This window comes from Vicia villosa, unplaced genomic scaffold (assembly GCF_029867415.1).
Source record: "Vicia villosa cultivar HV-30 ecotype Madison, WI unplaced genomic scaffold, Vvil1.0 ctg.002440F_1_1, whole genome shotgun sequence".
NCBI lineage: Eukaryota > Viridiplantae > Streptophyta > Magnoliopsida > Fabales > Fabaceae > Vicia > Vicia villosa.
The window spans coordinates 253,809-325,897 of NW_026705926.1; the positions used below are offsets into that span (position 1 = coordinate 253,809).

At 35.6% G+C, this 72,089-nt stretch overlaps 4 protein-coding genes across 4 annotated transcripts; 2 read left to right on the forward strand and 2 right to left on the reverse strand.

The window, feature by feature from the left end:
* The first annotated feature begins 7,545 nt into the window (after positions 1 to 7,545).
* LOC131638816 (putative F-box/LRR-repeat protein 23) lies at positions 7,546 to 9,560 on the forward strand. Its single transcript, XM_058909364.1, has 2 exons — positions 7,546 to 8,000; positions 8,737 to 9,560. Exons 1-2 carry the CDS (start codon positions 7,636 to 7,638, stop codon positions 9,335 to 9,337), a joined length of 966 nt encoding a protein of 321 aa, XP_058765347.1. The 5' UTR covers positions 7,546 to 7,635; the 3' UTR covers positions 9,338 to 9,560.
* Positions 9,561 to 30,354: 20,794 nt separating this feature from the next.
* On the forward strand, positions 30,355 to 33,808 carry LOC131638820 (cytochrome b561, DM13 and DOMON domain-containing protein At5g54830-like). The gene has a single exon (XM_058909367.1). The coding sequence runs from the start codon at positions 30,666 to 30,668 to the stop codon at positions 33,357 to 33,359; it is 2,694 nt and encodes an 897-aa protein (XP_058765350.1). The 5' UTR covers positions 30,355 to 30,665; the 3' UTR covers positions 33,360 to 33,808.
* A 1,789-nt stretch (positions 33,809 to 35,597) lies between these two features.
* LOC131638821 (SKP1-like protein 14) lies at positions 35,598 to 36,246 on the reverse strand. Its single transcript, XM_058909369.1, has one exon. It carries the CDS (start codon positions 36,201 to 36,203, stop codon positions 35,751 to 35,753), a length of 453 nt encoding a protein of 150 aa, XP_058765352.1. The 5' UTR covers positions 36,204 to 36,246; the 3' UTR covers positions 35,598 to 35,750.
* A 1,316-nt stretch (positions 36,247 to 37,562) lies between these two features.
* Positions 37,563 to 38,033, reverse strand: LOC131638819 (uncharacterized). Its single transcript, XM_058909366.1, has one exon. The coding sequence runs from the start codon at positions 38,031 to 38,033 to the stop codon at positions 37,563 to 37,565; it is 471 nt and encodes a 156-aa protein (XP_058765349.1).
* Between the last annotated feature and the right edge of the window lie 34,056 nt (positions 38,034 to 72,089).

The window sequence follows — 72,089 nt, forward strand, 5'->3', positions numbered from 1 at the left end:
CAAAGGTATTCAAGAGGTGTGCACCTCTTGTCACTTAGCCTCTTTGATTTGATTAAGAAAGGATTTAAGAAAGAACTTTTATTTTATGTGTTTTAATCCAAAAGAATCGAGGTATTCAAGAGGTGTTCACCAATTGTCACTCGATCTTTCGGTATGGTTAAGAAAAGAAAGATATTTATAAAGAAGAAAACAAAACTCGACGTTGGATCAAGAAATTTATTGAAACGACTTGGCATTGGACCAAGGTTTATTGATTTTTGGATTGAGATTAATCTAATATTTTTGGTATTTTAATAATAAAACTAAAATCTAGAAATAAAATATATTTTTGGATTTTTAATTATAATAAGAATTAAATCTAATGACAATTAAATATATTTTTGGATTTTTAATATAAAAATAAAATCTAAACAAAAAACTAATCATTTTTGTTTTTTAAACTATTGAAAAAAAAGAGAAAATAGATAAAATCACAAGCTGTTGGGCCAGAAGAGGGGGGTGCACCTCGTGTCTAGAGGTTTTGGCCCATGAACATAACAAAGCTAAAAAAAATAAAACAAACTGGGCCGGACCGATTCAGAGGGGTCCGGACCCAGTAGATCACATTCACGGGTTGAAAGAACCCTAGCAAGATCTCAGCCTCTCGTGTATCACTCTCATTCTCTGCTCTAGCGTATGAACGGAACAACAACAACACCATATCGTCTCTCTCTTGATTAATCTCTCTGTTACCATGAGTTTTCGACTTGCAAACGAATTGGTAATTGGTCCTTGATAGAAGCACAAGACATTTATATCTTGAGTTAAGGCAGCTCGACTGAAGAATTCTGGTCAAGTCGTAGTCGTTCGACTAAAAAAGGCCACAAATGTCATCAGCGTTCGACTAAAGTGTGCACAAAACTTAGGCGTTTCTGCCAAGTTTTAAGTTGGGGTCAGAAGACACCAGAAGTTGAGGATGACAGTTTTCAGCAGTTTTTGAGGGACGCGTGGAACTCTCATAAACAAAGATTTTGCATGTCGTGGACACGCGTTAGCTAGTGATTAGTCGACCGTTAATAGCAGTTGTCATATTTTTACTATTTAAGCAAGTTTAGGAATAGGGGAAGGGGTCCGCATTTTCTACAGAACACAAGTAAAACTCAAATCTCTGTGCAAAAATGAGTAACGAGTGCTACTTTGGAATGTATGTATGCGTATCAATTTAAGTTTATACAATCATTTGTCTTATGCATTGTTTTCAGTATACAATTACTGCATTTACTATAATTTATAGTATTGATTTTCAGTATGTTCATTTATGTTACTTTACTGCTGCACGCAATACGAGTTTAATTCATACAAACGAAACAAAAAGAAATTAGTCCTGGAATATTCTAGTTGATTCCGCAAAAGTAACCTTTAAAAAGGAAACTAGCGATTGTTTACCATATTTCTGGGTAAACAAATTGGCACGCCCAGTGGGACTCGTCAATTGCTATTTTGTTGTATATTTGATCGTTTAAACGTTATGTATGATATTAAGAAGTGGTCGACAATTAACTAATATGTCTGAAGTTAATGTCAATGAGTCTGACCTTTCTAGAAATCAAGGAGTTGTTCTGACAGGAACAGCGTCACAAAATGCTGCAAATTCGTCCCCAGTTAGGACACCAAACACTGGTGGATCGACGGCAGCAACTTTAATGTCATCACCAGCGAATGTACGGTCACCATTTAACCCGCTGCGACCGCCATTCCAAGGAGTAGTACCTCCACCAGTTTTTAACCCTCAATTTGGAATGCCTACGTCAATGATGCAGGGTTTATACACAAAACATTCGTTGTATTCTGATAATATGATGGCAACAAGCACATCATCAAACCTAGGGGGTCGACCTACGGGCATAGGTTACATCAACCAAACATTGCCATCTTTGAGTACTACGTCAATGTTGTCAATCCGACAACAGATAGACGAGAGTAACCATGAAATGGTGAATGCTCTTACTCAACAAATAGGGACTGTTTTTACTCCCATGATAAACAATACAAATCAAAGTTATGAAATATTGGCTGGACAAATGGCTAAGAGATTCTAAGGATAATCCAATTCGAATAGGAATACCATGGTTCTAAACAACCAACAAAAATGAGATCATCATGTTGACGCTCCAGATAGAATGCTATTTCTCATTCACCTAACGCCCAACACCAAGCGTAGTTCTATAGCCTCACTCGGGGTTAGATGAACCATGACTAGCAAGGAACTTAGGCTACTGCATTTCACGCCTCTACACAATCCAGCTTCCATCTAGCGTAGTTCTAGAACTTAAGCATAGAATGATAATAACGGAAATACAACTGCCCTCTTCCACTATTTGGGTATCCAAGATTCGCCCAATGGTATCCGCACGATCTATCCATCATTCACTAGGTAACCACTCCCGTTTAGAGAGATCACTCGAGGAATCTCTCAACTCCATAAAGGATCCAGAGGAGGAGGCGTCATCGCTCAAGGACAAAGTTATGGCCGCCTCCGACCAATATTTTAAGAGGGCGAGGAAACGTGTGACCTTCTTCTACCCGAACCTAGATTTGAATTGGATGAACCTGTTCAAAGTGGTTCGAGACAAATGGCTGGTGGATGACTAATACATCCCCTACGCCTTGAACCATTTTTGTAATATGTCTTCCTCTAGGGAATTCTGTAATAGCTTAGTTTTTTTGTCGCTTTTGGATGTTATTTCTATTTGTACATCCCTTTTTTGCTTGCAGGGTATTCTTAATTCTTGGCAACGGAAAATATTTGGTCTTTTATGCTTGGGTCCCTAAACCCTGACTACCCCAGAGGGATGCGTTGGTCCTTTGTTTGGGATCTCTCACATTTAGTTGCCTAAAAAATGTGGCAGCAATGATCCTTTTATGAAGGCTCGATGTATTATTAGCCTCGTGGATGGCAAGGATCTCCCCTAAGGAAGTAACATGTTTATCACTTTGAAGGGTTGTAAGGATCTCACACAAGGATCCAATGTCTATAATTTCCTCAACGGGATACAATGATCCCTTGGAAGTATCCAACATCTATAATCTCCTCCAAAGTCCACAAGGATCCCTCGTAGGGATCCAACGTCTGATCACCTTGAAAGGCGGCAAGGCTCCCTCATAGTGATCTGACATATTGATCGCCTCAAATAGTGGCAAGGGTCCCTCATATGGACCCAACATTTTAATTTCCTCCAAGGCGGCAAGGATATCCCACAAGAATCCAGCGTATGTAATCTCCTTAAAGAGCGACAAGGATCCCTCGTAGGTAACCAATGTCTGATCGCCTCGAAGGGTACCAAAGATGCCTCGTATGGATCCAACATATTGATCGCCTCAGAGAGTGACAAGGAACCCACATAAGGACCCAAGATTTTAATTTCCTCCAAGTAGGAAAGGATTCATACCTTTGTAATCTCCACAAATGGAGGCAAAGGTCCCTCGTAGGGGTCAAACATCTACTCTCCTCGAAGGTCGAAAAGGATCCCTTATAGGGATTCCACATATTGATTTCCACGGAGGGCATCAAGGGACCTTCGTAGTGACCCAACATTATGATTTCCTCTAAGGCAGCAAGGATCCCTCGTAGGGATCCAACATCTACATTTTCCTTAAAGAGCAACAAGGATACTTCATAAAGATCTAGCATATGATCACCTTAACTGGAGGAAATGATCCCTCATACGAATCCAACATATTTATTGAACCGAATGGAGACAAGTGTCTCTCATAGGGATTCAATATTTAGATTGCATCGAAGGCGACAAGGATCCCCTGTAGGCATCCATTATTTGTAATCGCTTCAAAGGACATCAAGGATCCCTCGTAGGGATCCAACTCTGGTGATTGCCTTAAAGGGTAGTTTCCTTATGTTTCCTACAAAAAAAGAGAGGAGAAAGCGATGCAAACATTGGAGAGATAATAAAATGAGAAGCCTATTAAAAACCCTCGCCCTCTTACGAGGCATTAAGGGGAAAAGTGTGTCCCTAGAAAAACAAATTATCCTTACAAACAGTAAAGATATAATACTCGTCTCATAAAAAATAATAGCAAAGTAAGAAAACTATGGTAAAGTACAAAAAAATATCAGAGGGAATTCTCGTTGAGGCTTCAGTCTCTTATCTTCACACTCTTCTAAGGGATAGCCCGTAGTTTCTCTAAGGTTGCATGCATTTTTGTAAAACATACTGAGGAAGATCATGGTGAAAGAAATGCAAGATGACCTAGCAATCAGATTTCAACATGTCTAATGTAACACCCATTTTCTAACCCCAAAATATAACAAACATTCACAGAGTAATAGCATGGATAAAATAAGAAGGGCGTCACATGTTGTTTTCACCGCAATGAAAACCCAAAACAAACATACCAAATATGCACTATTCATATTGTAACACAATTGAATACTTCATGCTTCCATGTATTATGCATATCACACGCAGAAATAAAATTGCTATCAAACAATTTCAATGAATATACCCCATACTATATTCACCTACCAAACTACCTAATCAAACAACAAACTCATAAGCTCCTCGGCTAAATCCTCGGACAAGCTCACTACTCGTCGAAACCTGCACGATGTCACAATGAACATCATTCAAACAGAAGGGTGAGAATTCAAATTATTATAGATAAATATAATAATGAGAAATGAAAAACAAAACAAGAATACATTTCACAAATTCATCACTCATCTCAAAACATGCATTCATATACCACATATTAATTATCACACAAAGCAATCACATTGATTCAAAACAATCACATAGTACATAATGCGAATCGATTTCCACACAAACACACACCATACACGTACCACAGTGCCATACACGTATCAACTCTTCATCATACGCGTACTGATCAGTGGTTTTCACACATATATTTACCGTTGTTTTTAAGTATGTTTAAGTTATGTTATTGAGTGTTTTATTTCTTTATTCTACATTTTATGCTTTGGTTGTGTATTTTACTGTTTGCAGGCTTAAAGGAATAAATCGAGACAAATCAATGCCAAAAAGTACAAAAAGGGGAGTTTCGAAGGAAGTGAAAAGTCAAGCTACATGAGGTCTGACACGACCACCTGTGTCACCTGAAACTGGCCGTGTTAGGATGAAGCGTGGCCAAGAAAATGCAAAAGAGATGAAAGTCATGGGGCTGACACGACTCGTGTTAGCAAGTGTGAGATCTGGAAATTTTCAGCATGTTTCTCATCGTGACAGGTGTGTAGTATTTTGATCATAACTAGAGCTTCGTAACTCCGATTGACGCAGTTCCGGTGGCAAAATTTCGCTAACGAAAAGGGCTACAACTTTAATGAAGAACACAAAGCCAAATTATGAAGTTAAGGTCTCACACGGACCGTGTTAATCAACACGGCCACCCGTGTTGAAATGTGGCTGGAAATGCGAGTTTGAACCAAAGTCAGAGGATCAACACGGGCGCCCGTGTGAAGGAACACGACCCGTGTTGATGAGCGCGGGCTGAATATGTGTTTATAAGCTTCCTCACTCAAATGGGATCATTAAGGGTATTCTTGGCATTTGGTTTCAACCGGAATGGAAGATTGATTATAAAAACAACTTTTTGGCCAAGAGAAGACACGATTGAAGATTGGAGAAAGCAAGGGCTTGGGAGAGAAGAAGGTTTTCATGAACGGAAGCGATTGAAGATCAACTTTCATCTCAATTCTTGTAATGTATCTATTTTATATTTTGTTTTCTTTGAACAATATGAGTAACTAAACCCTAATGCTAGGGGGTGTCCCTGATTTGATTCTGTAATGATTTTGAATTCCTGAGTTCATCAATAGATTTGTTTTCTTATTCAATTTAATTGTACAAGGTTTTTATGCTTTCTTTGTCGGACCAACAAGATTGATTTACGGTTAACAACCAGCTGGACAACGGTTGTTAAGGTTTTTGTACAATTAGACTATAGTAGATATCACCTAGGACTAGGGATACCCTATAGTTACCGGTTAACTCTTGATAACATAAAGGCTTAATTTCATCATAATTCTCTAAGGACTTAGGATTTAGGATGAATGTTCAAAGGTTTTCCCACTAAGGACTTAGGGGAAAATAATCTAAAGGGCGGTAATTAAAGGATATGAACTTGTTGAAGAGATCTAAATCCAAGGTTATTAAAGGAACAATCACACACTATACCCCTAGCATAATACTCATATTTGTCAAAAAGCCAATTTACTTTTCTGCTTATTTTAATTATTGTTTAGTCACAATTTCCAAACACAACCCCAACATTAGTTTTTGTTTAATTGAACCACTATTGAAACTCGATATTAACGTGCAGTCCTTGAGATCGACATTCGGGGAATTTCCCTATTATTACTACAGAGGCAAAATAGTACACTTGCTATTTTACTGATCACGTACCATACGTGTACGGGCAGAAGGGCGTATTTTGGACGGGACAGAGCGCGTACCATAGGCGTACGGCCCCTGGGAAGCCCCTCATACGCGTATCATACACAAATGGCTAGAGACCCCAAGAAACCTGCAACTCGTACCAGTTCGTCTTCCTCGCGTTTTCCACCATTACAGTCTGCGATTTTGGGTCTAAAACAGAATTTCTCCACACTTTAACATACAAGATTCATCTGACTCAACAACCTATCATCCTATATCAATTTTACACATTAACAACCTAACTTCTACTCATTTGGTTAGGGATTCATATTCATAGATCCAGTTTCATGGAAGAACACAGTAACACATTAACAACACCATATTCATACCAAAGCATATATTCACACACAAATATACAGAGAAATTAATATAGGTAACATCGAATTATATGTTCTATTCAAAAATTATCCCAAAACCCAAACTCTATCATATGACTCAATTGACATGAAATAATATACCTATATCAGTCCTATTATCCATAACCCGATAATAGATGTTAATCATAAGAGCCTTACCTTAGCCAAGAATCTGACTTTTCCCTTTCTTCTCCATCAAACCCGTAAGCCTTTTTTCCTCAAATTCAACAAGAATCTCCAATCTTCAAATTCTGTAATCTCCCTCATCAAGAACTTTCCTGAAACGAATTAGTATATCAAATCGAAGGAAATTTTGTGTAGAATCCGAATCTTCAAGAATTACCTTATTTGGAGCTACGAGCAGAAAGTTATGACTCATTTTCTGAGGGCTGCACCATGAATACGAAAATGGGTCTTGTCCATGAGTTCTTATTCTCTCCCTCTTAGGTTTTCCTCCTCTATTTCCCAATTTTCTCTTATTTCCTTCTTTTACGAAAACATAACATAATTTAATAATGAGCTCAACAACTTAACACCCCCTTATTATTAAATACCACACTTGGTCTAAAAACTAATATTACATAATTTCTCCAATTAATTCAACAAAAATACTAAATAATTATAAATAATAATTTAATTTTTAATTAAATTAAAATTAAAAAATATGGGGCATTACAACTCTCCCGACTGAATTTCCCCACTAAGTGAGAAATTGTATTTTTATCAATATAAAAAACGGGGGCTGGAAGGTAAAATTTAGGGTGTTAAAGAAAAAGTCTTTTCTTTCTCTTGAAAATTTGTGAAACCCTAATTCTCCTAATTCTTCAATGGAGTCGTTACAACCAGCATCGTCTTCTTCCGTTACTTGTTCATCGAATTCAAATGCAGTAATCGATTCCGGAGAACGAAATTGGCTTGATCTTCCACGAGATACGGTATTGTCCATTTTCGTGAAACTTGACACAATAGATCTTCTTGTTCGTGCTCACAATGTTTGCACCACATGGCGCAATATCTCAAAAGACCCCTTCCTCTATCGCATAATCAACATGCCCAATTTGGGCGACCCTGAAACCAACTCTGAATTAGAGGTTTTATGTCACCGCGCCATTGATTACAGCTGCGGAAATGCAATTGATATCAACATCGAGTATTTTGGCACCGACGATCTTCTTTGTCACATTGCTAATTCGTATGTTCCACTTTCTTCTACATTTTCGTGTTTTAATTCATAACAGAATGTTTTCTATTCTCTCTATTCGCATGTAAAATATCACATCTTACTAAGCAACCAGATGACCTTAATTGAAAGAAGGATGTTTCAATTTTTAACCACAATCTTGCATGTATTTATCGGAAATATATGAAAATCTGCCATGTTTGAACTTGATGGATTTTTACTAGAAATGTACAAAGACTCTGTTTAGTTGGAGTTGATGTATTAAACGAAAAGGATGCCGGAAGTGTAAATTTGAAAATATGATTGGAATAGATAGTTACAAAACTCATCAATTGAGTTCAGTCTAGTTGTTTGCAGTTAGACAATGAAAGTTCATTTATCACTCATTATTGAAAGGCAGATTTTAATTTCTATTAGGTCTTTTATCTCTATCCTCTACTAGTTATAATGATATTAGTAAGGATAACTGCCAAATGTCTTTCATTTCAATTTCAGATTTCAGATAGTCTATCATATAACAATGATTTTTTTTATGTGTGTTGATGTAGTTTTTGCCCAAAGTGAAAACATAACTGTGTTTGTAATACAAATTAGTTTTTGGTGCTTCAGTTTATATTATAAAAATGTTCCCATGTGATTCTAATTATACCTAATTCGACATTCTTAGATGTTTATTTCAAGTCACCACAGATATTTCTGTTTGCATTTGTGTAACAGTATTTCCTCTTGTTGTCTTGGTATTTTACAGTGCAACTCATCTACGATGCCTTCGTCTTGCATGTTGCTATAGTGTAACAGATGGAGGATTCTGTGTAGTTGCTGAAAAGCTTTCTCACTTGGAGGAACTTGATATATCAATTAGTGGCGGCTTTTCTCCTGATTCTTTGGAAGTCATTGGCCGATTTTTCCCTCAATTGAAAACATTTAAATTCAACATTCAGGCATATAGATATCCACATATTGAGTATGACGATGACGCATTTGCTATTGCGCAATTCATGTCTGGGTTATGCCATCTCCAGCTTATTGGAAACAAGATGACTAATGATGGCTTGCTTGCTATTCTTGGTGGTTGTCCTCGCCTTGAATCTCTTGACATCCGTCAGTGTTTTAATATTAATTTGGAAGGAAGTTTGGGGAAGAGATGTAAAGAACAGATCAAGAATTTACGCCTTCCAAATGATGCAACTGATGACTATCCATTTGAAACTGAAGACTATCCTGAAGGAGACTATCCAGATGGGATCTCAGACATAGATTTAGATTTATTGTCGGGGGATGATTATGAACTCTCAGATGGAAGTGAATTTTCTGAATTTGAATTTGATGCTAACTATTATGACTTTTGACAAAGTTGAAACATTTCAGCAAGGAAAAAAGTGGTTTGAGTGTTTTAGTCACCACTCTCCATTGTTTCTTCGTAACATGGGGTTTGTTAGGTGGTTGCAGCATGTGAATCTTTTTCGTGGGGAGATAGTTGATTATCATTTGAAACTTTTATGAACCAGTTTCACTGTTTACAATTTGTGTTTATTTGATACATGTAATGGATTTTTTATTTACATTATGTTTGGACTAGCGTCCAAACTGGCACGCGTCTGGTTCCATCCCCCTCCCGATCTCAGTTGCGGGGGATCGAACCGTGGTTCTCCCTACCAAATCCAGCGCCAATCACCACTGGACCACTCGCGTTTTTATTATTATGCTAATGCGTATATTTTTTGAGTTTTCTTTATGTATGTCTAGTTAAAAATAACATTAGATACAATAAGTAGAATTAAAAATATGATAAATGTTAATTTTCAATATGTTAGATCTGTATGATGTTTTTTTCATGCCTTCTTAAAAACAACATTACTTAACCACAAATTATTAGAATTAAATAGTATTCAACATATATATATATATATATATATATATATATATATATATATATATATATATATATATATATATATATATATATATATATATATATATATAGTCCTGACATGAGAATTAGAATCAGAAAGGGTCACAGACGTCTTGCACAGTGTTGGTGGTGAAGAGGAGGGGTGTACCTGCAAGGCACTCCGACGATCAAGTAAGTAGGAGCACATATACGATTTAGTGTTTAGGGTTTGAAATTGTGTTACCTGACCCTCTTGAGGGAGAGAGTTTAAATAATATCCCTAGCACATGGCCATTGGTCTACATTGTAATACGGTGGGAGAACTGATTTTTTGTTTTGTTATTTCGCAAAACATGTTGCGGTTAACAAGAGTCGCCACCGACTTTTATTTTATCCAATTAGAAAAGGCAAAAAGAACAGGAAAGAACTTTTTAAAGATTTTGAGTTCGAGGGTAGGTTATACAAAGGGAAGGTATTAGCACCATTTGTATCCATAGTTATCCATGGGCTCTTAACTGCTCAGCTCACTTTTGTTTAACTTGTTTGAAAAGTGGTGTGTGTTTAGAAAAATGGTTTGTAAAAGAGTTAACTTTGTAATGATCCTCGTATGGATATATACAAAGTGTTATCTTTGAAGATGTTTTCAAAATTGTGTTGTAAAAGAATTAACTTTGTAATAGTTTTTGTATGAACGTATACAAAGTATTATCTTGAAAGATGTTTTAAAAAACATGAGGTGTGAAAAGTATTTGAAGATTTGAATTGGTTGTGAGCAAGCAATTAGGAGCTACTTACCCTAAGTTGTAAGGTCTTTCTTGTACTTATGGCCTTTTCTGAGTGATAGTACTATCCATACCATTAATGGGTAGGTAGTCATATGCATTGGATGTGAAGGGACAAGCGTAGGGTCATCATATGGTCATGGAAGGCAACATGTAAGGATACCTTAGCAATTCGAAGGGACTATCATCATTTTAATCGTAGCGTCATCGAGGGACAAGATCATTTTATCGTAGACAACTCGAAGGGTCTATGATCTTTATATTGGAGGGACTATGATGATATTATTCGTAAGCGTCTTTGCTAAAACATCCCTACTTTCGAGGGACATGACCATGTAATCGAAAGGCAACGAGAGAGGGTTACCTTAAAGGTGAGTGAGTGCAAGTGTATTATTTTCAGTTATCTTATCTTGAATTATTTGTTAGCTATGTTCAGTTTTATCTTGCCATACAATCCTATTAGCATACATCTAACAGTAAAATAGCAGTTTATATGATGCGGAAAATAAAATCCTAAGCTATTACATGGCCTTGGGAGAGATACATAAAAGGGAAAAATAAAGCCCTAATTAAAACTATTACATCCCATGTACAATTACATAATTGAAAAATATGCGAAAAGCAAACCTAATTAGCTATTACAACCTCGAAGTAATTACATAATTAAAAATAATTAAAATACGAATAAAATCGAAGAATCAAGAAGTGGATGAAGATTAAAAGAGAGGAGAATGGGATGAAATTAGGGTTTTGGAAAAGAAATCTAAAGGTTAAAGTTAAATAAAACCTAATTCTAAATTAATTAACCTAATTAATTAATTAATTAATTATATACAATCAATTTAGTTAAATTAAACCCTAATGACTACTTGATTTTATTTGTCAAACCCTAAAATTTAAACGAGACCTAATTAGGAAAAAATATGTACAAAATTTAACTCAATTAGAATCCTAAAAAGAACTAATTTTTTTTGTACTTTTTATGATTAAAAAATTAATTAAAAAAACCTAATTAAACTAAATTAAATTAATTAAAATGATTATGTGAAAAGAATAATTGAAAAAACCTAATTTCTATAATATTAATTGATAAAAAAAGATTAAGTTAATTAAAAGGAAAATAGAAAGAAAAGGAAAATAAGTGAAATTAAGGTAAAAAAAAATGGTGGGTGGTGGGAATCGATCCCACCCTTTTTGAGTCACCGGTCCATATTCCATGCCAGTTGTGCTGTGTTGCCGAATTATTAATGAATCACCTAAGAATAAATAAATAGTAAAACATGTGTTAGATTAATAAATCCAAAAAAAAGTCAAAGTGGGTCCCCCTGTTGCACGCGTAACCAATCAGAAGTGGAGAGAGAGCTGGATTTTGTTAACTGGCCAACGATAGTGCCACACATGTGGTTAAAAGGTCAAAAGGACTATTCATCATCTTCTTCTTTTTGACTCCAGGATTTGCTACGAATTTGCTAGGAAGCCTGCTACGATTTCGCTACGGTATTCTCGTAGCTATTTTTGGAAAAATCAAAACTAAAAAAAACAACGTTAAACAAACAACACAAATGCCTAGATCACCTAAATTAAGGTGCTACGAACACGATGATGGTGTTTATTTGGATTGAAATGGCCTGTATGAGTGAGAACGAAAGCTTCACGTTATTGAGCCCTAACCATGGTGTCTTGTGATTCCAGCGTATAAACTCACGCCCAAGGATTCAAAGCTGCTCTAAATAATGCTAAAAACTCATACGAAGGATTAGTTTGCAATAAAACATTACAAAATACGAGTTACAAAAATTTAGTTTATGCATGAATATGGTGAATTTGATATGAGCATTATAGGAGTTATTAAGCTTATCTATTGATTCAAACCTACCCTTTATTACCTCAAAAAGATGTTAGAATGGCTGGCTTGGATTAAAAGTGGCTATGGAGAAATATTTTGCACACCCTAGTTTTCTTGAAAATTTGGAAGCTTGAGTATGATTTTGGAGGCTTCAATTTCGTCTCCTTGCCATCTGAATGTGTTATGTATATATAAAAGGAAGAATTAGGGTAACAAGTTTGGAAAGAATCATGCATTTCATTGAATAATATTTGATTTCATTTTTGCATATAAACTTTCCAATTTTGGCTCCAATCTATTTTCTACACTTTTCCATGTTTTCTTGGCCCTTGGATATTGATCTTGGACTGATTAAAAATCTTAGCAAATCAACCACATGGCCTTTTGTCATTAAGTTATGATTTTCTTTGATTTAATTTGGATTTAAATGAATAAATTCAAATTTAAAATGAAATAAAATCATAAAATAAAAAGGAAAGGATCTATGAGCCTCCTATAATCTTATGATCACGTGGGAAGTGATCAGTGGTTTTCACACATAGTTTTATCGTTGTTTTTAAGTATGTTTAAGTTTTGTTATTGAGTGTTTTATTTCTTTATTCGTCATTTTATGCTTTGGTTGTATGTTTTAATGTTTCCAGGTTCATATGGAGAAATCGGAGTAAAGCAGTGCTAAACTCGGAAGTTTTGAGGAAGTTCAGAAAACATGCTACAGGAGGCCTGACACGGGTGGCCGTGTTGCTCAACACGGGCCGTGTCAGGAAGAGCGCTGGAACAAAGTGTGGAAAGAATGGAAAACAGTGGTGCAACACGGGTGCCCGTGTTGCTCAACACGGCCCGTGTTGCTAAGCCTGGGACTTGGATCTTGAAAAATAAATTACAGGGGACCAACACGGGTGCCCGTGTTGCACAACACGGCCCGTGTTGGGTGATGACGCTGATTTCAGTGATTTTTATTATTTAGTTCAGTGGTTGGCCTGCAGGGGTGTTTTTGGAATTTCCAACCAACTTAAGTGAGTCTGCACTATTTAGGAGGGTTTCCAAGATGAATTAGGGATCTTTTTGCCACACGAAGAATTGGAGGATTGAGAGAAGAAGCCTATGCAATTGGAGAAGAACGGAGAACTCTCATGAGCGGAAGCCATTGAAGATCAAAGTTCATCATCTCTATTGTAATGTCTTTATTTGATATCTTTGTAATTTCTTTGGATGATATGAGTAGCTAAACCCCCCCAATGCTAGGGGGGTGTCCCTGATTAACATTTGTGATGATTTTGAATTCCGAATTTCAATAACATGTTTCTCTTTTACATTCAATTTAATGGTATAAGGTTTTTAATGCTTTCCTCGTCGGACCAACTGGATTGATTTATGACTGACAATTAGGATTGACCTCCATTGTTAGGGTTTTTATACCATTATATTATAGTAGATATCACCTAGGACTAGGGATACCCTATAGTAACCGGATTGTTCTTGATTATAATAATATTTGATTTGATCACTAATTTCGAAGGACTTTGGGATTAGGATTTCAATGTTCAAAAGTTTGCCCACTAAGGACTTAGGAGCAAATACCCTTAAGAACCGGTAATTGATAAGTTGAACTTTGTTAATGAAATAAGGGTTCAGAATTGTTACATGTTAATGCACACACCTACCCTGGCATGTTACTCATATTTGGCCAATTCAACCTTTTTAAGTTTATTTGCAATTTAATTTGTAATCACAAAAACCAAAACCCCAAGGCTTTTTGTTTAATTGAAGTGCGACTAACTCTATAATCTCACGCAGTCCTTGAGATCGATATTCGGGGAATTTTCCCTTTATTACTACAGAGGTAAAATAGTACACTTGCTATTTTACCGATCAAGTTTTTGGCGCCGTTGCCGGGGACTGCCGAAAATTGTAGAGTTTTTAGTTTTATTTCAATTAGAATTTTGTTGCTCTGCGACTAAAATTTTATTTTCAAAAAAAAAAAAAGAAAAACATTTTTATATTATTTTTGTTCCTCATTCTAATAATTGTCTAATCTGTTTATGCGAGGCAAGGCCTCAGCAGAATTTCCTTTTGACGCAGAAATTGAAAGGACTTTTCACGCAAGGCGCAGACAAGCTCATCAAGCTAAGCTGGAATCTGAGGAAGAAGTAATTACAGTTCATTCTGGTTCAGACACCGAAAGTGAAGAAGAGATCATGGGCGAGGTACCACCACCAGAGAGACTCCTCGGAGACTATGGAGTTGCAAATACACCGGGGGGAAGACAAACAATTATCAACCAACCGGTGAATGTTCCTAATTTTCAATTGCACCCAAGCACCATCACTCAGCTCGAAAGAAAGCCTTTCACCGGAAGGGTTAATGAAGATGCAAACAAGCACTTACAGAGGTTTCTGACCATGAGTACAACTTTAAAAATCGAAGGTCATACAGAAGAGGCCAAGAAGCTGAGAATGTTTCCATTCACCTTGGCAGAAGAAGCAGAAGAGTGGTTTTATTCCCTTCCAGCGGGCAGCATTACATCATGGGGAGAGATGGAAAAAGCTTTCTTAAATGAGTATTTTCCCGCCTCGGTATTTATAAGGAAGAGGTATGACATTCTGAATTTCAAGCAGAAGGAGGGTGAGCCCTTAGGAGATGCATACAAAAGATTCAAAAGAATTCTAGTAGCATGTCCCACTCACAATATGGACAAGACTGAACAGATGCAAGTATTTGTCAATGGGCTCAGAATGAAAACAAAACAGTTAATTGATACAGCAGCTGGAGGCTCGACAAATTTCACAACAGCCTCAGGCATCATCAAAATCATTGAAGTAATAGCTGCAAATGAGCATTTGGAATTGTATGACAGGTGTGCTAGCAAACCGGAAGGAATCATTGATCTCAAGCTGGAGACTTCTAAAACTCGGGTTGAAGATGCGATAGCCGCAAAAGTTGAAAAGAAATTGAAGGCTATGAATATAGGTAAACAACAGGTGGCTCAAGTTCAACAAGCTCAACCTGTCAGCTGTGAAATCTGTAATGGCCCACACCAAATGGTGTACTGTTTTGCTACTCCCAAGCAGATTGAAGAAATCAAATTCCTAAGGCAAAACAACCCGTATTCTAACACCTATAATCCTGGGTGGAAGAATCATCCAAATTTTGCTTGGAAAGATCAACAACAACAAGGTACCCAGAAGGCAGAGTGGGAAGTGGCCATTGAAAGATTAGTTGGGCAGTGTTCTCAGTTCCAAGAAGAAACAAGAAACAACCACAGAAACACTTCGGCCTCAATTAAAAATCTGGAAGTTCAAGTGGGGCAGATAGCACAGCATCTCAATCTACAGGCACAAGGTACCTTTCCGAGCTCAACTGTGAAAAATCCGAAAGACCAGGAGAAGATTAATGCTGTCACTACAAGAAGTAGGAGAATAGCAGAATCTGAAAAGGAAAAAGAAAAAGAGGAAATAGATGACCCCATGGTAATAGAGGTGGATTTGGAAATAAGAGAGAATCCAAAAGAGCCAGAAGTTGTGGTACCGCCGGTTAAACCAATTGAAGAAAAAAATAAGAAAGACGCTGAACCTGTGATAAAACTGCCCTTCCCCTCCAGAGTGACAAAGAAGGGTTCAAGAGAGAAAGACTTTGAGAAGTTTACTAAATTGTTCAAAAAGTTAGAGGTAAATCTACCATTCTTTGAAGCACTTGAGCACATGCCTTTGTACAAGAAATTTATGAAGGAGGTGTTGGGGAAAAAGAGATCACTAGGAGGAGAACCAAAAATTGCAACGGAAAAGTGTGGTATAGTCTCAACAGCAAGGAAGATCCCAATAAAGAGGAAAGACCCTGGGGCAGTGGCGATACCATGCACTATCAAGAATATAGCATTTAAGAAGGTACTCCTCGATTCTGGGTCTAGTGTGAGTTTAATGCCTTTGCCCATTTTCAAAAAGCTTGAATTGGAAAAGATTAGTGAAAGTAAGACCCAGTTAAGGTTCGCCGATCACACCGTTAAGAAATCATATGGGGTAGCTGAAGATGTACTAGTGGAAGTTGATAAATTTGTATTCCCTGTTGACTTCCACATCATGGACATTCCGGAAGACGAAGAAACTCCTATCCTTCTTGGGAGGCCATTTTTGTCGACAGGCCGCTGCAACCTCGACATTGAAAAAGGAACGCTGACGCTGAAATCTTTTGATGAAGAAGTAACGTTGAAGATGTTAGGAGTCAAAAGACAGAGGGCGGTTGTGAATGATCAAACTTCTGATGGTATGACAGAAAGTGAGGAAAAGAACAAGAAGTCTAAACAGCTCCAAGAAAAAGTGTCAAGCATAGCCTCCCGGGTGGAACCATCTTATGTAGTTGTCAAAAATCTTAAGAAAGCTAAGGAAGTCAAGAAGAAGGTGGAGGAGAAAGAGCAAGGAAAGAAGAAGAATGTGGGAAGTAAATTAAAGAGAAAAGCGGTGAATGCTTTTCGTCTTCATGAGTTAGTGGTTGCGAAAGTGACAAGCAACAAGGTTTGGAAAAGGAAATACCCTCCATAATAAAGGGTAATGGACCGTCGAGCCATGCGACGTTAAACGAAGCGCTCCGTGGGAGGCAACCCACGGTTTTAATAATTAATTTCTCTGTTTGTTTATTTTATTTTCAGGAAATAAAAGAGGACGTCTCTGGTGAAAGCTTGGAAGTGATCATGAGAGTGCATTGCCCTCTGTGAGTCACCTCTCTCGAACTCGTTCTGAAACATTGAGGTCAATGTTTAGTTCAAGTTTGGGGGAGGCTCTTCTCTGTGCATTTTATTTTTATGTTAGTTTTATGTTATTGGTATGATGTGAAACCATAAAGTGAATTCTGCCCAAAATTTTTACCGAAATTTTAAATTTTTGTTGAAGAAGTTTTGATCCTAAAGAGCGATCGGGAATAGTATATAGAGATGAAGCGAGGATTGTTTGAGGACAGGAAGTGCGGAATAATGTGACAAGAGGTTTGTTTAAGCACCCCTGGTTCCCTGAAAGAGATACGAGTCTAACGTGTAGATTTGCACCATAGTACTTGTCTCCTGAGAAGTACTTCTCGAGTAGTTTATTGATACAGTCTGGCATAATTCGGAGTCACTTGCATGATGGCTGGTTGAGAAAAAAAAAAAGAGATATAAAGTTGGTACCAAATGATGAAAAGGCGGTAAAAGGCAATCGGCTCGCTAAGTTGGGTAATCCTCACCCGGTTATTCAGCCCAAAGGAGATTGATCCCCAAACGTCGTCCAAAAGGACAATATATAACTGCAAGGTTTGAAAATTTCATCGATAATAAAAAGTAGCCAATGCTGCTAGTTTGGTGCCAGAGAAAAAAATAATAAGAAGCCTTGATCCGTCTCATGCAGGTGATGATTATTATAAGAAATGCAGTGCCTTAATATGATTGTCCGAATGAAAGAGGAGGAAAATCGGAAAGAGACTTAAGTGCAAAGCATAGTTGGAGAGGTATCCGAAACGGGAGCTTGAGGATTAATGTGGTAACAAAACTCGTCGCGTCATGTGAATGCCAAATCACTGTTTCTTGATCAGTACAGACGGATATCTCACGTATGAACACCGTGTGCTTTGAAGGTCATTAACTTTTGTAGTTGTCGCTTGAGGTCAAGCAACGGTTTAAGTTTGGGGGAGTTTGATCAGTGGTTTTCACACATAGTTTTATCGTTGTTTTTAAGTATGTTTAAGTTTTGTTATTGAGTGTTTTATTTCTTTATTCGTCATTTTATGCTTTGGTTGTATGTTTTAATGTTTCCAAGTTCATATGGAGAAATCGGAGTAAAGCAGTGCTAAACTCGGAAGTTTTGAGGAAGTTCAGAAAACATGCTACAGGAGGCCTGACACGGGTGCCCGTGTTGCTCAACACGGGCCGTGTCAGGAAGAGCGCTGGAACAAAGTGTGGAAAGAATGGAAAACAGTGGTGCAACACGGGTGCCCGTGTTGCTCAACACGGCCCGTGTTGCTAAGCCTGGGACTTGGATCTTGAAAAATAAATTATAGGGGACCAACACGGGTGCCCGTGTTGCACAACACGGCCCGTGTTGGGTGATGACGCTGATTTCAGTGATTTTTATTATTTAGTTCAGTGGTTGGCCTGCAGGGGTGTTTTTGGAATTTCCAACCAACTTAAGTGAGTCTGCACTATTTAGGAGGGTTTCCAAGATGAATTAGGGATCTTTTTGCCACACGAAGAATTGGAGGATTGAGAGAAGAAGCCTATGCAATTGGAGAAGAACGGAGAACTCTCATGAGCGGAAGCCATTGAAGATCAAAGTTCATCATCTCTATTGTAATGTCTTTATTTGATATCTTTGTAATTTCTTTGGATGATATGAGTAGCTAAACCCCCCAATGCTAGGGGGTGTCCCTGATTAACATTTGTGATGATTTTGAATTCCGAATTTCAATAACATGTTTCTCTTTTACATTCAATTTAATGGTATAAGGTTTTTAATGCTTTCCTCGTCGGACCAACTGGATTGATTTATGACTGACAATTAGGATTGACCTCCATTGTTAGGGTTTTTATACCATTATATTATAGTAGATATCACCTAGGACTAGGGATACCCTATAGTAACCGGATTGTTCTTGATTATAATAATATTTGATTTGATCACTAATTTCGAAGGACTTTGGGATTAGGATTTCAATGTTCAAAAGTTTGCCCACTAAGGACTTAGGAGCAAATACCCTTAAGAACCGGTAATTGATAAGTTGAACTTTGTTAATGAAATAAGGGTTCAGAATTGTTACATGTTAATGCACACACCTACCCTGGCATGTTACTCATATTTGGCCAATTCAACCTTTTTAAGTTTATTTGCAATTTAATTTGTAATCACAAAAACCAAAACCCCAAGGCTTTTTGTTTAATTGAAGTGCGACTAACTCTATAATCTCACGCAGTCCTTGAGATCGATATTCGGGGAATTTTCCCTTTATTACTACAGAGGTAAAATAGTACACTTGCTATTTTACCGATCAGGAAGCTCAAAAATATGGGCCCAATACTCAAAATTTCAAAATTCACCAATTAGGGTTTCATGCCTTTCTTGAATTTTACTCAACTTCTGTCAATCATAACTCACTCAATTTTTATCATATGGAGATCATCTTGTACTTTTGCAAAGCTCAAGATATCTACTACAACCCCCTTTGGAATATTTTTTGCATTTAAAGAATTTATTTTGGTGACATTGGCTCTGACAAAAAATGGCTTTTTGTGGACTTCTAGAAGGACCTGTAATGTTTTGGCTTCTATCTTTTAATTGAAGCATATCTTGGGCTTGGGCCCAACATTAAAGTTGTAGAGAATTGAAATTCCTTAAGAATGAGCTTTGGTTAGGGAAAAGGATGAAGCATGTGAAAGTTATGCCTGGTCAAAGTTGGGTTGACTTTCCTTTAAAAGTAACCAAAAACCCTAATTTAGTAACTTTTGATTTTGGTGAGTTTTGAGATGAATTATGATCAACCCTTGATCAAATGATGAATATGACTTCAAATGGTTGATGTTGACAAAAAAATTTGAGTTTTGACTGTATGTTGACCATAGTTGACTTTTTTGTCTGATATAGTTAATTGTTGGTCAACTGACTGACTGACTGGGCAAATTTATGATTCAAGGCTTAAAACTTGGTATGAGGATACTTTGAAGCATATGAGACACCATGAAGTCTACTTGAGTCCTTGGAAGCTCAATTTCCTTTGAGTAAATCAAAACCCTAGTTAAAGGTCCATCACATAGGAGGGGCTTTGTCTGATGAAACCTTGAGTTTTCTTGAATTATCTTGAAATATGGAGGGAAATTTTGGGGTATAACACGAATTTTGGGTCAGATCATAGATTTAGGCCCAAAACGTGTGACTGCTAGGATTCTAGGAGTAAACATAGGAATCCTAGGAGGCTGCTCGGAACTAGCTGTTAGGCGAGCAGAAGGGCGTTCCTGGTCGAGAAGGTGAGACCCGGGGCACTGGACCATTTAACTAACAAGGCTTGAGTTGACATGGTCGACGAGGTTGTGGCTACCTCGGTAACAGGAAGAAGAGGCGACAATCCTTCTGTCCTTAAGCGTTAGGGCCCAGATTGCTGGGCCGCCCTAGAGTGGATATGGATTGGGCCGTCCCTGGATGTCGGGCTAGTCTAGAACAGAAGCCCCCCAAGTCGTTGCTCCGATCATGGGAGTGACGACTTAAGGGCAGTCTCTAATCGAGGGGAGAGTTAGGGATGTTATCTTCTCGTGTGTTTGTCTTTGTTTCGAGGGAACTGGCTGCCGAGGAGGATAAACGTCGTTCGAGGAGATGAACAATTGACTGGATGTGAAGAGGTGATGTCGCACGCGTGCCTGGAGATACGTGCAGTTATTGCGGTGTAATAACGGCTAGGCTAAGGCTAGGCTAGGCGCGTGTCCGGTCACGTGCTGGGGAACCCTTCTATAAATAAGGGGAAGCCCAGCGTTTTGACACTTTCGTTTCTCTTTCACTTTCGTTCGCCGCCTTTAACTGCTTTCGACCACCGCTAGCTTTCTACCCGAGCACGTAAGTTAGCTTATTTTTCCAACTTTTTATGATCTACTCTAGTTACTAGATAGAATGCATGTGGTTTAGGATAGAAGAAACGTAGTTGGTAGGGTATTTTCGGCGGTGTGTTGGTGGCTGACGGTGGTCCTGCTGTTTTTTGGACACCGGCGTCGTTGATCAGTAACGATTTATCTGTTACTCCGCCGTTATTTTGGCCGTTGCGTTGGTTTTGATAGGATAGTTAACATGAACATACAGATGAATCTCCGCCGAAACCTGGGTTAGGTTTGTGGTACCCTTAAACCCCAGGTGTCGAGAAGGTGTTTCCTCGACGTCTAAAACCTTAGTCGTTATGGAGGCTCGTCATCGAGACAGATCGAGGGAGCCTTTCGAGGGGTTCCCTGATGCCTTTGTTTGTTGTTTTGAGTTAAGGGATTTGGCCGAGGACGTTGTCTTTGTTGCCTTTGCGCACACCCTTTCACTTGATTAGCGGTGGAAGGGTACATTTGATTTTTGACGTCGAATTCACTTTTTTCTGCTGCTTTTCAGGTATAAATGTCTGACCGTTTCAACGAAGATACCCTGAGTGAGAACAGTCGCGAGGATACTGGTAGCTCAAAAAACTCCATCTTCTCGCAAAGATCCCCCCGACCGAACTGCTGCTAACCAGGGAGGGGACCCTATTGTAACACCCTTCTAATACCCTGCATAAATATTAAACAAATGATCAGAGTAAAACATGAAAAGGGCATTACAACTTCCATATAATCAAAACAAAAACTCATGTCATGCCATAAAAGGAACGTTAAACCAAAATTATTCAGATCATCATGTTAACACGGCGGAAATATCTTTAACATCTGAACAATGCAACATCCAAAGTCATAGACTTTAAAACACCACCATAATAAAACACCCAAATAAAAAGAGTTTAACAATTAACTCTAAACGACGTTCCCAGTGTTACACGACCAGAGCATGACACGGACCCAACTAACTCTAACGAACTACTTGACGAGCTATTCCTCACCAAGTACAAGAGCTACTCCTCAATCTGAAAAATAACAACAGTAAGGGTGAGTCTCATTCGCATTTAACCAATGTTATAGGATATAGATGATAACATATCAATCACATGCTATTCACCCAATCACAGTTACGATCAGATTCTCAACCACACAATCAGTACAACAAACATACAATCAACACATATTATAACATTGGACAATCTTCCATTCATGTTATAATAACACAAGTAGCCTAATGCAATGCAACTACATGCATGTGGTACCAAAATATGGGATAACCCATCTCACCGATCCACCATCGTCAAGGATACGGCAACACCCACTCACTAATTCCACACAATGGGAATTAGCTACCACTGATCCACCATCGTCAAGGATCAGCCACACAATGATTATGAAATGCATGTATCAACCATAACATGCTCATCACCCACATAAGTCAACCAAATGTCATAATCATCAACTACAATAATCAATAGCTATACACAATCATGCTATTTCTCAACCATGGTAAAACACATATTTTATACCAATAATACATGTATAACAAACACCGGTTACAACCACAACATCATACAGGTGAAATATTCATTAATATAGTTGTACACATAAACCACCACAACCAATTAAAATCGAGTGTTTCAAAATAATTTCGAGTCACGACTCAAAACACTATTTTATCATGTAAATCATTTGATTAGCTTTACTATGCTCAAAATGGAACTAAAATCGAATTTACGGTTTAAAAGTTAGGAGTTTTCAAAGTTAAGAAAGTTTTAGAAAAAGTCACGCAGAACCCGGTTCCTCCCTACGTGGGAATCGGTTCCTGAAATCCTTCAAAAACTCCTCTATGATTTTTACTACTAGGAACCGGGTTGTACCTACATGGGAACCGGTTCCTGCTGAACATAATTCCTTCGCTTCTGGTTTCTACTACTGGAACTCGGTTCCTCCCACCTGGGAACCGGTTCCTACGCTACTATATCAGAAAACACCATTCGTTTCACCACCGTATTGACCCGAATCCATACCAATTCGCACCCAAATGCATTATAACACCAAAACGGCAACCACAAACACAATTAACACATTTATAACACATTTCAATAATCCAATTCACACCACACATGATCAATACAACATTATTAATCAATTCTCCCAAAACCTAACATCTCTATAACCTAAGCATAACTCAATTAGCATGAGCAACATGTTCAATTCCATTCTACTACCTATAACCCCATAATAGAAGAGAAATGGAAGAGTCCCCCCTTACCTGAAGGTTGATTCTTCGCTCTTCCTCTGTCGCACTTCTCTGCTCCTCTTCTCTTTTCATGTGTTTCTCTTTTCCAAATGTTGTAACCTTCTCTATTCCACAACTCCCTCTATTTTATTAAAAATGAAATAAAATTATTTTAATTAGTAATAGGGCCTACCAATGCACCCCCTCTTTACTAATCACAACTCAAGCCCAATTGCTTAATTCCTCATAATCCTCAATAATTTCAAATAATTCCCCATAATTCAATTAAATTAAATTATGAAAATATGGAGTGTTACACCTATTCAGGTGGAGGAAGGGACGACTTTTGGGGATGAATGGGTGGCTGGCGAGCCAAAGCTTACCCCTTCAAAATTCCTCATTCGTCCCGAGGATGCTTTTACTGTGGTGACTAAGGGGGCTGACCCGTTTGATGTTGCGAGAGAATAGAGGGTGGTATTTTCTACGGCGGCCGATAGGGTATGCTCGTAATATCTCGAGGACCAGTTCGCTTTGTACGAAGTGTGTTTCAAAGAGATGGGGCTTCGACTGCCCTTCATCGAGATCCAGGTTGGCATGTTTCACTACCTGCACCCAGTGCCTTCTCAATTGCACCCTAATTCTAGCGCCTTCCTGAGGGAATTCAAACTGGTGTGCGAGTACCTCGAGATCGAGGCGTCTATTCCTCTATTTTTCAGCTGCTTTCACCTTCAGATGGGTGCCGTTGATGGCCAATTTTCGTTGGTTTCCCTAAAGCAGTTGAGGAAACTCTTCAAAGCCTTCTTTGAATTTGTTCGGGGTTTCAAGGACATGTTCTACTTGATTCAGCCTATCTCGCAGAAGGCCCTCCTCAATACTTTCTTCCCAAACGTCATACTTGGTCCGGACGGACAGCCTGAACTAGACGATCCAGGAGAAACGAGGAACCAGCTCGTTCAACGGTTTTATCGCAGCTGGTATAGCAGCCACTTCGTGGATGGCACATACGCATATACTATGAAACTGAGCGCTCTGAACGAGTAGGATTTGGCTGGCTATGGGAGGCTCATGGCCTTTGTTGAGAGAATGGGCGTTATGCAACGACTAGGTAGAGGAGGTCGTCCATTGGTCGACGAGAATGGGAATCCCCTGGTCGAACCAGTCTTGATTAATGTTAAAGAACTCCTTGAGTGCAAGACGGTTGAGGGGATCTGGGCTTCAAATATACATGTATTCAACACTTTATAAAATATATATTATACGATTACAAATACGACATAGCTCAAACAATTCAAGATATCAAGTAATCTAATCACAAGTATCAATCAAGTGCCCAATCACACAATTAGCATACAAACACACCAAATGCAATTCACATCTTCACATTTGACTATGATGCGACTCAATACAAATGCATGTGGTACCAATGTTATCCTTAGCGGATTTACCGCGTCCATCTCCAAGAAAGATAACCACCAAAATATGTTTGTCCTCTAGACTTCAAAACCATCACCAAGTTTTTGGACAAGTCAATAGCTCCCACGGAACTACCAAACATTGCCTATTTCTCACCTGATAAATGAATACATGTGCAAATATCGACAATCAAATGCAATTAAGACTGTCTCTCAATCTTAATTATACAAACATATCTCACCAATTCATCACTTATGAATTCACCATAAATTTGCACAAACATACACATTTTCATTTCATCAAACACACATGAAAATATCTCCACAACACTCACCAAATCAACACATCATCAATAACAAGTAGCAATCATAGCTCAACAATGTTATTCTCAAATAATCACATTTCACAACATACATACATGGAAATTCAAATATCATGTTATCTCAAGAAATTGATTCAAAACCACACTGTAGCGGTGAAATTGGTGAGACTAAGGCCATGGGAAGACCTAGATCATTTTTTAACAGAGTCGCCATCGCGCTTTATTGTTTCCAAAAAGGAATGGGAGAAATAGCGAATAAAACCCACAGAAGTTTTTAAAATCAAAACTAATAAACTTATCAGAGATTTGGGTAAGGGAGTTTGTTATACAAGGGGAAGGTTTTAAGCACCCCTCATATCCATGGTACTCCATGAGAACCTCTTTGAAAATGTTATTGTTTTTGTGTACATCTTTTGAAAAAAACATATGTGAATTTATTGAAAAAGAGTGTGGGGATGGGAAAAGAATTTTTTTTAAAAAGTGAGCTCGATAAGACATCGTATCTTAGGCATACATACCCCTTTAACAATAGGGAAGTCAGAGCTTTTGTAGTTCCTCTTAAAAGGAAAAATAAAAGGGCCAAAGTGGCCAAAATCTTTTTGGGTGTTGAGTTTTAACAATACAAGGTCAATGGATTAAGAGTAGTTTCACCGGGAATAATTCTTCTCTTGATGCCAAGGTTTTAAAAAGGGGGTCAATGGACTAAGAGTAGTTTCACCGGGAATAATTCTCCTCTTAGTACCAAGGTTTTAAAGAAGGGGTTGGTAAACAAAGTATATACAATGATAATACAATGGATAACAAATATAAGAATGCAAGGATAAAATCAACAAGTACATGTACATGAACAAAAGACAATGATCAAGGTAAACAAATCACATTTAACATGGATAAGTGAAGATCAAGATGTTTTTGAATTAGGGTTTGAAATTAGGGTTTTGAAATCACACCTAAACCTAATTAATTTTTTAATGATTAAATACCAAATTCTAAAATAGAATTGTTCTAAGGGTACATGGTATAGTCAAAGAGATACTAACCTAACCCTAAACAAATATTCACAAAAAGATACAAAGTTAATTTGAAGAATATAATCAAAAGAAAATGATTTTTGGTTGATTTTTAATACATAAAAGGACATGTTTATGATTAATTTTTAAATGATAAAATATTAAATATTTTTGAGTTTTTTTAAACCTCATATGAAAATACACAAGTTAAATAAACTACACAAAAAAGAACAAGTTGAAAAATTTAATTTTGCTATTTTTTATGCGTTTTTGAAGTTTATAAAGAAACTAAAAAAAAAAAACAAGTGATAAAAGTAATGGAAATGTGGCCACCAAGGTTTGAACTCAGACCCTCACTATTGCAACACAAAACACTAGCCACTGGGCCACGCGTATGCAGGTGATCATAAGGACCATTCTATTCAATACATGTTAAAACAAGTGAATGAAAAGTGTAAAAAATAAAATAAAAAGGTCCGGGGCGAGGGGGATTCAAACCCCAGACCTGTAGGTCATGAAGCGCTTTAAGGGGGGAGTGGTAACCAAGTGAGCTGAACGATTTAGTCATTCAAAACGCACATTCGTCATATTATATTTTAAACTAATGCCCAAAATTCAAAATTTCCCACCAAGATCTTCATCTTCTTCGTTGTTCCTGTAACTTTTTTTCAATCACATGAAAATGCAACTTTCTTATTTCTCAACCAAATTAAACATGTGAATATATAATTTTGCTCAGAATTTCGCAAGGATTTCAAAAATGTAGCCCTCGTTAATTTATTTAAACTCTAACTCACGAATTTTTGGAAAATGCTGAAGAACCCTAAAATTGAGTTTTCAAATTAAATTCTCAAGACAAACAATTAGGCCCTAAAACCTTAGGGCTATTATTCCCTACATTATTCTGAGTAGATTGGTAACAAGTTTTACAAGGAATGATGCTTCTAACTAAGAGTTCAAAGTTTGAGTTTTTACCTTTAAAATGGAGGTCGTGAGCTTGCTTGGAGTCGTTACAGAAGCGTGGTAAGATCTGGAAAGCTTCCTTGTTGTCCAGGGATGGTGTTTGAATGCTTAGAATGCTTTGATCACCTCTGCAACTTCAAACCCGATAGCACCTACAAAGTGAAAAATTTGAATAACAACAATGGAATACAAGTGTTACAGATGTTAATGAATGGCCTGGACAGCTTCTATATGATATATGGAAGGTGTTTGGATGATTTGTTTGGACAATATGCTTAAGGAATGAAGTTTGGAAGGATAAGGCCTTTATGGAGCTTTAATGGAGGTGAAAATGGTGTTTTTGAGTTTAAGGTGTTTTTGAGGATGGTGGAGATGATGAACAACTCACAAATGATGTTTAGAAGCTATTGGGATACTTGGTTTGCACCAAAAACTTCTGTAACTAAAAATGGCTAGTGAAATGCATATGACACAATTTTGGAATTTCAAGTGAGAGGGTGAGATTCAGGATTTTTGTGTGTTTGATTTCAGAAGCAAAGGCCTCTATTTATAGGCACAATTTATGGTTTGTGGAGGGAAAAATCTGATTAAAAGAAGTTCACATGTGATACTTGTACCATTTTGCTTCTTCATGAAGAAACATGAAAGTTATGGTTCTAATGGCATGGTACAATGTTTTATTATGCTTGTATGAACTTTCTCAACATCATAAGAGGTTGCTTGCTGAGTTTGTATTTCTTTTGCTGCAAAGGAGACATGGGAGAGGCTCAAGGAGAGTTGACTTAGCATAAAGCTTTGCTTTTCTAAAATGGAAGTTGTGACTTTTGTACACAAATGGCATGAAACTTGGATAATTCATAAAACACATGGTTCATAGCTCAAAAGCAATTGAAATTAACTGATTTTGGTGCTTAGAACAAGTTATATGGGCTGCAAGAAAGGAATCTTTGCATTTGAAATGGTTTTGGTTCATAACTTCTTCACTTTCTTCATGTTTCTTCTTCATTTTCAAGTGTTCATGGTACCATATTGACAAAATCATATCTCATGAATGGAGCCATGGATTTTCATGCTACTTAGCTCTTTAGAAAGCCCTTGCTACATACTTCAAATGAGTAGTTAAAAGTTTCCTCAAACTCCTTTTGGATCATTGAGAAAAATGGCCATAAAGTTAAAAAAAATCTAAGTAAAACACTTGAAAAATTTCTTAAGTCTTTTGAAAATTTTCTTCTTAATTTCATATCTCTCAAAATAATCACTTTTTGAAAAAAGTTCCAATGTGATAAGTTGTTTGTTTTGCCAAGATCTACAACTTTCACGTTGGGAGATTTTTGAGTGTGTAAGCAAAATTTGGAGATCCATGAATTAGGTCAAAATACACTTAAAAACTCTAATTTGACTTTTTGTTGACTTTTTGATTCTTGATGAATTCTTTGAATTTTCTTTGACCAAATGTATTCAATATCCATATGATGATGATTTGGATCCTTAAAAATCCATAGTTGACTATTTTCCTCAAAAGTCAAAGGTTGACTTGCACAATTGACTTTTTCCAAATGAACTGCAGTTTTGTGATTTCCAAATGAATCAAGATCTCCTCTTCAAATGAATGATATGAATGGACTATAATGTTGATTTGGATGCCCTTGAATCATATTTTGAGTCTTGGAACCATCTCCTGACTAAAAGTCAACCCTCCATAGGAATTAGGTCAAAAACCCTAATTGGAGCTTCTGATGAACTTGAAGGTGTGTGATCTTGCATTGACCCATCTTTGGACTTTGATTTTGATTGGAGAACCCTTTGAATCATAGAATAATGTTGAATTCCTTTGTGGGCCTCAAAACCCTAATTTGCTCAGTCTCCTCTTGATCAACCTCCTGTCTTGGGACACAAGCAACAAACAACAATCTTTTGGTATTTTTTTGTTAGAAAAATTATGTATGCATGATGATAATGATGATGATGATGGTCCTACTATTTGAAATGAGGTGAGATCTCAGTGGTCAAAAATTGGGGTACAACACACACCAAACGATTCTAGAAAATTATGGAAAATTCACCACAATTCATTATAAATTATAAACATCCAAGACACAATCCCATTTTACAAAAATATAAATTTTGAAGAATAGGGTGCGCTAAGCCCGCCCTACCGCGCTAAGCACGACTGCGATTCTGCAGAAAAATTCCTGCGTGAACAACATTTTGTCCAACACGAATTCTTCACAAAAACCCAACCAAAACAACGATTTAATTATGGAAACAATGTATTCTAGCATATACACAACATATAAGATCATTTAGCGTCATGAAAACAACATTTCATGACATTGATTTCATCACCTCATGTTCAAACCCTAACATTCCAAATTCATGAAAAAGATGAACAAACTTAGTTTCATGCTACTACTCATGCCTTAGTCATTATACAAAATTAGTTTCAAGATTCTGGACATGTTTCCAGATGATCCTGGTCTTGTGAATATGTTCCCGAGATTCCTTCAAACTATGTTTCCTTCCGTCGACACCTTGATTAATGCTATGTCGACGTTTCATCATCATTGTTCTTTAAAACACCTCATTAATAAGAATACTTCATTAATGTCTTCTAACAGCTAATGTCTTCTCATTTTGACATTCTCTGTTGACGTTCTTCAAGTTGAAAATCCAAGTGTAACAGTCGTATAAATATCTATTTTGGAGAAAAATCCAACTGTAACGGATCTATACTAATACATAAATTTAGGAGTTGGTTTAGATTCAGTTGGCATGATAGTGTTAGTTAAGAGTCGTTGATGATATCTTCGGTTAAGACATGTTGATGACATCACTTTCATTGACGACACTTATCGTTATCGAAGTCTCTTAAATCGTCAAAGTTCCATTATTCCGATACTTTACGTTGATACCATTGTTCCAGGGACCACAGAGGATCTAAGATTTTTTTATGCGTGTCAAACTACAATTTGACCCGATCACTGTGGTACTATCCATAGTGGTGAACCTGATGTTGCAGTCCAAATAGCTACATTATCTGCGTTCCTTTCATGGTCAATGTATTTAAAAACAAATAATTCTTTTTTTTTTTAAATTTACATAGTCGATAGCAGAAACATTACACTATAAGGACGCGAATTTTAACTCCCAACATTTCACTTATTTATTTTTAAAATATTAAATTTTAATTTAATTGACAATTTCTTTTTTTCTAATAATAAAACCTAGAAAAGTATATATTTTTATGAGAGAGCTAGAAAGAGTATATTAATCACATACAAACAAAATAAAAATCATTATTAATTAAGGTTTGTAACGGAAGTATTATTACATGAAAAATGCTAGAAAACGGGCAAAAGATGGTTAACTTAACTTTATAGTAGAACTTTCAGTATTGAAGTAACTTTGTGTTCTTGTTTTCTTCAACCGATAACACCGCCGAACGCGGAATCGCAACAACAACACGTTTCTTCTTTTTTTCCTTTTTATTTTTTTAAAAGGAAAAAAAATACCGCCTGGATTCGACGACGGCGATCGCAACTAACTCTAACCTCTCCGATCACCATCGACGTTCACAAGCGGCGATTCGGATCCACCGAAATCCGAAGACTATCCGCTTAACTTTATTCGGATCTCTTCCACATGCTTCGTGAAACTATCTTGATCTTCCTATTCTTGTTGTACTTCGGATATGCAGATCCTGCCCCGAAATGCACCCGGAGCAGTTCTTTCGTCGATTTCGAATCCGACTTCATTATGGTTCAGCATCAGCTCAGAGGCCATATCAAGATCATTGATGATTGTTCTTTTAGGGTTTCTCAATTTGATATGCTTTCCGGCGCCGATGTGCGTTGGTGGGGTGCACTCGATCCTGATTTCGATAACCTCACCACCGGATTCATCGTTTCAGATCACAAGCTTAATCAGACATACGCGAACTTCACCTTCGTTGTTCAATTGATGGCGAATATCACATGGGACATGATTCCTGTTCTTGCTGTCTGGGATGTTCCGACCGCCTCCGATTTTGGTCATGTTCTGATTCAAAATCTCACCTCTACGGAGACTCCGTCTCCACCAGGGAGCGACGGAGAGAAGAAAGAGAAGGTAAGTGTTCATACAGAGCCTACTATGTTTGATAATTGTAAGGTTCTGTCGAAGGATTTTAGGGTTCGTTGGAGTTTGAAACCTAAAGAGGATATGCTTGAGATTGGGTTGGAGGGTGCTACTGGGGTTATGAATTACATGGCTTTTGGTTGGGCTAACCCTAACGCCACTGATGCAGAGCTCATGGTTGGTGCTGATGTGGCAGTTACTGGGTTTAAGGAAGATGGTTTGCCGTTTGTGGATGATTTCTTCATAACCAAGTATAGTGAGTGTTTGAAAAACAGTGAAGATGGATCTGTTGAAGGGGTTTGTCCTGATTCAATCTATGAAGGGCCGAATAGAGTTGGCTTGGTGAATGATACGAGGTTGATTTATGGTCATAGGAGTGATGGGGTTTCATTGGTTAGATACAAGAGACCTTTGAGTCCGGTTGATGCCAAATATGATCTCCGTGTTAATCGATTGGCTAACATGACTGTTATTTGGGCTTTGGGAAAGATTAGAGCTCCTGATACTGTTTTGCCGTATTATCTTCCTCAGAATCATGGAGGTCTCCCCTTTGAATCTTTTGGCCATTTGGTTCTTAATGTTTCTCAGCATGTCAATGATTGTAATGGTCCCTTGGATGCTGCTGATAAAGAGGATCAAGATATCATTATTGCTGATGCTAAAGTTCCCTTGGTTGTTTCCACTGGCCCGGCATTGCATTACCCTGATCCTCCAAATCCAGCCAAGGTTATTTACATCAACAAAAAGGAAGCTCCTGTGTTGAGAGTGGAAAGAGGGGTGCCGGTCACGTTTTCCATACAGTCCGGGCATGATGTTGCGCTTTATGTTACTTCAGACCCCATTGGTGGGAATGCCACTCTGAGGAACCTCACCGAGATTATTTATGCTGGAGGTCCTGAGGCTCATGGAGTTCAGGCCAGTCCAACGGAGCTAATTTGGGCTCCTGACAGGAACACTCCTGATCAGGTCTACTATCATTCAGTGTATGAGAAGAAAATGGGTTGGAGAGTGGAGGTTGTGGATGGGGGTCTATCTGACATGTATAACAACAGCGTTGTTCTTGATGATCAACAGGTTACCTTCTTTTGGACATTGTCAAAGGATTCCATATCTATTGCTGCTCGCGGTGAGAAAAAAAGTGGTTATCTTGCTATAGGATTTGGCAGTGGAATGGTGAACAGTTACACTTATGTGGGATGGGTTGATGACAATGGTGTTAGTCGTGTTAACTCTTATTGGATTGATGGACAAGATGCCTCGGGTATACATCTTACAAATGAGAATTTGACACATGTAAGATGCAAAACAGAAAATGAAATTATTACTTTGGAATTTACGCGTCCCTTGGTTCCATCTTGTAGTAGGGGCAAAAGGCCAGAATGTAACGACATCATTGATCCCACAACTCCGCTAAAAGTCATATGGGCAATGGGTAGTAGATGGAGTAATGGACATCTTAGTGAGAGGAATATGCATACGCTTACTAGTACCAGGCCTATATTAGTCCAGCTGATGCGTGGTTCTGCAGAAGCAGAGCAGGATTTACTTCCAGTTTTGGCTGTGCACGGTTTCATGATGTTTCTTGCCTGGGGCATCTTACTTCCTGGAGGTATATTGGCAGCCAGGTACTTGAAACATTTGAAGGGCGGTGGTTGGTACAAAATTCATGTTTACATGCAATACTCAGGGTTATCAATAGTTTTTCTTGCACTTCTTTTTGCGGTTGCTGAGCTTCGCGGTTTTCATGTTAGCTCAACACATGTTAAATTTGGAATTGCTGCAATATTTTTGGCCTGCATACAGCCAGTTAATGCATTCTTTAGGCCCCCAAGACAGTCAAATGGGGAGCAGGCATCATATAAAAGGATTATCTGGGAATACTTGCATATAATTGTTGGCAGATCTGCGATTGCTGTTGGCATTGCAGCACTTTTTACTGGCATGAAGCATCTGGGAGACAGATATGCCTTGGAAAACGTCCATGGACTCAGTTGGGCAATGATAATCTGGTTCTTAGTAGGTGCATTGAGTATTGCTTATTTCGAATACCGCGAGAAGCAGAGAGTTAGGGATCAGATATTTGGAAGAGGCAATTGGGTGCTCGGTAATGAGGAAGATGATTCCATGGATCTCTTGAGTCCACCAAATACACATGCAACAAATAAAGAGTCACAGGCCTCCGCAAGATTGGAAATCCAGTTAGAACCTTTAAACAGGTAGATAGATGCATATTTTTACTTGCCATTGAAAGCCTCCATTCTGCCGCAGTTGGCAAATTCCTCATTTAATCTGAGCTTTCAGGATTATTCATCGTTAGTTATGAGGGTAGAGGCATTTTTGAGGTGTAAAGGGAGCACTTGTTCATCAGTTTCTTTGTACTGATGTTGCCATTTTGTGAAGAGAGTAGCTTTCTCATAGTTATATACATGTTCACTAGATAGGTTATATCTTTTGTTCAATCTAGCTGTTATACTTTTTTCTTCCCCCCCCAAAACAAAAACAAGAAATCAAAGTTTACGACGTGAAAGCTTTATTGTCTGATAACGTTGGTTCTGTTCCATTATATAGGAGGTGTAATTCAGAGATAGAGAAGGGCTTTCCAGCCAAAGACATTGTTGTAAATTATGCGATGCAGATAACTAATACAACATAAAGCCATTAGTTTTTTATTTCAATGCAATTGTCTTAAGTTGGTCATGAAGAATTTAAACCCTGTCAACCATTTTTTTAAAAAGAAATTAGCATATGTTTGAATGGACGTTGTTAGCATGTCTATTGTTGCATCTCAATGCATTTTTTCATTGTGAAAATATAGAAGCAAGAAATCATAAATTTAGATGTAGTACACAACATAAGTCATATACCAGAAGTCGTTGGCTATAAGCATAGTATATAGCATTGAGCCTTTGTCATATAACTTCAAAATATAAGCATAGTATAGCATTGAGACGTGAAAAAAATTCAAACCAACATTAGGCATGAAAACTAATCTAATAGCTCGGAGAGAGAAGTTCAAAATGTCTAACAAGTGCAGGAAAGCAAAATCATTAAGATCATCAAATCTGGAAAATGCTTTGACATTAGCAAATGCAAAAGAGTTCTCAAAAACTGAGTTGTAAAATCAGATTAACAGTAGAAGAAAGTAAATGAAATTACATAAGTCTAATGTGAATGCGTGATGATGATTCAAATGTGTGATTCCAGATGAACCATCTGATTTTGATCCAACTACTATAGATGAATCTAATGTGTGAATGCGGGATGATGATTCGAATGTGTGTGATTACAGATGAACCATCTGATTTTGTTGTGTTCATCTGATTTTGATTCATCTGATTTTGATCCAACTACTATAGATGAATCTAATGTGTGAATGCAGGATGATGATTCAAATGTGTGTGATTACAGATGAACCATCTGATTTTGTTGTTTGACAGAATGCGTGAGTGCTGGAAAAGTGACTGCAGTGAAATCCTATTTCAAACATAAGGCTCTGTTTTTGCCAGGAAAAAATTAGGGAACATGGAGGAAAAAAGACATTGCCAGGAAAAAATTAGGGAACATGGAGGAAAAAAGACAACACACCCCTCTGCAAATTAGGGAACATCTTGCTGTTTTGTTCTTCGGGTTTATTAAACTTAAAATAATTTAGTTTTAATGATAAACAAAAAAATATTGGCAATGGATTTGAGTGACAGAAAGTTATCAAGAATTAAACTAAAAACAATTCAGTTTTAATGATAAACAAAAAAATGTTGGCAATGGAATTGAGTTACAGAAAGTCATCAAGACATGAAGTAGAATTCAGAGAATTTTTTACAATTCACCGTTACTTTGTCGATTGCGTAGATTACAGCAAACTTGATTTCAACAATTCAACAATTTCACAGAACCCATCTTTAATAACTAAATTGATGGGAACAATTTAAAAAAAATGGAAGAAAATTGTTTAACAAAATATTTCAACTTCTCTCATAACGGCCGAAGAAACATCATGATTAGCCCAGATATTTGCTTTCGAACTGAACCGATGGACATTTTTTTTAACCGAACCGGATATATATTTCAATTTCAATGGACCGATTCTCAACAGCCCTAATCATGATTGTGCAAATATTCAAACTCCACATATAAATTTATTCAACATTTTAGATTTGATCAAACGCAATAGATTAAACCCATTCAGTTTTCACTTAAGCATTTTGATTTAACAAGTTAAAACAATTTCGTAAGTCTGATTCAATATCATCATGTTCATAAATTTAGGGTTTCTAATAACAAGTTAATTTCTTAAAGCATAAAATAAAAGTCTATTAAATTGAACAAAATAAAAAGAAATACTTTCATAATCAAATTAAAGATGTAAATCCCAAATGGATAGTAAACCATTAAAAAAAAAAATATCCCAACCATAAAAAAAACACCCCAAATTGATATACTTCCCCAAACAAAAAAAACTAAATTGAAAAATTATATGATTAAATTAAAGATTCACACCCAAACTGATAGACTTCCCCAAAAGAAAATAAAAACAACCTAAATTGAAAATCTATATCGCTAGGGTTTAGTTAATAATTTCTAAAACAGAAATTGAAATTCCAGAAATTAGTTTCACTCCTCAGGTTCAATACCCTCGCCTTTAAAAGTCCATGCATTCTTCTCACGGACAGCCGCCTCTTCCTCCGGTGTGAAATCGTTTTGGATCCCGAAATACTCCCGCACGTAACGAACACTCCTATTCTCGATCCGATTAGCAACCGCCAGAGTAAGGAACTCGAAAAGCGCTTCCAAGTCCAGATAATGCACTGCGAGAAGAAAATCCTTCAACTCTTCGTTATCCAGTTTCTCGACGGAGAATTCCTTGACTTTGCCGGCGTCAGAGAGACGGTGGTATTCCATGATCATCGTCATGTGATTGCTGGAAACATTGGGAAGGGGAGCGACGGACACTTTAGCGCCGTCTTCATCAACGAGAGGCTGCAAAGCTTTCATGTTCTTCGCCAATGAAGGTTCGATTTCAAAAACGACGTCGTCGCAGGTTTTGACAGAGATTAGTTTCGCCATCGCTTCCTTTCTCACTAGGGTTCACTTTTGTGAATTTGGGATTCTACTTATTCCTATTTATAGAAGAAATTTTTTATTATTTTTGAATTTGGTTTTATTATTTCAAAAATCACAGCAAAATCTTTTTGGAAAAAAATCCGTTACTCCTCTTTAATAGAAGGAAAAATATATGATTTTCTTTTGTTTTATTATTTCGCAAATTTACTATTTCAAAAATCACAACAAAATCTTTTGAAAAAAAATCCGTTACTCCTCTTTAATAGAAGGAAAAATATATGATTTTCTTTTGTTTTATTATTTCGCAAATTTACTATTTCAAAAATCACAACAAAATCTTTTTGGAAAAAAATCCGTTACTCCTCTTTAATAGAAGGAAAAATATATGATTTTCTTTTGTTTTATTATTTCGCAAATTTACTATTTCAAAAATCACAACAAAATCTTTTGAAAAAAAATCCGTTACTCCTCTTTAATAGAAGGAAAAATATATGATTTACTTTTGTTTTATTATTTCGCAAATCACACCAAATCGGTTATTACTTGATTCTATATGAATAACTTTTTTTATTACTAGTATATATATAAGATAAAATAAATTGTAAAGTAGCAATATATGAAGATAAAAAACGATTTTTAAAAATATGAGCACTTGGTTAGTAGTAATTATATTTATTTTAAAGATATAATTGTTAGTATTAATAAATATCCGATATTAATGCTGAGATTTGGTTTGGATAGTACTTTTTGTTTTAAAGACGAAACAAATTGTTGAGAATTTTTCAATAGATCATTTGAATCTTTTAAGTATTTGACGAAATTTCAATTATGTTCTATGTTTTTCGTAGATGTACATTCAGAATTATTTTTTTTTTAAAAATTGTTTCTTTCCGTAAGTACATCTACAGAACTTGTTAAAATAGAATGTTCCGTAGATACACATACGAAACTGCTATTTTTTAAAATCACATACATTTCACTCCAAAGCTCAATTTTAATAACGACACTGAAAAACTCAATTACAGTCAATTAAAGTAATGCAATTTAAAGCCAATAATGTCGAATACATATATCAAATCGTCGTACAAAAATGAAATCAAAATACATGTATGAAATAAAGACGTCGGCATCCTACTGTGTGTGTCGTACATCATCATGCGCCTCTCTGCTGCCTCTGGCCCCGCCTTCGTTTCTACGTCCACCGCGCCGTCTGCTGGCTACTATGTCTCTATCGTCAAGTGCCCCACCTGTCCTGGAATAGTTTCTACGATACAAAAATGTCTCTTCTGCCACCTTAATGATACCTTCCACAAGACCCAGGCCAGCAGATTCCTTAGGGAAGAAACCATCAGTAATGCATGTTTACGTCATGTCAGTTATCTCACGACACCGAGGAAGAACATCCTCAGTGTGGTCTATCTGAGCCTGATGAACCCGCAAAATCTTCTCGTGGGTTGGTCTGGGCGGTGATCCAGGTGCGGTGGGAAACATGTATGGGTGCGACACTTTGTAGTACCAAGTGATGTACCCGTCGACGCAACTCCAGTCTACCTCTAATCTGGTCGTCTGAGCCTCGTTAGGAACCATGTGATGCTCCCAGTCTACAAATACCTCATCTAGCTGCCAATAGGTCATGGCGATAATAACAGGATCAGAAGGCATGTGAGTTATGGTCTGCTGGTAACCGAACTTATGCATGACATGATCCGAAAGATAATGAACAATGATGGTCGAACTGGCAGCTAACCATCCAGAATATAGTACGATCTCATCAAACGGAATCGTCTCACGGTGATCAACGTAGCAGTCGAAGTGGATGTTCTCAGTAGCCATGCGGTCAATGTAACATGTAACACCCTTCTAAAACCCCACGATTTTCACGAATATTTTTAATAAATAATAAACATAAAACAAAAGCAAGGATGTCACATCTTTCATAAAACTTCGTATAACAATTAATCCTGCTTTGTAACACGGGTTCTAAAACATTTAAACATAAATAGCATCTTTGGTTCCATTAATCAAATTACTTCAAATTTCACAGCAGAATAAATATCTCTTAGGAACTTCTTCATAAATAAATCATTACTATGAAAGATAGTTCAAACATCAACAAAATCATCATACTTTGTATTTATAACTTCATGATTATAAAAGTGATACAAATTCTTCAAAATAACAAAACGCTCAAGGTTCACAATCAATCGATTCCAATCCCGATGTTACATATCAGAGCAAGACCCACTAGACTCAACGAAACTAAATAGCGCACTCCGAAGCTACCTCTTATGCTTCCTGCACTAAACTTGATCACCAGCGCATTACCCACGTGGAGGTAACATTCAAACAGGCATAGTGAGTAAATCGCAATCGTCATAAAAAGCATAAGTAATAGATATAGTATTCATGGCATAGGAATAAAAACAACATGACATCAATTACGACATCTATAATACAACGTCAATTCGACAATTCTTCTTACCAAACATCACAAATCAAAACATCCAACAAACACATCAATTAATTAAAGTATTTAATACATCATAATCATTATAAAAGACATAAGGAATAGATATAGCAGTCATATCCAGGAAACAACAATCATATAACATCATTTAATACATTACATATAACAACAATTACTAGTTCTTCACGTCATAGCATCATCAATCCAAGAATAAATCAAATACACCACTTAAAATATACCAAACATCATCTTCCAAGAATCAATCAAAGACATCAGCTATTCCAAGTATTGTGTAATGCCACAAATAATGAAATGCAACTTCATAAGACTCATGCATGTGGTACCAAAATATCACTGATGACTTAGTCATCATTATTCTCCAAAGATCCCCACCAATAGGATCGATTCCCACTTGGAACCGGAGCACCATACAAGTTGCACTCAATCCACACTGTGGGATTGAGGCCATCACTGGACCAAATCGTCCTAACATCACTGGATAAATATCTTGCAAACTTCACTGGACAAGTCCTACAAATGCTATGAATGCATGATGCGCAACACCGCATAAAATACGACCACATCTAGTCAACACGCATCACCATTCATCATATTCATCATACATCATCACATACTTCATTTTACACACATCATCAATTCATCATATTTCATCACATACTTCATATTACTCACATAATCATAACATCATCAAATCATCATATAACATACGTCAAGTTACGACAAGACATAGTTAAATTAATTCACAATAGAAAGCATTACTTATTGGTATATCACCATGTGATATCATGATCTCATCATAAGAAAAACACGCACCATCATCATAATAACATCATGTCATCATAAAAAAAGCACTCATCAAGTTATACCAAAACATGGCCTACGCCAACTCATAACAAAGGGCATACTTCCTATGTTAACACTACATAGTTCATCACTTAATATAAATTCAAGCACTATAATAATAAATACTATGATTCATTTTATCCCACCATTTTATAGTTCATTGTGTTAACTTTCCAACGCTTCGAGCGGCGCATTAATCGGAGTTCAGAAACTCAAGTTATAGCCTTTACAAGAATCTGTCAAAATTTGGTCTATCTCGGGTCCGCTCACGCCGACCCATGCTTCGACCGCTCGCTCAAAAATCATAACTTCCCCTTGCCTCGGATCAGCGCACGGATCAGCTCGCGCTGATCCATGCGTCGACCATTACTCTATTTGCGTCGACCATACACTGCAAGTGTATTGAATTTTTCTGCACTTTTCAAACCAGTTACTTTGCGATTTTTCCACATCGTAAGCCCTAAAAACACCCTATAATTACCATATTTCATAGTGCAAATACAATTTAATATATTCTATCTTGTGGGTATCATCTAATGTATATTAACACATCTAAATCATCAAGTTCATCATATCATCATCGCACCCTCATAACCCAAAATCCCCCAAAACCAAATCATACAATTATCAATCACTTAAACCATTCATGATAATCTAGATAAACTCCCCATACCTTAGATTGTAGTTAGCTTTGATTCTCGTCGTGTTCTCTCTACGAATCCTTCTGTGTTCTTCATGCCCTAGCTCTCTCCCCCTTTGCCTCTTCTCTAAACTTCGATCGTACATAATGAATCTCTCTTCCCTCTTTTCTCCTTTTACCCCTAGGATCCCTAATATGGCTTTCCTCTTTTTGCCCTCACTTAACCTCTTACAATTTACTATTTCTCCCTTATCATCTCTAACACCAATATTATCTATTTTATTAATTAAAATAATATTAACTAATTAAAAAATTCCACTTATTATTCTAATTATTCTAAATTATTCTAAATTATTCTAAAATACTCCAAAATCCCTCAATACATATAAGCATCACACAAATCACCACAACATCACATGAATCATCAAAACATCACATAAGTCATCAGAATCTCAAACATCACAGATCATCACATTTTTAAATACTTCACAAAAATCAATAAAACATCGTATATATATATATATATATATATATATATATACATATATATATATATATATATATATATATATATATATATATATATATATATATATATATCAAATTCTTCACGATAAATCACATAACCATCATATTCATCAAAACATCATGAATCACCATAAGGTCTCGCATAAAAACACCAAAACATCATATATATCGAATACTTCACGATGACTCGTATATTCATGTCAAATTAATTAAATAAATAATTAATATAGAATTTGGGGTGTTACATAACACCCTTTTCTATAACCCCAAAATATAACATTTAATCAAAGTAAATTAACATGCATACATACAAAGAGTGTCACATCGATGTTCCTGAAAACTAAAAGCTTTCAAGAACCAACAAAACAATATCTCGAATACAAATATACCTGTTCATAAATACATAACACATATTGAACATTTTGTTTCTCAACAAATGCATATCACAACGGAAATAACAAATACTCATGTATTAATAATAATATTCATACCCCATACTATGATCATGTCTCCATATCCTCATCAATTTAACATAAGATAAACAAATCCAAAGATACTAGGCACTAAGGCCACTCAATAACCAATGACATCTCAGGGATACATAATCCATAAGGAAAACATCATAATACATCTCAACAATTAAAACATGAGTTCGACACTAAAAACCCCAAAAGTGTTACATGATCAGAGCATCGACTCACTACTTAATCAAATGGAAAAGACCAAACTAGGCTTCTCCGCTATCCTCGTGCAGAGCACCACTATCTTCTCTTCCTCTTTCTTTCTTGTCCTTTCTCTCTCTCTCTCTCTCTCTATCTATCTATCTCTCTCTATGGATCTATTTTCTTCTTCATCTTCTTTCTCTCCCGTTTTCTCTTCTCCCTATTCGTCTGCTACAGAAAAACTTCAAATATCCATCACCTAATAACGATGCCAACATCTCATAAAATCGCTGATGGCCTCTAATTCAGAGATGTTCTGTTTTTCTATTGTTCTGTTGTTGATGTACGGTCAAAATTTTGATCATCAAATTCACGGTAATCCTCTTGTTTATATTTAAACCCTAATTGATTTCTAATTCTAATTGTTTATCTTTGTGTTTATTTTTTATTGTGTTTACAACATTGTCTTATGCTGTAAGTAAATTTGCATAGTTTATCGAAGTTAATTTGATTATTATGATAATTCGATTTATGATTTTAACTTCGTTTTATTTTTTGCGTTTATTTCAGGAGAAGACTACTTATCTAAATCATCAAATTCATCATATCATCATTGAACCCTCATAACCCAAAATCCCCCAAAACCAAATCATACAATTATCAATCACTTAAACCATTCATGATAATCTATATAAACTCCCCATACCTTAGATTGTAAGAAAGTAATAATGATGAAGTCATTTAATATTTTAAAAAAAAATTGGTGGATGTTAATTTTCTTATTATATTAGTAGATAATAGTAGAATCAAAAACATAAAAGTAAATCAATATAGATTAAAAACAAATAATACACTTATTTAAGGAAATTAAATCAAATTATTATATTAAAAATTAAAATTAAATCTATATATATATATATATATATATATATATATATATATATATATATATATATATAAAATTAAAATTCATAATTTTTTTGGTTAATGATTTTTTGAATAAAAGTCATAATTTTTTTGGTTAACGATTTTTTGAATAAAAGTCATAATTATTTGCCTTGGTCATATAAACAAAACGTGTAAGACAATAATAATGATGAAGTCATTTAATTTTTATTAAATCCATTTTTAAAAAAATCATAATTTTTGCCCTCGTTATATAAAAAAAAAGTGTAAAACAGTAAAAATGGTGAAGTCGTTTAACATTTTTAAAAAAAAGATTTGATAGATGTTAATTTTCTTATTATGATAGGAGAATCCAAAGCATAAAAATAAATCAATATAGATTAAGGATAAAAATTAATAATTTTGTTCTAATAAATAAATGTGCAAAAAATTTATTTTAAAAATTCCTAAGTTAATAATAATACCAACTTATTATTATTATTATTATCATATTATTATTATTAAATAATAAAAAATAATAGTAATAAATATTTATTATTAACATTAATTGTTTTTTATTCAAAATAAGGATATTAATAGTATATCATTATTAGTCACTTTACTCAATTAACATATCATAATTGACCATAATATAAATATATATATTTTTTTGTGGATTTTGAATATAGAGTTAAATGGTAACGATAAAAAAAAGTAATTAATTAATGTGTATTTGAAATATGGAGAGTCATGATTGGAATATTGAAATACATTAATTAGAATATATGTATTAAAAATTAAATAAAGATTTTGTTTTTAATAAAGATGATTAGGTTAAACGTTAATAACAATAATGATAATAATTATAAATGTCGGTGGATTTTGAATATGGAGAGTCACTGTTGGAATACTTAAATAAATTAATTGCAATACATTACTTTAAAAAATGATGGAACAGACAACGACACTCGGGGAATACCGAGTTCGATTCCTGATGGGAACAATGTTTAGCAGGTGTTTATACCTCAGTTCACAACTCTGGATTAATAGGGGCCCTTTCCCCTAGAAACTAGAGAGCTATAAAGCCAAGAAAAAACAACGACATAAATTTTAGGTGAATTGTAAAAATTGAAATATAGAGAGTTCTAAAATAAAATAATATATTATATTGGAAACAAATAGGTTAAATATGGTGATATTTCATACATATATTACTAAATTCACATTAATACTAATTCAAATTAATTATTTAATTATTTTTCATCAAATATATATAATAACTAGTAGAAGACCCGTGCGTCCGCACGGGTAAATCAAATCTTAAGATGAATAATTGTATTACAAACGTAAAAAAAAAAAATTAAATTCGAATGAGAAATGTTAATTTAAGATTAACAAAACATAATATAGACGAAATGAATCTATATATAGTAACTATGTAAAAAAAGAACATAGAAATGCAATAGTCATTCGTATTAAGTTGTTGGTGATATATAACTGTTATTATAAAATCGCTAATAACTTGAAATATTCAAAAAGAAATTTATCAAATCACCAACATGATAAATTTAATATGTCTAATAAATATAAATATTTACAAATATGATTAATAACTATAAATATTTTCAAATATCACTGATGATTATAAATATTTATAATATTTTGTTGTTTAAATAAAAAAATGTATTGTGGTGATATTGTCCCGTGAAAATAGTGAGTTTATGCTAATTATAAATATTTATAATATTTTGTTGATTAAAATAAAATAGGTATTGTGGTGATAGTGTCTCGTGAAAACTTTTTAGATGAATAGTTTTTAATTTTAATTGCTATATAATTTATTTAAATGCAATTATAAAATATGAAATAATAAATTTTATTGTGTAATACAATTTAGGCTATAAATTGTTCCAAACATCTCATATTTTATTCAAATAATAGAAAGAATTGAAAAACTTAATTTAGAAAACTCACTATTTTCAATAAAATTATTAAGTTATAGTTATAAAAAATTAAGTATGATCAGTTTAACAAAATAGTTATAAATTTAATAAAATCATAAACGAACTCATTTGAATTACAATTTTAAACCGAAGAAAACTACTGACCACTTACCAGATAAATAGATATCATTACAAATGGAACCGAAGAAATTAAGGAGAGTAAACTCTTATGAATCAGAGAGTACATGTGCACAGTCCACAAAATATTTGGATATGAATGAAATAGAAAATGAATGTGCATACAAGATTATATTAACTTAATATATTTTATATAGATAAATGTGTATTAAAACATAAAAGAAAAAGACAGTAGAACACACACACACACACACACACACACACACACACACATAGGGCGTATCATATGAGAATGACATATTTGATATGAGAATGTGAGAATGAATCTGAACCATAGAATTTTAAAATAAATGGTGGAGATTATGGGTGAATCTTTTTTTCTCTCTCCTACATTTTAAAATAAATGATGTAGGAGAGAGAAAAAAAAGATTCACTCATACAGCATACATAGTAACTTAAATAAGAGTATGTCTTATCTTCTAGCATAAGAACTTGTGAGACTATATCAACCCCATTTTTGACATGTTTAAGTGCTTGAACCATGGTGATGAGAGCTGATCTAGAATTTCCTCATATATGTTAGTTAAGTAGTTGCATCTCAATGAAAGTCCACAACTTTACAATAAATATTATCCAATTGCAAGTAAAACTTATTCATCTTGGAGCTGGGAAAAAGAATACTCATAATTCTTTAAAAGCAAGTATTTGTAACATAAATAATAAATCATTTGCATGTGCCACTTTGTAGTTTCTGTTATCATATATGATTTTCCATTTTATTAATTTTCTCTTACTGTCATGTAAAAGTACTACTAAAGCATAAAGAAATTTGAGACTTACAATCTTGTAGGGGAATGGATGTTAAGTAAAAAAGAGCCAATAAAAAAGTAAACTTAGTGTTGTCAATTGTACTCAGAAACACATAATCTCCATGCATTGTAACATAAAGAAGGCTTCTAACAATTGAAGATGATGATTGACTCCCAAGTTTTCTCAGAACACAGGCTGTTGATATGAAACTTGAAACATGGTTGGGATCAACTATATATAAGAGCATTTAAATTGGTTTTAAAAAACTAATTAGTGTATATTAAATTACAATATGAAAAATTAAGTACATTAATTCATTTATATTTTTAAGACTCATTTTCCCCAAGTCAGTCCCACTATACACCTAACTCGTGTATGATAGATAACAGCAACCATAAATTCCAAAACAAATTAGTATATAGGTCCCACCAATTACTTCACATTACTATATTTCAACCATAATTTACTTGTAGAAGCTATTTTCTCATTAAGAACTCTAGGTATATGCATAGTATAATAATAAGTATCAACATATATATATATTTTCAATTTTGAAATTAGACAGCAAAAAAAATAATTAGAAAGGTGGAGTATGTATAGAACAGCTGCAGCAGGGAAGGAAGTACACAACCAGCTACCAGCTAATAGGGCATGATGTGATGTAGACACATCAACTTTAGAAAGATGGAGTATGATAAAGCAATTTTAGATTATACAGGCCTAAGATGTAGCTATAACAAACAGTATAAATGTATAATACTTCCCTTCACTCTACTTTGAGTCCTATGCAGAAAGTGTAGCAGAAAACGTACATTATTAGCATCTGCCATTTAGGATGATTTTTAAATATAGGTCAAGATAATGATGTAGACATCTCCTTTACAAATGTGGAGTATACAATATTACTTTTATCTCATATAATATTTAGATGAAGCTGAAATAGGCAAGAAGTACAAATATACCAACTGTAGTTGAAATAGCTTATGCATGTTGAACCCTTGGTTAAAAGAATATGGCTTATTGCAGTCAATAAAGCAGTACTATTAACCAAAATTGCATATAATTACTGTTGTAGCAGTGTTGTACAAAAGTAATCACAAAACCAGTAGTTTTACATAGCTAAAGTAGTATTTTAATACAACTAATCACAACTTCAATAGTGTTATAAAGTTGTAGAGAAAATTGTCTTCAAATGCAAAAAGTGGTAGTACTTTAATACATTGCTTTGGTTATAACATGAAGCTTTGGCTATAAATTCAGAATATGTTCATTGGCAACCTGTCTAAATTTTCACATCAATAAATCTAGACAGATAATGTATGAACAAAAAATACAAGTTCAGCAGATTATGCAGAAATATAAGCATCAGAAACACACAAGGAAGTACACCTGATATAAAACTTCTAAGAGTTGTCCTTTCAAACCATGAAAAATAATACCCCACAATGTACTGATTAGAACTTATAGAGACAAGAACATAAATGAAATTAAGAAAAACAAATTTATGTACAAGAAAACAAAAGAGAGAACCATAAATGACAAACCCAAAGCTGCCATAGCTTGAACTTCCATCAAATCTTTTTTCCCTCAATGTCAGAAAATGTTAGTGGCTAAACTCTAGAAGAAAAGAAACATCCAAAATATGAACATGACATGATATCAAATTTAATAACTATGATTAAGTACATGAAGTAATAATTAGGACTTTGGGTGACTTGTAACATCCAATCGAAGCAACTGAAACTGAAGAATACTAAAACCTGTAACTAAGTTTCTAAGTTCTAATTGAATACTAAAACAATTCTATTTCATCCTCACTAATTAGTACATATCTAAAAGTGTCAAAATTTGAGATATTATGAGAATGGAGAGTCTACTATTTGCAGTGGACAAAGGAAATGTTTTTTCAAAGCTAAGTTGTGAAAAATAGGCATTGATCTCTTATACTTGCCATAATCTGCAAGAGAAAGAAAATAAGCTAAAACATGTCATCGTTGTGTACTCAGAGAACCAGTTCTGTTAGGTACTCAGAGAAAACAAAGCACATGCAATAAAAATCAAAAATTAATAAAAACTAACTACTTTATATCCATGCTATGTTTATGGATCAGTTATAAACAATACTATAAACACCTAAACTTTCAACAAAATGAACACTATAAAATACAATCCTTTAACAATCATCTAAACTTTCTAAAAATCCAAAGAGTAGAAAATTATAACTTTCTAAACTTTGTGTGTGTTTTGAACATCATTAGACTATCTAAGCTTTGTGTGTTTGTGATGACACTATAAAAATCATAACTTTAACATGATTCAACATAATCAGTAGAAAGAGAACTATAAAAATCGGAACTTCATGTGTTTTCAACATGAATACACCATATTTTGGATAATAAACTCAGAAAGTCCAGCATCGAATCTTATTTCCTCATGGAAGTAAAAAGAAATGTTATAAAATTCAAAAGTGAAATAGAAATGTGAAGATAACATGAAGAAGAAGAAGAAGAGAGAAGGATTAAACTATGCATACAAAGAAATTATTAACTACAAAGAAATTATTAACTACAAAGAATAGTATAAAAATTCAAACTTTATGTGTTTTGAACATCATTAGACCATCTAAACTTTGTGTGTTTGTGAATAACACTAAAATCATAACTTTAACATCATTCAACATAATAAGATGAAAGAGAACTATATGAATCGGTACTTCATGTGTATTAAAGAAATGTTAAGAAGAAGAAAAGAAATGTTAAGAAGAAGAGAACTATATAAATCGGTACTTCATTCATTTTGAAAAAATGTGAAGAAGAAGAAGAGAGAAGGGTTAAACTGGGATGTGGTACCTGTGGTATGGGCAGAGTTGTGATGAAGAAATTTTCCAACGGAAAGAGAGAGAAAAATGTATGAAGAATGAATGAAAAGGAGAGAATGAGAGGGAAATATTGAAAATTGGTTCCCCTGTTGTCTAGCGTGTAAAAGGGATCCCTAAACTTTATTATTACACAATGGTTAATTTTTGTTTGATTTAGCAACTACAAAATTGAAAAAAGGGTGCCACTTGGAACAATGGGTACATTTGATTGGTTTAGTAGAAGTTTGATTTAACAAATTACCAAAATGGGCATATGTTAGTGCAAAATTAAAAGAGCAAAAGGGCAATTAAGGGAGTAAATAGGTATATTATAATCTTAGTTAGGTAGTTGATTTCATATGAAATAAAATACAATTACTTTAAAATTACTATATTATTAATTTTGATGTTAATATTGTATTAAATTTAACAATAATATTAATATGATTTTATGAGTATTCAACAAAAAATATACTGATTAATGGAATTAAAATTCAATTTCCGAAAAAAATGCATTCCCTCCAAAGCTTTGTTAAATTATTTTATTTCATTTACAATTTGTTATGATTTGCAGTATAGATCAACGTAAAGACTATGGCGGATGTTTATTGGGGATTAGTGCATTAACTTCTACACTATATTATATTATCAATTGTTATCTTCATCATGATGAATACTAATAACATAGACTACATCATAGAGTATGGGGTTTAAATAACATAAGTAAAAGTGAATTGAAAGGAGTGCTAAAATATTGATTTTAATCCACTCTAGTCAATTATGTTTGTCTCTAGGGGTGGAAATAGGCTAGGCTATGCTAGACTTTATAAGGCCCGAGTCTGGCCTATGATAAACTTGAAAGACCTGAATTTGGCTTGTGGCCTATAATAGGCTCTCTTTTTTGGCCTGGCCTGACCTTTTTAAAAGTCTGCCCTGGCCTGAAAGCCTATTTAAAAGCCTAATTTTCATTATGGTTTTCAATTAATCTATATTAGTTAAGAAACCTTATAAGTCATCCTATATATGCATATATAGGCCGGCCTATATATATATATATATATATATATATATATATATATATATATATATATATATATATATATATATATATATATATATATATATATATATATATATATATATATATATATATATATATAGGCTTGCCTATTTAGTATTTTTTTTCTAATATACATGCAAATATAGGCCGATCTATTCAGCCTATTTTTAATATACATGAAAATATAGGCCGACCTATAAGGCTTCATAGGCTTTTTTAATACCCTAAGCCTGACCTATTTTATTAAATAGGCTTTTAAAAAAGCATAAGTCTGGCCTTTTTGTTAAATAAGTCTGACATAGTATGACCTTATATAGGCTAGGTCATAGGCCTCTGTATGCCGGTCTGGCCTATTCCCACCTCTTTCAGTCTCTATATGTTGTGTAAATAACTAATGGAAGAGTGCATAGTAATAAAGTAATGGAAGAGTCACATATAAATTATTATTAGATAAATGAAATAAAATAAAAAACAATTAAAAAGGAATTTAATTAGTCTAAGTTTGAGTGATTAATTATTTATTTATCAATTATGTGATTATTATTTTTATTCAATGAGTAACATTTGTGTGTGAATAATTATAAAAGTGTGTCAGTTACACTTTATATATATATATATATATATATATATATATATATATATATATATATATATATATATATATATATATATATGAATTAAAAAATTTAAAGCATCCAATATTAATATATATATATATTAATATTGGATGCTTTAAATTTTTTAATTCATGTATAATATTTGCGACCACACGTGCTTTGGATATGTTATCACACACGCATCTTTCAAATCAAATTTAATAGTCATAGTTGGCCAAAGACTCTGTCGATAATTATAGAATTATATATAGTACAACCATGTTTAAAATAAATAAAAAATAAAAAGAGTGAAGACCCATTTTGGTCCCTCACAAATATTACAGGAGTCAAATTAGTCCCTCACAAAAAAATTGACCCAACTTAATCCCTTACAAAATTTAACCGGATCATATTAGTCCTTCTGCTAATATTTTTTTCAAATCGGTTTTTTCCTACATAGACATCAGTTCTTTTCATACTTTTAAACCATGACTGGACTAACACGTTGAATTTTTTAATTTGTTACTTTTTAAATACTAAATTAATTTTTATTTTTAATTTCATTTTTAAGCAGTTATCAATGAATAATATCAAAAAAGCCAAAATTATTTCTTATATAGTAATTTTTAAATAAGTAATTTTCATGATTTCTACTAATATTAACAAATTTTATACATAAATTTTTATCTATGAGGTCTCAAATCCAAGTCCTTTCAAGTTAAATGATTTTCACTTTACAACTAGACAAATCAATTTCTATCGTTAATAAAGTGACTATCATTTACAACTAGAAAAATCAATTTCTATTGTTAGTAAAGTGACTATTATTTACAACAAGACAAATTAATTTCTATTGTTAGTAAAGTGACTATCATTTACAACTAGATAAATCAACTTCTATGGTTAATAAAGTGATTATCATTTACAACTAGACAAATCAATTTCTACGGTTAGTAAAGTGACTATCAATAATAACCAGACATATACATTTCTATTGTTAGTAAAGTGACTATCATTTATAAATAGACAAATCAATTTCTATTTTATTAAATTGACTGTCATTTAATCTGAAGATACTTAGGTTCGAGACTATATTGATACAAATTTTGTATTTTTCATTTTAAATTTAGAATTATTTAAGATTAACCACATGGGTCTGAGTTCAACTCCTTATAAGAAACAATTTTGGCTTTTTATATTATTAATTTATAATTGTTTAAAAATGAAATTAAAAATAAAAATTTAAAAAATGAAAATAAAATAAAATAAAAGTCAACGTGGCAGTCTAGTCACGGTTTAAAACTAGGAAAAAACCGGTTTGAAAAAAATATTAACCGAAGGACTTATATGATCCGGTTAAATTTTATAAGGGATTAAATTGGGTCTATTTTATTGTGAAGGACTAATTTTTCTTGTGTAATATTTGTGAGGGACCAAAATGGGTCTTCACTCAAATAAAAAGAATACATAGAATAATCATTAAAAAAATTACTATCATTTAATGGAATAATTAAGGAAAGAATATAATAGAAGGAGATATTGTTTTGCATCCATAACATAAGAACTTGCAAAGTTGAAAGAAAAAAATTTTGAGAGGGGAATTTCATACAAACATTTAGGAGTTGGATCCTTTGATAAAAAATCTGAAAGTGGATAAAGAACAAATATTTCTTAGCGATGATTTCATACCAAAAAATCTATACTACATATTTTTAGCATAAGTAATTTTTTGTTTCTCCAAAAAACTCAACACATGAACACCGCCAACTCTAATACTTGATCATAATGTCATTGAACTATCCTCATGTTCCCCTACTATGCATGCCTATACCACCAATAAACAAAATAAAAATTAGTCATTCAACTTAAATATTGTCAATTCATTCAACCATTTCATCAAGCATATATCAAATATTTTGTTCATAACTTATGTGTAAGAATCAGATCCAATGTCTGCTACTCAAGTTGTTAGAACAAGATTTGTTCTGATCAATATTCTTAGTTTTGATGATAACAAGGATATGAATTTTGTATGAGACAATGTGGTACTCTAATACTATGCAATTTCCGTTTCAAGAATTATACAAAGAGTATGCACAAAATAAGCGTAAGAAGCATTGACTCAGAAGGTTCAGCATGCAACATCAGAACATGGTCTGGCAAGACATCAGAAGATGGTCAAGCAGAATCAGAACATGGGTCTATGGAAGCATCAGAAGAACTTGAGATCAGAAGCAGAAGCACTGAAGTTCTCATGGTATCACGCTAAGAAGCACTTCAAGGTCAGAAGACAAGAAGATGCTCTGCACCAAGCTGTTTGACTCCGATGATATTCAAACGTTGTTTACACAAACATCAGATCAGAAGCAAGTACTAGATGGCAGGCTACGCTGACTAACAAAAGGAACGTTAGAAGCTATTAAAGGCAACGCCAGTAGACACAGCGGAAACAAGGCTTGAGGTAGTTGACAAAAGAGTGAAACATTAAATGCAATGCTGTACGGATTACGCAAAGCATTAAATGCTCCCAACGGTCATCTTCTCAAGTGCCTATAAATATGAAGTTCTGATAAGAAGCTGGTTGACGAATCTTTGTACAAACTTACAGAAACGCTGTTCAAACTCTAAAGCTCTCAAACTTCATCATCAAGCTCACTACATTGCTGTTGTAATATATTAGTGAGATTAAGCTTAAACTTTAAGAGAAATATCACAGTTGTGATTATAGCTTTTAAGAAGCATTGTAATACTCTTAGAATTTGTTTACATTAATTTGTAAAGGACTAGAGTGATCAGGTTGTTGATCAGTATACTCTAGCAAGTCTTAGAAGTTGTCTAAGCAGTTTGTTCCTAGAGTGATCAGGTTGTGATCAGGATACTCTAGAAGACTTAGAGTGTTTCTAAATGGAAAACCATTGTAATCAAGTGTGATTAGTGGATTAAATCCTCAGGTGAGGTAAATCACTCCAAGGGGGTGGACTGGAGTAGTTTTGTTAACAACAAACTAGGATAAAAATCATTGTGCAAATTGTTTTTATCTTACAAGTTTTTAAAGCTACACTTATTCAAACCCCCCTTTCTAAGTGTTTTTCTATCCTTCAATTGGCATCAGAGCGCCGGTTCTAAGGTGCAAGCACTTAACAATGTTTAGAAAAGATTCAGGAAGAGAAAAACGCTTTAGTAAAAGATGGCTGGTGAAATTCCAACAACTACATCTACATCTGGCTCTGCTGAGCAATACAATGGTAACAATGGTTACACTAGACCTCAGTATTTGATGGTGAAAACTTTGAATACTGGAAAGATAAACTGGAAAGTTATTTCCTTGGTCTAGATGGTGAACTATGGGATCTTCTGATGGATGGTTACAAACATCCAGTAAAAGCTTCAGGCGTAAGGCTTACTAGACAAGAAATGGATGATGATCAAAAGAAGCTTTTCAAGAATCATCATACATGTAGGACTGTTTTGTTGAATGCTATCTCTCATGCTGAGTATGAGAAGATACCTAACAGGGAAACTGCCTATGATATATATGAGTCATTAAAAATGACTCATGAGGGAAATGCTCAAGTCAAGGAGACTAAAGCTCTAGCTCTAATCCAGAAATATGAAGCCTTCAAGATGGAGGATGATGAAGATATTGAGAAAATGTTCTCAAGATTTCAAACGCTAACTGCTGGATTGAGAGTTCTAGATAAAGGATATACCAAGGCTGATCATGTAAAGAAGATCATCAGAAGCTTACCCAGAAGATGGGGTCCAATGGTGACTGCATTCAAGATTGCAAAGAATCTGAATGAGGTTTCTTTGGAAGAGCTAATCAGTGCCTTAAGAAGCCATGAGATAGAGCTGGATGCAAACGAGCCCCAAAAGAAAGGTAAGTCTATTGCATTAAAATATAATTTTAAAAAATGCACTAACGCTTTTCAGGCAGAAGAAGTAGATTCTGAGGAATCAGAATCAGAAGAAGAAGAAGAAGATGAACTGTCCATGATCTCCAGAAGGGTAAACCAACTCTGGAAGAGCAAACAAAAGAAGTTCAAGAGCTTCAGAGGTTCAAAGAAATTTGAACGAGGAGAATCTTCTGGTGGCAGAAGATCTGACAAGAAGAAAGTTGTCTGCTATGAGTGCAATGAGCCTGGACACTTCAAGAATGATTGTCCAAAACTTCAGAAGGAGAATCCCATGAAGAAGTTTCATAAGAAGAAAGGTCTTGTGGCAACATGGGATGATTCTGAATCTGAATCAGAATCAGACTCTGAAGGAGAACAAGCCAACTTTGCACTGATGGCCACAGTAGATGATGGATCAGAATCTACATCAGAATCAGATTCTGAAGAGGTATTTTCTGAACTATCTAGAGATGAATTAGTTTCCAGCTTGATTGAACTTCTGGAACTCAAGGCTCACCTTAGTATCAAATACAAAAAGCTGAAAAAGCAATTTGAATTTGAAACTAAGAAGTTGGAATCGGAAAATTCTGTACTGAAGGAAAAAGTCTTAAATTTATCCAAAAATAGTGGATCTCCTTCTGAATCAGAAAAATCCATTCCTAGTCTAAATCATATTCTGAAAGAATATGACTCGAGCTTCAGAAAGTTCCTATCTAGAAGTATTGGCATAAGTCATCTTGCTTCTATGATATATGGTGTTTCTGGAAACAGAAGGTTTGGTTTTGGCTATGAGGGTGATACCTCACATAAATTTGAACCTGTTGATGATATGAAAATCATATACAAGCCATTGTATGATCAGTTCAAATATGGCCATGCACATGATATTAGGCTCACTTCACATGCACAGAGTTTTAACACTGTACACACCAAGAAGCATGTGACACAACCTAAGAAATATCATGATGTCAAACCTAAAGAATATCATGCTGTTCCTCCTGTTAACTATTATGCTAAACCCAAGTTCAATCAGAACTTGAGGAAAACTAACAAGAAAGGACCCAAGAAATTGTGGGTACCTAAGGAGAAGATAATTTCTGTTGCAGATATCCTTAGCTGCAAAGAGGACAAAGCACAAAATGTCATGGTACCTGGACTCTGGGTGCTCGCGACACATGACGGGAAGAAGGTCTACATTCCAAGACCTGGTGCTTAAACCAGGTGGAGAAGTCAAGTTTGGAGGAGATCAGAAGGGCAAGATCATTGGCTCTCGAACCATAAGTTTTGGTAACTCTCCTTCCATAACTAATGTACTTCTTGTAGAAGGATTAACGCATAACTTATTGTCCATAAGTCAATTAAGTGACAATGGTTATGATATAATCTTCAATCAAAAGTCTTGCAAGGCTGTAAGTCAGAAGGATGGTTCAATCCTATTTACAGGCAAGAGAAAGAATAACATCTGTAAGATTGATCTTTCAGATCTTGAGAAGCAGAAGGTGACTTGCCTTATGTCTGTTTCTGAAGAGCAATGGGTCTGGCACAGAAGATTAGGACATACTAGTTTGAAAAAGATTTCTCAGATTAACAAACTAAATCTGGTCAGAGGTCTCCCTAATCTAAAGTATAAATCAGATGCTCTTTGTGAAGCATGTCAGAAGGGCAAGTTCTCCAAACCTGCATTCAAATCTAAGAATGTTGTCTCTTCCTCAAGGCCGTTAGAACTTCTGCATATTGATCTGTTTGGACCAGTCAAAACAATATCTATCAGAGGGAAGAAATATGGATTAGTCTTTGTAGATGATTATAGCCGCTGGACATGGGTAAAGTTCTTAAAACACAAGGATGAGTCTCATTCAGTGTTCTTTGAATTCTGCATTCAAATCCAATCTGAGAAGGAGTGTAAAATCATAAAGGTCAGAAGTGATCATGGTGGCGAATTTGAGAACAGATTCTTTGAGGAGTTCTTCAAAGAAAATGGTATTACCCATGATTTCTCTTGTCCTAGAACTCCACAACAAAATGGAGTTGTAGAGCGAAAGAATAGGACTCTGCAAGAAATGGCCAGAACCATGATCAATGAGACAAATATGGCTAAACACTTCTGGGCAGAAGTAATAAACACTGCATGTTATATTCAGAATAGAATCTCTATAAGACCTATTCTAAATAAGACTCCTTATGAATTGTGGAAGAACAGAAAGCCCAACATTTCATATTTTCATCCTTTTGGATGTGTGTGTTTTATTCTAAATACTAAAGATCATCTTGGTAAGTTTGATTCTAAGGCACAAAAATGTTTTCTTCTTGGATATTCTGAACGCTCTAAAGGCTACAGAGTATACAATACTGAAACATTGGTTGTAGAAGAATCAATCAATATCAGGTTTGATGATAAGCTTGGTCTTGAAAAACCAAAGCAGTTTGAGAATTTTGCAGATATAAATATTGACATATCAGAAGCTGTAGAACCAAGAAGCAAAGCTCCAGAAGCTGAAAGTCTCAGAAGCAATGGATCAGAAGATCAAGTTGCTGCATCTTTAGAGAATCTTAGGATTTCTGAAGAGCCAACAGTCTGAAGATCATCTAGACTTTCATCAGCTCATTCAGAAGATGTGATCCTTGGAAAGAAAGATGATCCCATCAGAACAAGAGCATTCCTTAAGAACAATGCAGACTGTCAATTAGGTCTTGTTTCCTTGATCGAGCCAACTTCTGTTGATCAAGCTCTAGAGGATCTAGACTGGATAATTGCCATGCAAGAAGAACTAAATCAGTTTACAAGGAATGATGTATGGGATTTGGTTCCTAGACCAAAAGGATTCAACATCATTGGTACTAAGTGGGTGTTCAGAAACAAGCTTAGTGAAAAGGGAGAAGTGGTAAGAAACAAAGCCAGACTAGTGGCTCAGGGATATAGTCAGCAAGAAGGGATTGACTATATAGAAACCTTTGCACCAGTGGCCAGGTTAGAATCTATTCGCTTATTAATCTCTTTTGCCACTCAACATAACATCACTCTGTATCAGATGGATGTTAAGAGTGCCTTCTTAAATGGTTATACATATGAGGAAGTCTATGTCCACCAACCTCCTGGTTTCGAAGACTCTAAGTCTCCAGAACATGTTTTCAAACTTAAGAAATCATTGTATGGATTGAAGCAAGCTCCCAGAGCTTGGTATGAAAGATTAAGTTCTTTCCTTCTGGACAATGGTTTCACTAGAGGACAAGTGGACACAACTCTCTTTTGTAAAACATCTAAGAAGGACATTTTAATTTGTCAAATTTATGTTGATGATATTATCTTTGGAACATCTAATGCTTCACTTGGAAAGGAGTTTGCTAAGTCTATGCAGGCTGAATTTGAAATGAGTATGATGGGTGAACTCAAGTATTTCCTTGGGATCCAAATCAACCAAACTTCTGATAGAACCTATGTTCATCAAACGAAGTATGTGAAAGAACTTCTGAAGAAGTTTAATCTTTCTGAAAGCAAAGAAGCCAAAACTCCTATGCATCCAACATGTGTCCTAGGTAAGGATGAGGTAAGTAAAAAGGTAGATCATAAGTTGTACAGAGATATGATTGGATCTCTTCTATACTTAACTGCTTCTAGACCTGACATTCTATTCAGTGTTTGTTTGTGTGCTAGATTCCAATCAGATCCTAGAGAATCTCACTTAACTGTTGTTAAGAGAATTCTAAGATATCTGAAAGGTACTACTGTCGCGGGGAAAAATCGTTGTTTTTTTTCGGGATGAAACACCTGATGCCTTCTTTGGGCTCGAGTGCTCAAAAAATGATTTTTCTTTTGTACGGACCAAACTTTTTATTATTTCCAAAGGAGGAAAAGGAAAAAAGCTGCAATAACCTAAAAGTGGGGGGAGAGATCTTTGGGTAAGAGGGTTGGTTATACGAAGGGAAGGTATTAGCACCCAACGTATCTATAGTACTCTATAGGTTTCTTTGTTTTGTTTTTCCATTCTTGTTATTGAGAGGTTCTTGTGAAATAGGTGGGACCTAAGGTGTTTGTTTGATTATGCTCGCAAAGATCATCGCGATCCTCTGCATACATATCCCTTAGAGGGAATCAGAGCATCTGTAGCTCGGGGTCTACGGGTGCTAAGGTTTGAGTGGTTTTTTTTGTTTTGTTTTGCTCGCCAAGGATCGACCTTGTGCCTACGTATTCTCAAAGGGATGTTGAGAAAGTCAGAGCAATCGTAGTTCCCACTTATGCTAGTGGAAGCAAAGGAAAATAGACAAATGTCATCTAAATGCTTGATGTATCTAATCTATATCATCACATACATCTGTTTGATTTTTGTTTGAAAATCTTTTCATTATAAGCCCTGGGCCATGCCACTTATGGTGCTTAGAATGATAAAGATGTTTTTTTTGTTTAACCAGCCTTGTGGCAAAAACTTTCAATGAAGTCAGCCTTGTGACAAAAAGTTTTGATTAATCAGCCAGCCTCGTGGCAAAAGTTTCAATGAAGTCAGCCTTGTGACAAAAACTTTGATTAATCAGCCAGTATGGTGGCAAAACGGTTTGATTGATTAGCCAGCCTTGTGGCAAAAAAGTTTGATTTGATTGATTGTTTGTGATGATATAGAAGAGATACTCCTATCATAGAGATGAAAAATGTCTAATCTCCTAGGGTATTTGATTTGGATATTGGGGATGCTTATAAGAAGCCCGTGGGTCCTTGTACGAAGCCCAAGAGGAGGCTATCCGAGGGTCCTTGCATTGTAAGCCCAAGAGGAGGCTATGGGAGGGACAATCCAGGGTCCTTGCATTGTAAGCCCAAGAGGAGGCTATGGGAGGGACAAGTCGTTTGTACAAAGCCCAAGGGGAGGCATGGTATAGTTGGTTTGAGCTCTTAGAGCGATTTCACCGGGAAACCATACTCTATGTCCTAACCTAAATTAAGGGAGATTCTTTGCACGAAGCCCAATAGGAGGCTATGGGGAACCTAGTGTTGTACTAAGTTGAACAAGTATATATATAACAATCACAAGTATGAACAAGTATGAACAAATATGAACAAACATGAACAAATATGAACAGTTATACATATATGACAAAGTGTGTGTATATAATGGAGTTTATGAAGGAAATATACCTGTAAGCATGATCCATTTGTATACACGGGGGCTCGGGACTCATACTCGGGGAGAGGCCCACTTGAGTTTATTCAAAATCTATGTAAACAAGTATTCACAAAGGGCATTGGGACTTATACCTACATGGAGGCCCATGGTATTTTTGGGAAGATTTAAAGAAAACCTTCATTTTTGATTTGTTATTCAAAGTTAAAAATCAAATTGATCGAGGTATGTACAAAAAAGTGTATGTACAAAAAGGTGTACAATGAAGTACCTAACTTCATGTACGGGAATGGGACTTATACCTATGTGGAGGCCCATGTTTTATTTTATAAAACATGGTTGATTATTTTGTTAAAAAACGCGAGGTTTCGTCGTTTGAAAAACAGTTTGAAAGTTTGTTTTGAAAGAGTTTTCTGTACAAAGAAAAACTGTAAAAAAGAAAGAGGAAAGGGACTTATACTCTCTAATATTCGAGAGGCCCACATCGTTTTGAAAATCAATTGATCAATTAAAAAGATTTAATCAATAGTTTCCTTTGAAAATCAAAAAGAAATGGTTTATCGTTTTGAAAAGAATCGCGATCGCTTGTTTTAAAATGGTTTGAATTTTGAAAGGAGTCAAATTAATCAAGATAAACAAAAAGATTATCTTCAATTAACACTTAGATGATTAGGGTTTGCTCCAAAAAATATTTACAAGTGATTAAGTTTGAAAATCAAATGAAAAATAATATTTAAAAGTATTAAAAATACTTAAAAACAAGTCATTTTAAAAATGTATCAAATAAATATTTTTTGATGATTTTTTTTTATATTCTTAAAATATATGTGTTAAACAAAAAGTGTGTAAAAAATGAATGAAAAATGAGTTAATTTGATGTGTTAAATAATTAAATGAAGTTGTAAAAGAAAATGAAAGAAAAATAGTTGTAAAAAAAATGTTTTGGTCCCTAAGGGTGTTGAACCCGTGACCTTATGCTCACCACTCAAAAACTTAGCCAACTGGACCACGCGCGTGGTCTTTTTAACACTTGCAACGAATTTGTTATATTTTTGAATCAATTTCTAATTTCAGTTTCAAAATCTGGCGCCAAGAACACATGAACAATTTGAATTTGAAAATTCTGAAAACTGGATTGTTTTGATCAAGTGAATAGCCTATTTTGCTCGATTTTCCACAAGGAACATGATGGTACCATTTAATTTCACAGGATTCCCTACTGGTGTATTCACAGGATTTTGCCCGGTTGCAGGAGCAACATGCTGCTTTGGAGGTAGTGGAGTATACACACGTCCACTTCTTGTTACTCGACTCACATCAGCGATGTTCACGACAGATGAAAGAGTAGGTAAAGGAACTTCTTGTCCATCCTTTATCATTGTTGCATTGTAGTTGTATGGAACTGCCTTGTCAGAGTTATAAGGAACAGGTCCAGGTAGACAAATGATCAAAGGAGCAATAGGAACCTTCGGCTTGTTGTAAGTAACTTCCATGCGCTCAGGCATGTTGAAATGAGGAACGATGACGTTAACTGTAGGCATTTCCGAGTTGATATTTGAGACTAAAAGCTCATGCGGATAACATCCTATCATGTTAACTTCATTTTCATCCCTATTTTTGTAGATCTGAATAGTACCATTATCCAACAGTACTTGGAGATCTCTTCTCACAATCGAACATCCGTGAGGATCTACACAACATATGCTACAGGAACCATAGTGATGCTGGCGAAAACTCGGCCCTCGACAGAGAGTGGCGTGCATTTGTACCAAATCGGCTCTTGAGTAATTGATATTATAGACTCGGTATAGACCAGGACATCCGTACACCATGTTTACAACATGCCCTCCATGATTGGGCAGCGGATTTGCTTGCACATTAGGATTCAAATTTCTGAAAGAGAGGAGATTAGATCTAACCAACCTCTGAACTTCATATTTCAAAGCTATGCAATGCTCAAGATCATGGCCAGGTGCTCCTTGATGATAAGGGCATGAGACCTCAGCTTTGTACCACCATGGGAGTTTCTTAGGTACGGGTGGTGGTGCTTTAGTTTGAATAAGACCTCTTTCAATCAAAGCAGGGTACAATTCTGTGTAAGTCATTGGAATCGGATCGAACTGTGGAGCTCTTTGTACACGATTCTGATTATTGTTAAACTGCTGAGCCTGTGGTCAAGGCTGTTGTTGTTGAAACTTTGGGGTAAATCCCGGATTCGGTGCTGTATTAACGGCTGGTGCGATAGCAGCTACCTGTCGTGGACGATTGACATTTCCTCTTGGCCTCCCTTGGGATACCATGTCAACACTTTGTTCTTTCTTCTTTGGGAAACCACTTCCGAACTTTTTGGTTCCGCTCGAAGATCCACCTTCTTTAGTTAGACGTCCGGTTCGGACTCCTTCTTCTAAACGCATCCCCATGTTTACCATTTCGGTGAAATCACTTGGAGCACTAGCAATCATGCGTTCATAATAAAACGGACTGAGAGTATTCAAGAAGATCTTTGTCATCTCTTTCTCTTTTAACGGTGGGTTAATCTGGGCAGCAGTTTCTCTCCATCGTTGGGCATATTCTTTGAAAGCTTCATGGTCTTTCTGAGCCATGGATCGAAGCTGATCTCTGTCTGGAGCCATATCCGAGTTATACTTGTATTGTCGGACAAAGGCCTCACCTAGGTCATTGAATGTTCGAATATTAGTGCTATCCAAGCCTGTGTACCACTTCAGTGCGGCACCAGTCAAACTGTCTTGAAAGTAATGGATAAGCAACTGATAATTATCTGCATAAGTAGACATCTTTCTGGCATACATCACAAGATGGCTCTGTGGACAAGAACTACCTTTGTACTTTTAAAAGTCAGGGACCTTGAATTTAGCAGGTATTTGTACATTGGGAACCAAACATAGCTCCTGGGCATTCTTTCCAAACAAATCTTTCCCACGGATAGCCTTAACTTCGAGCTGAATCTTGTTGAACTGTTCTTGGAGATCTTCCACAAGATTACGCTGATTTGTGCTATCACCTTGATCATGATAAATCTCATTTCCATCGTAAGGAACAGTGTGAAACGTAGGGGTCGGAACTGTCATAGTGGGCTGAGAAAGTGCCATAGTGATTTGGGAAAAAGTTACCCCTGAATGTGGAATAAACGCCGAACCTTGTGCAGCAGGCGCTTCAGTTGTAGCTGTTTGAACCCCAGAGAAATTATGGCGGAATCCTGTACCAAAGCTGAAAGGCGGGCCCCAACCTTCTGGCATGGAGAAAGATGGAATACCGAATGCAACTGTAGAAACCGGAGTAGTGACTTCAGATGTTACTGTTGCTTGGCTGTTGGGTGGCAGCGGCTGATTCTGTGCGGCCATTAAGGAGTCAACCAGAGTAGTGAGACTTTCCAACTTTTCCTGAAGGGTGGTCACCGTACCACGAAGCTCAATATTCTCTTGTTCAGAGTGTTCCATTACTCTTCTTCTACTTGAACGAGTATTGTATCTGTGATCTGATTGCGAGCGCGGTCGAGAAACTTTGAGACGCGACAGCTTGACGATCTATTGGAGAAAGATCCAAAAGATGAGACTCTATACAACAGACTCGATATGCAGAATGATGTATGCAAAAAAAGAAATTTATGATTTTTCCAAACATTTTAAAGATTATTTCCTTGCAAACATTTGAACACAAACAAAGTCTTTTATTCATTCATTTTTTTTATTGCAATAATGGGAAATGTTACAACATTGGAGCGTAGCTCCTTACAAAAGCAAATGATAAATAAAAAAGCTAAACAAATCCTAAACATCTTCATCAGACGAAGAACCAAATGCATTGTGCAGCTTGAGCTTCATGATTTCTTTCCCATAGTGAGCTTTCAATTCGGCCTTTTCAGCTCTCAGCTTGTCAACAACATTCTTCCAATCATCAGGAGTCGGAGCGTTGCTTGTCGAGCCTTCCAGATTTTTCTTGCTTTCTTTGATGTACCTCTTGATTGCGGCGTCTTTCTGACGAATCTTCTCATCTTTACTCATGAGCCATCCATCTTGATAATAGAGAGTTTCTTCGTGATCTTTCACTCTTTTCTTCAACTTTCTATTTTCCACCTCAGTGCTACGAAAATTTTCTTCCCAAGCATCTTTTTCTGTCCTCATTTTAGCCAAAGTGTCTTGGTATTCTTCCATAGTGGGAATGTTGGGTCGTTGAGACACTGCAGGAAACATGGGTTTTTCATAAGCATAAGGCATTTGAAACTCTTTTGCTCTTTTCTTTACCCAGCAGGTGTAGGCGTCCATGGCAATGCAATTTCTTTCCTCGCCTTTTTCTTTCCATCGGACGTCGTACCAAGCTCTCACCATTCTCGCTTTCAACCTTTTAGGATTATCCCCTTCTCGGTAGAAGTATCCTTCCACTGAGGGACCAACAGGTTTAGTTGAATTTGCATACCCGAGTTGTCGTCGGGCTAGGACCGGATTGTAGTTAATTCCTCCTTGTGTACCAATGAGGGGTACGTTGGCGAACTCTCCACAACTATCAATGGTTTCTGTACCATAGCGAGCCAAGGTATACCAATGAATATCATTATTAGTAAGAGACATAAGTCTTCGAGGCCAACGCAAACCTTCTCGGTTTTCCGTGAAAATGGGAGACTTAGGTAAGTGTGAAACAATCCATTTAAACAACAGAGGTGCACAACATACAATGATTCCACCGCCTTGGCGATTCCTATGATGGACAGAGAAATACATGTCACCAAGTAAAGTCGGAACAGGATTTCCAATCAGAAAGATCTTTATGGCATTGATATTAACAAAGTTGTCAACATTGGGAAACAGAACCAACCCATAGATGAGCAAGGCTAGTATAGCTTCAAAAGCTATCATGCTACCAGTTTTGATGAAATCAAAGGCTTTCTTTACTAGGAAGTGTGAAGTTAAACCCGGGAGGTTTCCTTTGGTAGTCCAATTACTCTCTACTTCAGACTTTTTCATGTGGATACTTGCTGCAATGACGTGTGACTTAGGAATGGCTTCCAAACCATTGAAGGGTATTTTGTCAGACACAGGAATACCTAAAAGATTGGCATATTCTTCCAAGGTCGGTACCAACTGGTAGTCTGAAAAGGTAAAACACCGGTAGACGGGATCATAGAACTGAACTAGAGTTTTGAGAAGTCCTTCATCAACATGAGTATTCAGGATAGGCAAAAGCTTTCCATAACTTTTCCTAAAATTAGAAGGATCTTGTACAGAAGATGCTAACTCTATCAGTCTTTCTACATCAGGCGCTTTGAAACCGTACTTTTTGGTATACCTTTTTTCCATAACTTAATCCTATAATGTTTGAAAAGAAAATTCTCTAAATTTTTTTGGAAAAATCATGTTTTTATGGAAAAAGATGGGTTTTTTTAATGAATGTATGAATGTATGGATGCATGGATGCCACATATTCAAACATGGTAAAGCAAACATGGTAGCGCAAACATGGTAACACTAACATAGTAACGCAAACATGGTAACGCAAACATGGTAACGCATAAGTTCAAAGGTCCAAAGTCACGAGCATGAGGTCAGAGAACCAAAAATGGGATAGTTCTAGTTAATCACCTGCACAACATGTTCTACTGATACGTCAGAGTCTACATTTTTCTTTCGGATATTACCGGCTTTCCACAATTAAACTCATGAGCCAGCAATATTCTCAAGAAAAACTCGTCTGATTGTGGTTCTCCGCATGACAACTAATCCAAGTCTTCACCTGAATAGTTTCTGCACCACAACCTAATAAGGCCAGGATGGGTTGGGGTTCTACGGCCAACTCAGCTTCTACGGTTCAATGAAAGTAATAATGTCTTCGCTACGAAACATGCTAAACATATATTACCAACAAGGAACCTCCACTGAGCGGAAGGATTCTCACGTGCGCCTGCACATGACTATACCCTCCACCTAATTTCTTATGTGTACTTAATCCGGGTTAGGATTTGTCCATAATGTATCACTTGTAACAGAACCACACAAGTAACAGAACCAGAACCACACATATAACAAAAATGAAATAAAACAAAACAAATAGAAATAACCCTTTCTTTGGAAACAATAAAAAGATGGTCCCCAGTGAAGTCGCCATTTTTCTGTCGCGGGGAAAAATCGTTGTTTTTTTTCGGGATGAGACACCTGATGCCTTCTTTGGGCTCGAGTGCTCAAAAAATGATTTTTCTTTTGTACGGACCAAACTTTTTATTATTTCCAAAGGAGGAAAAGGAAAAAAGCTGCAATAACCTAAAAGTGGGGGGAGAGATCTTTGGGTAAGAGGGTTGGTTATACGAAGGGAAGGTATTAGCACCCAACGTATCTATAGTACTCTATAGGTTTCTTTGTTTTGTTTTTCCATTCTTGTTATTGAGAGGTTCTTGTGAAATAGGTGGGACCTAAGGTGTTTGTTTGATTATGCTCGCAAAGATCATCGCGATCCTCTGCATACATATCCCTTAGAGGGAATCAGAGCATCTGTAGCTCGGGGTCTACGGGTGCTAAGGTTTGAGTGGTTTTTTTTGTTTTGTTTTGCTCTCCAAGGATCGACCTCGTGCCTACGTATTCTCAAAGGGATGTTGAGAAAGTCAGAGCAATCGTAGTTCCCACTTATGCTAGTGGAAGCAAAGGAAAATAGACAAATGTCATCTAAATGCTTGATGTATCTAATCTATATCATCACATACATCTGTTTGATTTTTGTTTGAAAATCTTTTCATTATAAGCCCTGGGCCATGCCACTTATGGTGCTTAGAATGATAAAGATGTTTTTTTTGTTTAACCAGCCTTGTGGCAAAAACTTTCAATGAAGTCAGCCTTGTGACAAAAAGTTTTGATTAATCAGCCAGCCTCGTGGCAAAAGTTTCAATGAAGTCAGCCTTGTGACAAAAACTTTGATTAATCAGCCAGTATGGTGGCAAAACGGTTTGATTGATTAGCCAGCCTTGTGGCAAAAAAGTTTGATTTGATTGATTGTTTGTGATGATATAGAAGAGATACTCCTATCATAGAGATGAAAAATGTCTAATCTCCTAGGGTATTTGATTTGGATATTGGGGATGCTTATAAGAAGCCCGTGGGTCCTTGTACGAAGCCCAAGAGGAGGCTATCCGAGGGTCCTTGCATTGTAAGCCCAAGAGGAGGCTATGGGAGGGACAATCCAGGGTCCTTGCATTGTAAGCCCAAGAGGAGGCTATGGGAGGGACAAGTCGTTTGTACAAAGCCCAAGGGGAGGCATGGTATAGTTGGTTTGAGCTCTTAGAGCGATTTCACCGGGAAACCATACTCTATGTCCTAACCTAAATTAAGGGAGATTCTTTGCACGAAGCCCAATAGGAGGCTATGGGGAACCTAGTGTTGTACTAAGTTGAACAAGTATATATATAACAATCACAAGTATGAACAAGTATGAACAAATATGAACAAACATGAACAAATATGAACAGTTATACATATATGACAAAGTGTGTGTATATAATGGAGTTTATGAAGGAAATATACCTGTAAGCATGATCCATTTGTATACACGGGGGCTCGGGACTCATACTCGGGGAGAGGCCCACTTGAGTTTATTCAAAAGCTATGTAAACAAGTATTCACAAAGGGCATTGGGACTTATACCTACATGGAGGCCCATGGTATTTTTGGGAAGATTTAAAGAAAACCTTCATTTTTGATTTGTTATTCAAAGTTAAAAATCAAATTGATCGAGGTATGTACAAAAAAGTGTATGTACAAAAAGGTGTACAATGAAGTACCTAACTTCATGTACGGGAATGGGACTTATACCTATGTGGAGGCCCATGTTTTATTTTATAAAACATGGTTGATTATTTTGTTAAAAAACGCGAGGTTTCGTCGTTTGAAAAACAGTTTGAAAGTTTGTTTTGAAAGAGTTTTCTGTACAAAGAAAAACTGTAAAAAAGAAAGAGGAAAGGGACTTATACTCTCTAATATTCGAGAGGCCCACATCGTTTTGAAAATCAATTGATCAATTAAAAAGATTTAATCAATAGTTTCCTTTGAAAATCAAAAAGAAATGGTTTATCGTTTTGAAAAGAATCGCGATCGCTTGTTTTAAAATGGTTTGAATTTTGAAAGGAGTCAAATTAATCAAGATAAACAAAAAGATTATCTTCAATTAACACTTAGATGATTAGGGTTTGCTCCAAAAAATATTTACAAGTGATTAAGTTTGAAAATCAAATGAAAAATAATATTTAAAAGTATTAAAAATACTTAAAAACAAGTCATTTTAAAAATGTATCAAATAAATATTTTTTGATGATTTTTTTTTATATTCTTAAAATATATGTGTTAAACAAAAAGTGTGTAAAAAATGAATGAAAAATGAGTTAATTTGATGTGTTAAATAATTAAATGAAGTTGTAAAAGAAAATGAAAGAAAAATAGTTGTAAAAAAAATGTTTTGGTCCCTAAGGGTGTTGAACCCGTGACCTTATGCTCACCACTCAAAAACTTAGCCAACTGGACCACGCGCGTGGTCTTTTTAACACTTGCAACGAATTTGTTATATTTTTGAATCAATTTCTAATTTCAATTTCAAAATCTGGCGCCAAGAACACATGAACAATTTGAATTTGAAAATTCTGAAAACTGGATTGTTTTGATCAAGTGAATAGCCTATCTTGCTCGATTTTCCACAAGGAACATGATGGTACCATTTAATTTCATTTATTTTCAATCTAAGATCATTAATTTTCTGATGAACACGAAGAACCCTAATTCTATGATTCAATCTGAAATCGTGTATGTGCAAGTTATGATGCAATTGATTGAGGGTTAATGATCCTCATGTGTGCAGAAACAAGATGGTATGGCAGTTTTTCATTTATGATGCATGTATGATAGAGTTTGAAGTTCATGAGCACTTACCTCAAAAACGGCCAAAGTGAGAATCGAATTCTGCAAATGAGGAGTTCCAGTTGTTGTTTCTTGATCTGGACAGCATCAATGGACCTTATGGAAGGTGTTTGAATGCCTGGAATGAACTGGAAACCTCTTGATCAATCTATGGTACCCGATCTGCAGTATGGCTTAAGTGAGGATCTAGCTTGATGATTTTGGTGTTTCAGATCATGGATGATGGTTGGAACAGTTCATATGAAGTATATGGATGATGTTTAGAAGGTTAGTTTGGACAGAATTTGCTTGGTATGGATTTTGGCATGATAAGGCTAGTGTTATGCATATTTGGAGGTGAGATGATGATTATGAGTTTTGGGATGATTTGAGGTGTGTGAATGGTTCAAACACATCATATATGATGTTTATGAGATGTTAGAATCATTACTTTGGCCAGAACTTCAAGGGTTTGGAGGTTGGGATTTCTTCCTCACTTTGAAACTTAAAACTTGCAATTCAAGAAAGAAAGAGAAAACCTATCTTTTGTGAGGTTTTGGTGTGATTTTGAATGGAGTTTGGACCTCTATTTATAGGCCAAAGTGTCTGAACTCAGAGCTTTGCAACTTGATCAAGAATTGGTGATTTGGCACTTAAGGGATAGAAAGGAATCTTACCATTAAATGCATATGGTTAAAGTTACCAAACCATGGTTAAAATTGGCTATGCTTCTTATCTCTTTCCCATCTGTCTCAAATCAGAAAATATCTTCCAATTATTGCCTCTATGTATCATTACTTGGATCATTTGGCAAATTGGTTCATAACTTAGTGAAAATGGCATGAAATTTCAAGTGAAAAGTTCACTAATGTCAAAATTCAAAACCATGGCTAGACTCCATATTTTTCCATGCTCTTGGACATTTTGGAAAGCTCATGTTACACACTTCAAAACCCTAGTTGAAAGTTTCTTCAAGACTTTTAAGGAAATGGGTGAAAAAGATCCATGAACTTTGAAGAAAATGAGATTTTAAGTGAAGTTTTCAAAAAGTACCAACTTTGAAGCTCCATATCTCTTAAATGGTTGATCTTATGGAAAAATATTATATGTGTCAAAGTTGTTTATTGGATCAAAATCTACAACTTTCATGTTGGAAGTTTTTTTCAGTTTGTAGGTGAAATTTTGAGAAATTCCCTTCCAAAGTTTGGAAAAAACCATTGAAAAACACTTAGAAAATTTTCTAAGTATGAAAGTCAAACTTTGACTTTTTGATTCTTGATTGATTTTCTTGATTTTTCTTGATCAAATGACTTCATATATCATATATTGATGATTCAAAACTTCAAAAGTCATGGTTGACCAAAATTCCCCAAAAGTCAATGGTGATCTTGTACAGTTGACTTTTTCAGACGAATCGCGTTTCTGGAGATTTCAAATGAAACAGGCTATCCTTACCAAATGAATGGTATGAATGGATCACATTGAAGCATTAGAGGATATTGAGCCATGGTTTGAGTTGTGGCACCATGTCCTGATTAAAAAGTCAGTGGTTCAGTGAATTAGGTAAAAAACCCTAATTGTCGACCTGATGAAATTGATGACTGTGGATCTTGAATTGAAATGTAATTTCCATTGGATATTGTCATAGGGATTATTTGAAGATGATTGAAACCTTTGATTGACTTCCTGGGGGTTTTTAGGGTTTCCCAAATGTGATCCCTGATTTTAGTCCCTGATAGTTCAAAACCCTAATCTGATGATTTGAAATTTCACTGTTGATCAATCCTTGTGTAGGAGATGTCTTGAGCCAATGGATTAGGTCAAGATGATGCACTTGGGGTCTTGAGGTCATGTCCCAAGTCATTAGGTCAAATCCTGAGCAAAAGTCAGGAGTATGCTATCTTCAGTCAAAACCCTAATCTGGTTGATTCAGAGCCCTTGAGCTTGTTGAAATGAATCTCTGAGGACCAAATGTTGATTGTTGATGAAGATGATTCATTTGAGATGAAGGGAGAACAAAACCCTAATTGATTGTTACTTGTACTGATGAGTGATTTCCTGTTTAAATCCTGTTGAGTCACAAGTAGCAAACACAAGCTATGCAATTTGTTAGAGATGCAAATGATGCATATGCTATGATATGAGGTGGTATCTTAGGTCAAAAATTGGGGTATGACAGATGCCCCTATTTAAGTTTCTTCAACCTGAGACATGAAGATTGAAAATCTTCGTTTTGATAGGGTAGAAGAGACTTAAATATCAGAAGACGCGAATTTTGGACCTAAGATACCAAAATTGCGAATGATGCAAGGATATCTTTACCGAGGGATATCAAGAACTGACTCCGCTGGGGAGAAGAGATCGAGAAGGATGTCTCAATCCGTTTTAGGAAGAGAATCCGTTTTTTTTCTTCGGGAAAGCAAGTGTATGTTTCACCGGGGAATGATAGCTTTGTAAGAAAAGCTTACCTATCGACATTATCGACTATCAGCACAGGGATAGACTTGTTAATAATGCGAAGGTGAAAGGTGTGAAACTGTATTACCGACTATAAGCATTGCGATAGACTTGACAAGGTAAAAAGAGTTTCAAAGGTTTGGTTAATATTACCGACTATCAACCTTGTGATAGACATGTTAAATAATATAACCAGAACAAAATGTTACCGACTACCAGCCTCGTGATAGCGGTTTTGAAGACGTGATCAATTATCAGCCGAGTGATAAAATGATCCTGGAGACTTTGTTAGGGAAATTACTGGTTATTCAGCCTTGTGAACAGTAATAAGGCCCTGATTTGTCAAATGGTCTTCATGATTGATTTCCTAGAGAGGAAAAATCTTTTGAAAGAGAAATAAGCTGCTCAGATGATGAGGCTATTGCTTATTATCTGTTTTTCACGACTCTGTTTGGTGGAATCGGAATTTGAATCTGGTAAAGACAAGGTTCTATCCAAGAATGAATTGGAAAGAAATAGTCAAACAAGACTTTGTACCCATGAGGAATGAACTCGAATGAGGATTTTCTCCTTTGTTTTGAGAGGAGAAACTAAAGCAACCTTCTTCCACGAGGAATGATCTCAGTGGGGAACTGGAGAAACAAAAGATATTCTTTCTGCTTATGGGTGACAACCTACTTGGAGAGATGACACGCCCATACTTGTTTCTTTTTTCTTTTTTCTTTTTTCCTTTTCTTCTTCTTTTTTTTTTTTTTTGCTTTTTTTCTTCTTTTTTTTGGGATAGATATATCCTGAACAAGTGAATATTGAAGCAAACATTGAAAAAATGCAAGAATGCATAAATGATGCAAATATGTATGAATGATGAATGTCATGAATGTAGCATGCATACTGACGAAACTGACAGACAATGAAGTATATACTGGAGAGGGACCGACGTCGCAATACAACCAGATACTTGGCAAATGTTCTTCAACATGGTGTAGATAACACGGATGATAAATGGTACTTCATGCTTTCAACTTCTCTGGGGAAGATAAGCATCTTTTCTTATTGAGATGGAAGAACCTCCTCACTAGAGATGAAAGATCTTCTTCACTGGGGATAAAAGACCTTCTTCACTGGGGATAGAAGAGCTTTTCCTATCATAATCTTTAATTCATCCTATGGAGATAACTGTTGATGTTCCTTCTGTTGTTCACAACTCAAAGGAAAGTTTCGCTTTTATTTTGAAAAAGTGAAGTAAATTCATTTAAAATTTTTTTTTTCTTTTTTCTTTTCAAAAACGAATAACACAATTAAAGCGTCATTTTGCAAGCTAAAAGAAATTAGAGATTGCAAACAAATGGGCACAAGGCTCAAATTTATTTAATAGGATGGAAATCAGCTAAAGGCGTGATTCCATGGAGTATTTACAAAAGTTGGAAATGGTAATTATGCGGAAAAGGCTACATTGAAAGCAATAACCACTATTCCCCATAACAACTTTGAGTTCCAACTGTGCTTGTCGCTTCAGATTGGCGATGATTTGATTGAAGATCCTTTGATGAAAAAGACTCCTCAGGTGACGAAGTACGGACTGATGCAGTTACTTTGTCATAAATCCCTAATTTTTGCCTAGATTGCCCTTTCAGGTTTTCAATCTACCAGGATGAATTTTTTCTGTTTATTGTCTCTAATTTTTGCCTGGACCGCCCTTTCGGGTTTTCAGTCCACCGAGACGCTCATTTTTGCCTAAGTCGCCCTTTGCGGGTTTTCGACTTACCGAGCTGTTCTTTTGTATTTTTTAGACAAAGTATTTCTTGACTGCATCAGCATTCACAGGATATGGGAGTTCGTCACCATCCATGGTTGCAAGAGTCATGGCGCCGCCAGAAAATGTTCTTTTGACAACATACGGGCCTTCGTAATTAGGAGACCATTTGCCCCTAGAATCTGGTTGAAAAGACAAGATCTTTTTAAGCACGAGGTCGCCTTCTTGAAATTCACGAGGTCGAACCTTTTTGTTGAAAGCTTGTTTCATCCTTGCTTGGTATAACTGTCCATGGCATAGAGCAGTCATACGTTTTTCTTCGATTAAATTCAACTGATCGTAT

Bases quoted from the DNA above. Each gene is read 5' to 3' on its own strand.
- LOC131638816 (XM_058909364.1), top strand. From the start codon at position 7,636: ATGGAGTCGTTACAACCAGCATCGTCTTCTTCCGTTACTTGTTCATCG. The intron at 8,001-8,736 runs GTATGTTCCACT...GGTATTTTACAG, and splicing joins CTTTGTCACATTGCTAATTC to TGCAACTCATCTACGATGCC.
- LOC131638820 (XM_058909367.1), top strand. From the start codon at position 30,666: ATGCTTCGTGAAACTATCTTGATCTTCCTATTCTTGTTGTACTTCGGA.
- LOC131638821 (XM_058909369.1), bottom strand. From the start codon at position 36,203: ATGGCGAAACTAATCTCTGTCAAAACCTGCGACGACGTCGTTTTTGAA.
- LOC131638819 (XM_058909366.1), bottom strand. From the start codon at position 38,033: ATGGCTACTGAGAACATCCACTTCGACTGCTACGTTGATCACCGTGAG.